General features: G+C 36.8%; 2 protein-coding genes and 1 long non-coding RNA gene across 3 annotated transcripts; 2 read left to right on the forward strand and 1 right to left on the reverse strand.

Annotated features, from left to right (window-relative positions):
• Window positions 1-3,647: 3,647 nt before the first annotated feature.
• LOC120561457 (zinc finger and SCAN domain-containing protein 2-like) lies at window positions 3,648-9,136 on the forward strand. The gene is made up of 2 exons (XM_039804598.1): window positions 3,648-3,893; window positions 7,649-9,136. Exons 1-2 carry the CDS (start codon window positions 3,695-3,697, stop codon window positions 8,773-8,775), a joined length of 1,326 nt encoding a protein of 441 aa, XP_039660532.1. The 5' UTR covers window positions 3,648-3,694; the 3' UTR covers window positions 8,776-9,136.
• Window positions 9,137-17,247: 8,111 nt separating this feature from the next.
• On the reverse strand, window positions 17,248-19,514 carry zgc:153044 (uncharacterized protein LOC751678 homolog). The gene has a single exon (XM_039803740.1). It carries the CDS (start codon window positions 19,335-19,337, stop codon window positions 18,792-18,794), a length of 546 nt encoding a protein of 181 aa, XP_039659674.1. The 5' UTR covers window positions 19,338-19,514; the 3' UTR covers window positions 17,248-18,791.
• A 5,131-nt stretch (window positions 19,515-24,645) lies between these two features.
• On the forward strand, window positions 24,646-30,706 carry LOC120560859. The gene is made up of 2 exons (XR_005639526.1): window positions 24,646-25,273; window positions 27,682-30,706. It is a non-coding gene; the product is annotated as an uncharacterized LOC120560859 (long non-coding RNA).
• Window positions 30,707-72,089: the final 41,383 nt, after the last annotated feature.

A 72,089-nucleotide genomic window follows, 5' to 3' on the forward strand; every position in this document is an offset into this window, starting at 1 on the left:
GGGCTGGAGACAGGAAACCAGCTACCCTGGCTCTGTGCAGAGGTGATAAAACCGGCCTTTCAGCACCTTTCACTAATTTAAACTCTTGTCATCTAACTCTTAGGGAGAATGTTGAACTCGCCCCTCAAAGAGTAACTACCGTTTTTTTCAACCTGGACCCTATTTTTCTATGTTTTTGTGTCTAAGTGACTGATGGGAACAACAATCTCATTGGTCCAGTATTAGGCGAGATCGCTGCAGTTGGCAGCGGCGAAACAAGCTTCAGTGTAAGTTAATAGGGCGATTGTCCAGCTTGTATTTACCTTCACAAAAGTGCTTGTTCTGCCGCTGACAGACTCAGATTATTATTGTAAGTGTCTGACAACATTATGGAAAGGATCCCTACAGAGATAGACCTCTGAAAACCTCTTTGAGACCTTTCTGTTTAACCAGAAACAGCTCTGAAGTTGCTGGCACTAAACCTACCAGACTACATTTTAAAAAAACAGTACTTTTAGCGTGTATGGAGCCAACCTATTTTCACATGTACATCAGTAAACTATGTGTTTATTTCAGCCAACACTAGAGTTGTGATGGTTGGAAAAGTGGAAAGCCGATCCAAAACTGCTTTTCATAGTTGTATTTAGTTTCTGTCGACTTTGAATTAAGTGTATTTTACGATGCTAAAATTACTGTTATTTCACATGAAGTCTGGTGGGTTTAGCGAACGCGCGATTGTTGTTCCCATCAGTTACCTAGACACAAAAAATAGGAAAATAGAGTCCAGGTTGGAAAAAAAACTGTTAGTTACCCTTTAAGAAACAACTGAATGATGTTTAAACTGCCATCAGGGTGTTGGACACATGCAAACGCCTCTGCAAATGTCTTTTTTTGTCCAAAGCCAAAAGATATCCAGTTGAATATGATAGGCCTACAATAAATAAAAAAAAAAGCAAGAAATCTCCAACTTTGAGCGGCTGAAACCCGTGTTCTCAGCCATTTTTGCATCAAAGAATTACCTCAATGATTATCAGAATAGTTGCCGATTATTTTCTATCAATCTACTATTCGTTGCAGCTCTCCTCTTAAATATTTCCGGTAAATTTAACATTAGGCTACAGCCAGACGGCGGTAAACTTGGCATAAGGTCTGGAAAACGGGAACCAGCTAGCCGGGCTCTGTCCAGAGGTGACGCTAATTGAAACTCTTCTCATCTAACTCTTAGGGCAAATATTGAACTATAGCCCCTTTTTAATATAAACCTAAATGATGTTGGGGCACACATTGATCGTAATTATCCAGACTGAATGGCATGACAAGCATTCTGAGGCGGGACTGGCGTTTAAAATGTTGATTTTTCTGGAAACTTGTCAGTCTGGTTCCTGTGTGGCTGCACAACACCTGTAGCTTCCTATTTTAAGATGAACATCTCTGGCTTATCCACTTGTTGCTTTGCATTGAAAACTCAGTCTGAAATGTTAACCTAAAAACTGTTTTGTAAGAGAAAGCCGCAGGAAAAAAAAGTCTTTCTGGGGAAGTGTTGACCACTAATACGTCAGATTTAATCTTTGACTTTAGAGTAGATGTGTATTTATGTTCAGATGTGACAGATTTGTGCCAAATTGTGAAAGATTTTACTGTGATTCAATGTGTGATTCTTGTATTGTGCCTGTTTCTTTAATTAACATAGTAGTTTTGCTGGGTGGTGATTAGAATATAATGGAAAGCCATTTCTGTGAAAAAAGGAAAATAAATAGAACCCAGTTGTTTCTTGGAAGAAATAAAAGTCCATATAAAATATATTTTATTGTTAAATCTGCGAAGAAAAACGCAGCATTTTTATAATTAATTTGCTCCGTTCATAAGTGAAACAAACCCCACACTTCATGAGTCATCCTTTGCAGTTAGCATGAAATGAGCATGTTTTATACACACATATGTATTTATTTCAGTTTTTTAGGAATGGCTGTCCATAAAAAAAAAAAAAAAAGAAATCCTGCTGTCCTTTATGTGTCTCATTGCACAAACATGCATCTTCTGAATCGACTGAGATGAATATTGATTCTAAAATAAAAGCTTTTTGTTTTGTACTTTCTATCAAATTAATTTTTTGATTGCCTTCAGTGTCCCAGCTGCTTTAGTTCCAGGGCAGGTCATATACAACAGGGTTTCCGCGGGGACTTAAGAAGTCTAAAATTTGAAAAATCTAAATGTTAGGCCTTAAAAAGACTTAAATTCGCAAGAATTGTGTTCTAGGTCTTAAAGCTATAGTTCGTAGTTTCTGTTGCCCCCATGAGGAATTCTAAGTAATGACATTGTCGCCGCGCCCACATGATACAAGCCTTCCGTGATTGCACACGCCCTCACCCCTCCTCCACGCAGCTGCTAGTAACCAAGGAGGACACGGAGGATTAAAATAACATGGTGGACTCTTCAGAAGAGGTCATCGTCTTCACTCGAGCTTCTGCGCGGGAAAGTCGCCGGACGCCACAATCTTCTGAACATAGTCATACTGAGAGATCCAGAGAGAGTTGTGTGGAGCTGAGAGTCTTAAATAGCTTTGTAGCAACTCATTTGGCAATGGCTTGAATGTAACGGACGTTCATTAATATCAAAAAGTTACTCACTAAAGCTTTAAATCACTTTAAACGGGTCTAAACCTTTTCATTGAAATGCTCCCGCAGCACTGTACAATGTTTATTTTCAATTCCGTGGTGTTGTAGTTCTTTCTGTCGCTAGTCCAAATATAATTCGCTCTAAGTCAAATTTAAGACTTTAAGACCTTTTTAAGACCTTTATGAATGAAACTTAAGACCTATATCGCAACATAAAAGTGCAACGAAATTCAGAGACACAAAGGTACTTGCAAAGTAAATAAATTCAAATTGTATTCAAAAGTTAGATCTCCAACTATCTAGGGATATTTTTGTCACTTTTGTATTGAAACAAAAGTGACAAAAATATCAAAAAAATTATGAAAGAAAAAAAAACAGGGTTCATACGCATTTTAACCAATACTTTTTCATTACTTTTCCATTACTTTTCGGCAAATTTCCATGACCATGTGTTCCTGAAAATGTCAGTCGACGTTATACAATCAGAATAAAAATCTGTGTTAAAGTTTACCCTCAGAGGTTTAACTATAACATGAATGACAATGTATGTGGTTCATAGTGGGATTCATAATATCGCTCCCCAAATGCAACGTTGAGGTTAAGACGATGTGAACATACATTTATTAATGACATATTATTAAGCTGTGTTTAAAACAAATTCCATGACTTTTCCAAAACTTTGTGTGTCTTTTTCTGTTTCCAAAACCTTTCCAGGCCTGGAATTTGCCTTTTTCAAATTCCATAACTTTTCCAGGTTTTTTCAAAACGTTTGAACCCTGAAAAACCCTAAAAAAAAAAGAAAAGAAGGGGCAACAACTTTGGAGGGAAAAAGGTGACAAAAAACGTTGAAAAATTGTCCCTAAAAAATTTCAAAAAAGCAACAAAAAATGTAATACGCGAAAAAAAAACCAGTTTAGTTTACCGCCAAGCACATCCTTACTGCTGATGTTAAACACACCCGATTGAATATAAAGCCACCAGTTGAAAGCGGAACGAAAAAAGGTCTTACTTCCACCGTCGGACCTTAATCAGTGTGACACCGAGAGGAAGTAAACAACAGCAGCGCCCGTACCGTAGCGTTAGCTGCATGCTGCTGTTGAATGAGCTGGGGTCTTTCAGCTGGAACAATGTCTTCGGTTGAGAGTTTGAGAGAGTTTGTCACCGAGAGACTGACTGCTGCTGCTGAAGAAATATTCAGAGCTGTTGGAAAAACTATCGTCGAGTACGAGGAAGAGATAGCTCGGCAGCGCAGACTGTTGGATGTCGTTTGGAAACCAGAAATCAAGTTACACAGGATAGGTGAGTTTACACGCTAATTATTTTAATGACGGTTATTATAACCACAGGTGTGTACGGAGCCCCTGTTGTGCCAGCAGGTGATTACTGTCTGCAGGAGCCCCCTGATGTGCCCTGATTGTAACCATCCTCCTACCTTGGAAATGAATTGTTGACTTCGGGTCAAATTGACCCGTTTTCAAATTTTAGTTTTATATCAGAAAATATGGGACGTAGAAATAAGCGCTGAAAATGTGTAGAAGAAAAATTTAACAATTTATAACGTTGGAAAAAGCAAAAACAAACGTCAAAGGCGTCAAAAACGTCGAAAAAAAACGAGTGAGGTGATATCCCACCTAGAACATTTTAACTGTTGATAATATACCTTTTTAAACGAGCAATATAACCCATAAAATGCACTTTTCCACTTGTCAAAAGGTGATTGCAGCTCCTACCTTGTGTTTGGAAGGTTGTTCGGTCTCACAATGAGCTGATTTATGAATATATATATATATATATATATATATATATATATATATATATATATATATATATATATATATATATAATTACCCTCCTGGCTACAAGCCTTTGTTGTGTAGAACACTGAATCCCAACCAAGGGTTAGTTACGCTGTTGCCAGGGGGTTTGTGGAAAGATCATAGAGCAGGTTAACTCATTTGATTAAAAATGTTTTTATTATGATTTGATAGAATATTCCAGCTGTAACATGTAAACAATAGAGGTTGCAGTTATGTAGGAGTAAATGAAGACTAGTAAGCAAGCGAGCACAGAAGTTTAGCTAAAAATAAAGAATAAATGATAGAAATAAATAGCTGGTAATAAGTAGTACCACACAGTTCTAATGAGTAGCTAAAAGAAGTGGAGAAAGGGTTATAATAGTGACCTGAACATCGACCCCACTTTTATGAGAATGTTTTATTGAGCCACTCTCTCCCACATCTACTCCAACAGAGTGGCAAAGAAGGCCCGATCCATTGCAGCTGACCCCCTTGTCCGGCCAGTTTAAGTTAAAGTTACTTCCCTCAGGTCGTTGGTACTCCATGCCCAGATGCAGGTCTAATAGACTCAGAAACTCTTTGATCCCGACTTCTATTTCCATTTTAAACAATTTGCCAGAACTGTTTCAAATGTATGGATTTTATTTACTATTGTGGTTTAGATACTGTGAGTATTTCATGTTTTGCTGTATTGTTGTGTGTCTTGTCTTTATGTCTGTCTGCTGGCTGTACAAACAATTGCCCCCTCTGGGACAATACAGTTACTTTTGACCTGAAAGTACTGCATAAGCATCTTAAATGGTTAGCTGAAAGTAATGGATTAATGGTTAAAACATTCAGCCTCACTTTAGGTAGATATAGTAGTAGGACAAAGTATGACAAAATAACAGTATCCACTTTTATATAATGAATAATTATACTAGATAGATAGATAGATAGATAGATAGATAGATAGATAGCACTTTATTGTCAACAGCATCCTCAGTGCATACTTTGGGAATTGATGAAGGGGTACGTGAGCTCATCTGACAGGACTGTGGGGGGGACCTCAGACCAAAAAGGTTGGGAACCGGTGGTGAAGAGTTTTAAACACCTAATCCTTTTGTAAATTAACCCTGACGACAGTGGTTCCCAAACTGGAGGGCCCCAAGTTATAACTCATCAACAACTGGTCCTTTTTTATTAATAAGGGAAAAACTTCCACTAATTAACCCTGACAAAGCACACCTGTGAAGGTAAAACCATTTCAGGTGACTACCTCATGAAGCTCATTGAGAGAACACCAAGGGTTTGCATAGTTATCAAAAAAAGCAAAGGGTGGCTACTTTGAAGAATCTAAAATATAAGACATGTTTTCAGTTATTTCACACTTTTTTGTTAAGTACATAATTCCATATGTGTTCATTCATAGTTTTGATGCCTTCAGTGAGAATCTACAATGTAAATAGTCAGGAAAATAAAGAAACACATTGAATGAGAAGGTGTGTCCAAACTTTTGGCCTGTACTGTATATTCTGTGCTATACACTTCTCTACACCCGTCTTTCTTTTCATTTATTATACAGGAAAGTTAAAAGTAACATTGGCTGTGTCTCAAACCGCCTACTTGCACACTTCAAGCACTTAGTATATAGTGTAAATAACGCAAAAAGTCAGTGCACTGAAAGTACCTGGATGACCCCTTAAAAAACGGTCAAAAAGTTCAGTGTGGAACGATGGACACTACGCGCACTAAATGGGCGCCATCTTGACTACGCAGCGGAAAGGGGAGGGACCAGGGACGTCGACCGGCAGGTGATTGGACGAACGCGTCACATGGGTCTGGCTTCTCCCGGATTTCACAACAGAGCTTAACGGGCGGCTCGTTCAGAATACGATCTCGTATTTTACAAAAACAGTTCACCGAAACGTGTTTCTGAAAATGTTTTAAGCGAGAAATAGGCCGTGCAGTTGCTGAATCTGTCTTCATTCTAGACAGATACAGACAGCTAAGACAACAATACAGTTTTGACACATAAGGACAAAAACATTTAGTAGACATTAGACATTAGCGTGGGCTAGACCGATACAGACAACTGAAAACAACAATATAGACAGTACAAACAAGACTTGGACAATACATAAACAATCAGTCTGTTCTGGTAATTGCTCAGAAACCCTCTGTATATTGTAAATATATAGCCTTCTAAATCTATTAAATGCCCCAGGTCTCTGGTTTGTTTTACCTGGGGGTAAATGCGGACCTCCGGGAACTGCTGTTCATCAGCTTGTATGAAAGTACATACATAGAAAATCTGCAAACTTTCCCTTAAATTAAAATTACCAGCTAATGCTAGCACTGGCTAGTTTGGTTGGCAAGGTGCTACCGAATTCTGAACAAGACATACTTTTTTTTAACATTTTTCCAATTAACTTTGATTAAGTGAAAACCCAGTGAGAGGGTCAAAGTTTAGGTTGAAAACACGGACAGCACCCAAAAACAAGGTCAGGTCTATTTTAATGCACACAGTGCCATGGTTCGCATCGCTAAGCGTGCATTCAGAAAGAGAAATGCGACCCCTGCGTCACGCTGCGGTGGCCTATCATGTAAGCGGAGATCAGACTTGTCAGTCCGTTTTGAGGCAGTGTGAGAACAGGAAACATCACTGCCTCTATCGCTGCCACAAGAAAGTTTTGAAACACTATCAGGGTAAAAAAAACAAACGCAAGCACCGAACTGCCGAGGAGTTTGTGCGGCAGCTGACTGTTTGCCAAACAACGAAGCACAGCCCGTCCTTCTCTTTCTTTCTCTGTGAAATGAAGCTGCATTGTGCGGTCTAGTCTAAACGCAGCCTAAGCCTCTGTCCTGATTGACAGGTGGCTGCGTAGCCAGGCCCCAAATCATCCCCTGCTTTATCATCTATTTCTAAATAAATAGGACCGTAATTTACTAAATGAACATCATGCTGCCGTATTGACGAAGATTTGAAACTAGCGATTGAGACCATAAACTCATTATGAAAAGGTTGTAAATTAAGTGTGAAGTAGGGTCGTCTTCTCTTCAGATCAGACTTATTTTTGGAGCCAGTGGAGTCGCCCCCTGCTGGAAGTAAGATAGAATGCAGCTTTAATGAGCTTCAGCATTGGCTTCACTTTTTAGCCGCCCGAAGCTCCGTTCATCATTTCTACAGTCTGTGGTCTCAAGAAAAAGAGAACTAGTGTTCTCTTCTTTTCTCCAATAACCGTAGTATTCTATTTCTTTTGTTGTCTGTCCCTGCAGAGCTCCCACAGCAACATGTCTGTAAGGAGGAGGAGGTTCTCTCTGACCAGCAGCTCTGTATTCAGGAGAGGAACTCCCGTCTGGACCAAGAGGACCCAGAGCCTCCACAGATTAAAGAAGAACAGGAGGAACTGTGCACCAGTCAGGAGGGAAAGGAGCTTGTACTGAAGCAGGAGACTGATGCCTTTACGTTGACTCCTACTTATGAAGAAAGGGACCACAGTGAAGGTCAGACTCTGAACTTCAATCCTGATGATGGCACTCTAAGTGCAGCGGAGAAAGAGTCTGTAGCCAACATGCCCGTTATAACCTCTGTGGAATCAGAAGCAAACGGTGACCACCAGCTCCTCTCTCACAACTCTCATGAAGCTGAGAGCCGAGATCAGAAAGGAGGCAAGCGTGGAGACTCGGGATCAACTAGAAATGCAGAGCCAGAACCAAAGCAGAGACGAGGCAAGAGCAGAAGTCCCAGCAACAACGTAGACAACAGTAACCTGTCAGAGATTCCCCCTAATACTCAAACTGGTAAAAAGTCGTCCATATGTGACACATGTGGGAAAGACTTGAAGTTTAAATCCGCATTGCAGAGACACCTGAGAGTCCACACAGGTGAGAAGCCGTATTCTTGTAAAACGTGTGGGAAAGATTTCAGAAAAAACAGTGAGTTGTTGGTCCACGTGAGAAGAGCCCACACAGGTGAGAAGCCGTACGTTTGCAAGACCTGCGGGAAAAGATTCTGTGACGCTTCAGACTTATTAAAGCATACCAGAACTCACACAGGCGAGAAGCTATATTCTTGCAAAACATGCGGAAAAGAGTTTGGCTATAATAGTAACTTGTTGGCTCACATGAGACGAGCCCACACCGATGAGAAGCCGTACGTTTGCAAGACCTGCAGGAAAAGATTCTGCGTCGCCTCAGACTTATTAAAGCATATGAGAACTCACACAGGTGAGAAGCCGTATGTTTGCAAAACATGTGGAAAAGAGTTTGGGCAAAATAGTAACTTGTCGGTCCACATAAGAAGAGCCCACACAGGTGAGAAGCCGTACGTTTGCAAGACCTGCAGGAAAGGATTCTGTGACGGTTCAGACTTATTAAGGCATATGAGAACCCACAGAGGATGAAATCTAAATCTAAAATCGATCACCGTTTTTGACAATAAAGTTCTAGTGGTTCATAGTCAAAACTGACCAGAACCTTCAGACGTGAGGAGCAACATTTTTGCAGCAATTGTGGGAAAAGTGACCTGAGGATCACCACAGACAGGAGAAACCATCGAGCTGAAACTCTGGTAGAGACGTGTTTAACTGAATGAAATACTTTTGCAGTAGTGACATCTCTGTTACTGAATGTTAAATATTAACAAAGATGAGATGTAAAGATCTTAATGTAAAGTTTCTCTTCGTATAACCAGTCCCTCCAGAAAAACGTGATTATGCGATGGCATAATTCAATGCATAATCAGCCAAAGGCCGCATATTTATGCGGGGGCCGCATTTTTTTCAAATACGCCGCACTTTCGCCGCATAAATTGCAGATTTACACGCAAAATATGCGGGGCTTGCATGATTTCATAATCCCCGCATTTTCGTTGCAAAAAAGTCCCGTAATATATCTTAGCAGAAAGTTGAAAAATTTTGCGCTTACTTCACACAAGAGCAGCCATTTTCCCCTGTTACCATGGGAACGTTATGAAGTGAGGTAATTACGCTACATGGACATCATTGTAAAGCAGGATGTTGGGGGAATCACTTTTTTTCTCTTTTTCATCAAACCACAGTTTTTGCAAGTTCCCGCATATTCCATCGCATTTTTTAAGGAAACGTGCCGCATAATCAAGGATTTTTGCCCGCAACAATCACAAAAAAACTCACGCATTTTTCTGGAAGGACTGTATAACTATTACGTCTGTTATTAACAGTATGTCTTTAAAACATTTGTAATCTCCCAAATCAAGGGAGAATGTGAGTTTCACATTGGTCCTCATTTATCGACCTAACGTAGAAACCAGCGCAGAAATCCTCTAACGACGGGCATCACGTGTGATTCATGAAACGTTCAAATCGCACCAATCGGAGCGTAAGAATGGTCGTACGTTGAGAAATGCAGCGGCCGGAAATGACCGCAATTTAAATATCACGCCCCAATATATTGTCGGTTTTGAGGCCTCGCCCCTACAGTTTACGGCATGGCGAGACGCTGAGGAGCGGCACTTTTCAGAGGTGGAGATTGAAACCCTGATATCTCATTTGCACCAACGTGTTTACTATTTGGCAAAAAACTGTTATTAAAGGCTGTAGAAAGAATGTGGAATGGAAAGAGATCACTGATGCGGTCAACAGTGTTGCCGTAGTAAATCGGACTCCAGCTGAAGTTTATTTAATTTATACATCCTTGACATATGTATGCTATAGTCCTAATGTAGGGTGACTAGACCCAATTCTGAGTTGCGTGTTCCGAGTCCCGACAGAAGCCTGTCCGCACGCTAAAATGTCCCGGTTTACACCAACCACTATGCAATTGTCCCGGTTGTCAGCGATTACATAGCCGACGTGGACTTATTATAGCCCGATCATTAACTAAACCCATGTAGAAAGACTAATAAAGCGTCCAGTCAGTCGTAGCGGTCTGCGTCTGCATAATCGGTGCAGCCAGCGTTACAATGTATACCGTATTTTCCGCACTATAAGGCGCACTTAAAAGCCTTTAATTTTCTCAAAAAACGACAGTGCGCTTTATAATCCGGAGCGCCTTATATATGGATCAACCTCTCGGATCACTGCCCCGTTGACGGGACACTGCGTCGCTGTAACCTCGATAAAACTTCCACTCATTCGCGTTTTTATAACTTTAAAGCATTAAATCTTCAAAATATACAGCCATGCGACACACCAATTGAAAGCTTAGCCTCTAATGATTAACTTAAGCCCACATACAAAGCATACGATGATTTATAGCAGTTACACAACTGTTACAAAGTAAACAATTTACAATAAAACAATTTAGCCTTAATCTGCGCAGCTGTCGAGAGTGCATCCATACCTGATTTCGTTGTCCTCTCAGCAACAAAGTGGTATTTTGGCCAAAACTTGATTTTCATAAATCCACAAAAGTCCAAGGAAATGTAATATCCAAGCTTTATATTCCAAAACGATCTGTTCGCCTCACAATGTTGAAGTTTCTGGCCGAATCACAACGGAAAAACGCGTTTTCCATTTCCGCACTTGTCATCGTCGCTAGCTTCTCTGCCCAGCTTGCTACATGATCGATGTGGGCGTCATCGTATTCCCTAGCTTCTAAGATTTCGATTGGTAGCGGACAAGCCAATGACAACATGTCAGGGACCACGTTGAGACGATCGCTATTTAATCGGACCACTTAGATTTAAATGTTATAAGGAGGGAGTGAACGGAGTTGTCAGAACGCTTCATAAAGTTTGACTTTATCTGACAGTTTTGTTGACATTCCCTTTAGCACAGCTCCATCTAGTGGATGCATAACGCAACCCCAGTCAAACGTTTGACTGCAGTATCTTCTATTCTATGCCCCTTATAATCCGGTGCGCCCTATATATGAAAAAAGTTCTAAAATAGGCCGTTCATTGAAGGTGCGCCTTATAATCCGGTGCGCCTCATAGTGCGGAAAATACGGTAATAATAATTTGTAAACATCGTCGCAATGCCTCTTGTTATCTGCCTCGTTTTAACCAGGCCCTCCAGGTCCGCTGGAAAGTCAGCGGACGAGCGCTGGGTGGAAATGTTCGCGCATTTCAAAAGCAGGGAGATTCCGTTCAAAAATGTAGGTCTCCTTTCTCAGTTCGCCATGTGTCTACCGGGCACACATGCTGCCGTTGAGCGGATCTTTTCGCTCATGAACAACACATGGACTGACGAGAGGAACCGCATGACCATTCCCACCTTAAAGACGCTACTCGTCACACGGGCCAATTTTGCTGACACCTGTGCGCAATTTCACAGCAGGCTTTCAGCCGACAAACTGATTCTTGAGCAAATTCTCCCCTCCAACAAATAAATGGAATGAATGTTTCCAATAGACTAACACTGGTAACACTTTACAGTAAGGGACATGAATTATCATGAATTCATGCATGAATTAATTGATGTAGGCTGTATTATTATGCATTATGTAATTAATGATTTGTGTTACTGCATTCCTTAATATCCCATGAATCATCAGGAATTGATGTGTTGCTCTGTTATTCGTGACCTCATACACGAACAACACAACTAAAGCATTAGGTAAGGTGGGGTACATCATTATGAATTATGATTTATTAAGCTGATTGTGATTATTGATTTATTGTCACAACCTGTGCATAATGTACCCACCTTACCTAATGCTTTGGTTGATGTGGTGTTCATGCATGAGGTCATGAATGAGAGGCTGTGAACTCATGACAATTCCTGATGATTCATAAGATATTAAGGAATGAAGTAATGCACAAATCATAAATTAATTCATGCATGAATTCATAATTCATGTACCCTTACCGTAAAGTGTTACCATAACTTTAGTTCAAGCCTGTGGCAGCAGTTCCAAATAATACGTTTAGTGCCATGCAATGAAAAACACCCTTTCACAAAGTTTCTCACAAGTTCAGTGGATGCATTTTCCAAAAGATAGCTTTAATTCTGAAAAATAAAGTTGGTCCCACACGAAACTCACTCAGTGTCTTTTAATATTTCTTAGATATGTAGGCTACATACCAAAGACATTCATAATTATTAACTGAGATACCCCCATTATGTTGGGAGCAGTAGGCCTACGTGTGCTGTTGGCAAAATGGTGTCTAATCTGTCTGTGTCCATGTCTGACCTGGGCTGGCACACGTTCACGTTAAAAAGCGTGTGTGTGCACGAGCGCTACGGTCACGTGCAAAGTGTCCCGCTTTTAGTTCCAGGAAATCTGGTCACTCAATAGTAATATACAGGCTTATATTGCAATCTCTTAGGCCTACAGTTAGTTATATTTAAATAAACACACAGTAGCGGAGTTTATGCAGTGTCTTTTATTTGACTCATGTTTTTTTTCATGAGTCAGAACCAGGCAACAGCTGTGAGGGAGAGCGCGTGTCCTCCGCCCCCCCCCCGTGCTGGACCACCACCCTGACCCTGTCTCCTGTCAGCAGAGGGGCTGGAAAAACAAGCCGAAATAACTCGGTCAATGGCAGAAATAAATCGTTCACTTGTGGTCATTAATGACACTTTAAAAGAGAACCGAAAACCTGACGAATAAATAAAAATGTCGTGCATCGTCATGTTTCCTGTATGGAGTATCATTACCAAACATAACACTATACCTTTTTAAAAGCGTGGATTAATATCCTGTCTCCTTCGTATAGCCCCAGTTGGGGCTGTGCTGGACACTGCTCTCTGGGCATCGGGTCATCTGGCCCCATCACTACATTTATGGCACCCTGTTTTCCTGCGCGATAATGTGCAGAACCCCCCAGGCTAAAACAAGGTGGCAGACTTTTTCTGCCGTGTACGGTACGCCCGCTCTACGCCTGTTTTAGGTCGTACGCATATTTCATAAATGAGGGCCAGTGAGTGGACAGCTGATCTCATAAAGTGGCGTATGTATGACACGCCAATTCGTATGCCGTTTTTGCGTGTTATCAAGACGCATAATCGCTTTTTGGCGTGTTTATCAACGCCGTTCGGCCGCCATTGACCTACATTACGTGTGAAAAAAACAGCCGTTTGTCAAATTCTTTTTTTTAACCCTTCCCCAATGTTTCTTTCCCAACCAAACCGTGTGACAGCGTGTGACGTTGGTCACCGTTGTTTTTGCTGTGTGTAACTAAACCTTTCCCAATGTTCTTTTCCTCTAAACCCAACCTTTTTTTTTCTTTTTTAACACGCGTGTGACATTCTCGCGCTAGTACGGCACGTTCTCGCGATAACACGCCACGTAGCGACGCGGATGTTTACGTCCGCTGTATACAGCGTAGACATACACGTGGAAAGCTCAAAATGCGTACAGATAACACGCCATTTGGCTTTAGGAAAGTGGCGTGTATGTTTACGCAAAGTCATGATGTCATGTCGCGACAGTACTGGCTGTTAAAGTAATGATGTGAACTTCATGGTTGTTTTGCCGAATGTTCATTTACGAAGTATCTCAGAATCACTTTTAGTTTAAAGTTTAACAAGGATGTTAAAAGTTTTGCATATTTGTTTGATAAATGACAAATGGTTGATTTTTTTATGCGGCTGTTTTTTTTTGTTTGTTTTTTGGGAGAGTGTAATCAGCTATGTGATGACTGCATGGTTTAGGAAACTTCCTGTATCATCAAAATAAAAGTTATTGCCAGAGAAAGATCATCATAATCCTCAGTCTGTCTTGTCTGGCCATGCACACCAGTGGTAGGAAAGATACTCCTCTGTGATCCATCCCATGTACTCTTGGTAATTGTAGATTCTGACCAACAGAAGGCAGCAGTTCAGTTTTACTATGGGCTCACAGCAATCGGACTTAAACATCACCTGGAAAATCAGTTGAGAATCCACACAGGTGAGAAGCCGTAGGTTTGCAAGAACTGCGGGAAAAGGGCATATGAGAATTCACACAGGAGAGAAGCCATATTCCTGCAAAACGTGGAAAAAGAGTATGGGCAAAATAGTAACTTGTTGTCCCACATGAGAAAAGCCCACACAGGTGAGAAGCCGTACGTTTGCAAGACCTCACTTAATGTAAAGTTTCCCTTCGTATAACTATTACTTCTGTTATTAACAGTATTTCTTTGAAACATTTTTAATCTCCCAAATCAAGGGAGAATGTGAGTTTCCCAGTGAGTGGCTCTTAAAGTAATGATGTGAACTTGATGGTTATTGGTTTTGCCAAATTTTCCTTTTACAGTATCATAAAATCACTTTTAGTTTAAAGTTTAACAAGGACCTAAAATCCAAGTACCTTGAGTAGTATTTGATAGTTCTTAGTCTATATAAGTGGTGTGCGATACTGCATATTTTGCATCGATTCGAAACCAAGTAAATACAGGGCCAATATCATTGATACCGATAATAATTGAGGGCGAAGTGTTTTTGTGATTTTACATTTGGATTATTAATAAGTTAAAGGAGAACTCCGGGCAATTTTTACATTAATCTTTATCGCTATATCTATGCGAGTACTGTTGATACCAAAAAAAAAAAGCTGAATCGGTGCTAGCAACACGGAGCTGCTGCAGCTAATGCCCAGAGCTCACTTTGCTAAAACGGCAGTTAAGGGGGCATAAGATAAAGAGTGCCTTTGTGCCTCTTAACAGACACACAATGCAATTAAAATGTCTGTGCAACATGAACGGGGCTCTTACCTGACAACAAGATGTGTTTTCAACTGAGACATCCTGCCGTCCAGGAGTGTGTTCTGTGGTAATCATCACCTAGCAGTTCGGTGTGTATTTGTAGCTCATCTATTGTGTGTGACACGGATCTGGCGTTGGTGAGTAGGAGTCTTTGCAGTGGCGAGCTGTGTGGTAGTTTCCTTAGCCGGGCTAGCGGGCCCGTCCGGCACCCTTGCCTCTGCTTCCTTCCTTGTCCTCCAGAGAACATCCACCAGACCAGCGGGCGCTCATTGGATTGTTTTCGGCTGCTCCGCACTGTGACAGGACTTGGACCACTTTAAAGCAGCAACACAGACGGCCAGGTCGCCTCTTTGATGAAACTGCAGCGGTGCATGCTGGGGAGAAACTGGAACTAAAGTATTAATCTTATTAGCCTGGTATTGAGGTATTGACATTTGGATTGATCCGCCCACCACTAGTCTATATCCATGACGCTCCGCTTCTGGGACTACTCCGGTGCTCGCTTTTTTCAGCCAGATGTGTTACCTTCTTCTTTCTTTGTGTTGGCTTTTTACGGTATAAGAAGTCCTGTTGAAAGGTCAAAGTGCCTTCTTTTGGCCCCTTTTTGTACACTACCTTTTGTTTTCTGACGAGATTCTGGCCAAATGTTTTGCATTTTTGATAAATGAAAATGATTGTTTCAATTGTATCATCAAAATTAAAGTTATAGGTTATTTGTTAAAGAAAGATCATCGTAATCTTGAGTGTCTCTTTGACCAGTGCATACTTAAAACATGTAAAGATAATCCTCTGTGATCCATCCCATGTTCTGTACTCTCAGTGTGAACTGTTACCACCAGGCAGACGATACACAGCTCAGCGGTTCAAACTGAATCGGTTTGAGAGCTCCTTTGTTTCTGTATCGGTTGGAATTTTAAACAGGAGCCTGAGATAAGCAGAGGTTAGAGGCTGTACTGCAGTACCAAACCACAAACTGATTAATGCATGTGTATTTTTGCATTATTTGTATATTTTGTTGTGTATGTTGTGAGCCCATGTGTGATGATGGTTTAAGTCAAATTCAATAAAGTATCTGTCAAATGGTTTCCGGTTAATTCCAATTCATTTTAAAGAATAAAATGACAACAGTTCAAAGTGTTCAAACCCTACCTCATTTACACTTTGAGAACTCAGCAGAACAACATCCAGCTGAACTAAACATTGTGACGTGAAGTAGCTTGATATACAGTACACTGTGAAATGGTCTAAATACTGTATAGTTGTATTTGAGTAGAGCTAATACAAGCACACACACACACACACACGCCAGCTCGAAGCACACACCAACGCACAAGTATAAACTTCAGGCCACTCATGTAGGCCACGGCGAAAGCTCTGCGTGGAGCCTCCGCACAACCATAAATCACGCTTTAGTGTTCACGGGAAATAAAGGATTGGTACCATAAGCAGTGTTGTCAGATAAAGATTACGTTTCCAAGGCAATAACACAGAAAAACAGCTCAAATTTCTTGGCAGAAAACGGACCAATCTGAAAACGCTGACTTGTTTCATCGTTTCTGCAGCCTGCCGATTCAGACACTTCGCTTCATTCACCCCCGGCCAAATTGGCTCGTAACTTTAAAATGTTAGCCGCAGTGGTGTAGTCTACGTGATATGCAGGTATATGCAGTATACCCACTAAGAAAGCTCCGGGATTTCCATATACCCACTTAAAAATGCCCAATGACACGCAACAACATACTTTCTATTATATTTTTGATATATTTTGAATTGTCATATGTGTTTTCTTCTTCACATAGGCTAAATAAAGGTATTTCCACTGTAAATTGGTGCATAAAAGTGTATCAGAATACAGGAAATTAAGTCGTTGACGCTCAAAATAACCCTGGTGGAGGACACCCAGACCCCCCACTATGATATGCCCTCCCCCCCTCCACCAAAGCCAGATTCTGGCCCATATATACACAGACACACATACACAGTATACCCACTACAATACATTAGACTACACCACTGGTTACCCACCAAAAGCGGGTAAAAGTTAACTTTGGCAGAAAACATTTTAAAGTGTTAATTTATAGCCCTTGTTAACACTATACGCAACAACTCTTTAATAGCATTAACTGTTTTAAGTGGCCGAAGTGGAGCTAGTTCATCTACTTTACTGAATATATTCCAGTGGTTCCCAACCTGGGGCTCAGGCCCCTCCAAAGGGTCACAATATAAATCTAACAGGTTGTGAGATGATTAATGCAGGAAAGAAGAACAAACTCAAATTTGTTTTTAATAATAATAATAATAAAAAAACAGATTTATATAGCGCTTGTGAAAGACGCTTTACATAGGATACGAATAAAAACGAGCAGTAAACATTTGAATAAAGACAAGAGTAAAATTGCGAGATAAGTAAAAACATGAGGTAGGTTTTGAGGGCCTTTTCGTGTTTTTTTCTACTCTGTGCTTTTTGTGAAATATTGGATAGCTTTACCTTTTTGAAACTATCTTGAGAAGTCAAGTGGATAACACTCTTTTGGCTAACAACTTATAGAAATGTGACAAGGGGCCGCAACTAGTAACTTGTGAAGGGGCCACAAGGATTGGGGCTGTCCTCGACTTAAGAAATTATTACTCGATTCACCCCCGGATTTTCAACTGGGTATACGCATCTGTGCTGCGTTCCGTTTTTTTTTCCATCCTCCGCCATCGATCGATATCGAGGTATTGGGTCAAAAATATTGTGGTATTTGATATTCTCCGTATCCCCCAGCCCTACCTGGCGCGTCTCTTTAGCGGCGCGGAGAGCCGCTTCACACGCGCTTCTGTGTGGAATATCAAGCGTTGACTTGAATGCTCACGGAACGTAGCGCAGATGGTAAAAAATAGAGGTAACACTCTTTTATTGTTGACTAATAGATTAGCTAATTCACTCGAGAGATCAGTGAAACGGAGTTTCTCCACAAAGAATCATGCAAAAGCTCCACTTCTGTCAATCTTGTGTTTACCAGAGATGTGCTTTTAAGTTATTTGGAAATAAGTAATTCAGTATGAAACAAAAACATTTTTTTTTTTTTTTTTAAATCAACTAAGACCCAAACGACAGATTAGTTGACTAATCGGCATTGTATTTCATAAAGCGTATATGTTTTGTATTGTGTTTTTAATGTAGGCTAAACTATCTTAAACTAGTAGCTGTCAGATAAATGTAGTGGAGTACAGAATATAATATTCATTCTTTATCTAACTTTTTAGTAAGCACATTACACGGCCTAAAATATAAAATTATTTTACGCCTTTATATATTTCTCTACATGACTTTACACAGGGTTCAACAGTAAGGGTTTCCCGATGCCCCGGGGCAAGTAAATATAACATCATATTATCATATCACATCATCGTATCATAAATTATGTTATCATTCTCTTGTCACATCTGAGAAGGCTTTTTGAATGATTTGAATGTGCCATAAAAAATTGGAGTTGGTCCTTGACACTTTTTTATACCTTTGATGCATAACGTTTTTGACTTTTAATGTGCGTTTTTTTCAGGTTTGTTTTTGTTTACTATGTTGACGATTTGGGACACTTTTTTTTCCCTTCTTCGAAAAAGACAGTTTGTATAGGGGCTGGTAAAAGTTATCTTTGGGCAAGTAGAATTGTTTTCACTTGCCCGACCGGAAAAGTTTAAAAACAACAACAACAACAACAACAACGTTGACCCCTGAAACAGCACTATCCCTGTAGGCTACATGCGACACACAAAACAGCATATTAATGCACATAAATAGGTTCACACAGCAGTGCAGTGGCTTCTTCACAGTGGCATCATATTCCTGGTTTCGTGTTCATAAATGTCTGGCAGCTCTCCCATGGAGGAGGACACCATTCGGACAGAGGTGCACCCACGGAGCTCCATCTCGTACCGGATGAGCTGTTTCCAGAAGCCGTTGTTCGGTCTCACCACGGGCCGAGAAGTCCTCACCCACCGGTGGGCTTCCAGGAGAGCCACGCCGCGGTGCTTCATCAGGTAGGCCATGCACAGCGAGGCGGAGCGGCTCACTCCCGCGTTGCAGTGCACCAAAGTGCGGCCACCGCGGTCCGCAGTCTGCTGGATTTTATCCGCGACTTCGTCGAAGTGCTCGCTGAGAGGAGACACCGGGGAGTCAGCGAGCGGGATGTGGATGTACTCTACCCCGGGATGAAGAGGGCGGCGGCTCTTGGTCTCGGTCACGTTTACGATGCACGCTATCTTGCACCGAGCCACCTGGGAGGCATCATTAGCCGCTCTGCCATTACTGAGATAAAGATGGTCGGTGACTCGGCACAGGCCTGACAGACCTGCGAGACCCGACTGATGCATACAAGACGAGAAATTTACCACTGCAACAAAGATGTCTTAACGAAATGTTGTGAGTACCACAGTTAAACCTCCGCGGGACAAGCTAATGAAGACAACGCAGGAAGCCAATTTTCCTTTCCTTGGATGGGGAAGGAATGTCCCGCCCTACTCCGCCTCTGATTGGCTAATTCTCGTTACCTTCGTTGGTTGGATTGGTTAGGTTTAGGCATGAGGAGTGTGATTGGTTAGGGTTAGTGTAAATACCGGGGTAAACCAATCAGAGGCAGAGTGTGGCGGGACATTCCTTCGCCACCCTGGTGTGGTGTGATGTCGCTGTCGCCTCCTTCTGGATGGAGGTTTCAAAGGTAGACATGACAGACAGTTTATTTTAGTTTTTTTGGTACTTATTATGATGAAAAACTAAAACCAAAAAGATCTTCGTATTATATATCAGCCTACTTTACAATTTTAAGAAGTAAAGTTCCACGCAATAATGTCAAAATGTATTGTTATAACGTGAAACATTTCACCTTCGGTGATACTGATAAATAGTAGGCTACATTGTTATTATTGTAGCCTTATAACGAGAACATTTTCTTTATATAACGTTATAACTTGTTAAGTTTGTGTGTTGTGATAACGTAAAAAAATAACTTGTTAGAACATATAAAACGTCTAAAACTGTTCACGTAATAACGTGATACTGATATTGGTAACACCTTACAATAAGGTACACAAAAATAGGTAGTTAATGATTAGTTACTGTTTTTGAAAGAGTAACGAATGATTAGTTACTGTGTTTCAGAATGGTAGTTACTGTTTTTTGAAAGGGTAGCCTAACGAATGATTAGTTACTGTTTTTGAAAGAGTAACGAATGATTAGTTACTGTGTTTCAGAATGGTAGTTACTGTTTTTTGAAAGGGTAGCCTAACGAATAATTAGTTAGGCCTACTGTTTTTTGAAAGGGTAACAAATGATTAGTTACTGTTTTTCAGAAGGGTAGTTTCTGTTTTACAGAAGGGTAACGAATGGTAGGCTAGTTACTGTTTTTTCTAAGAGTAACGAATGATTAGTTACTGTTTTTCAGAAGGGTAGTTACTGTTTTACAGAAGGGTAACGAATGGTAGGCTAGTTACTGTTTTTTCTAAGAGTAACGAATGATTAGTTACTGTTTTTCAGAAGGGTAACGAATGGTAGTTACTGTTTTTGAAAGGGTAACGAGTTGCTGTTTTTTGAAAGGGTAACGAATGATTAGTTACTGTTTTTCAGAAGGGTAGTTAGCCTACTGTTTTTCAGAAGGGTAGTTACTGTTTTTTGAAAGAGTAGGCTAACTAGGCTAGTCATTATACCCTTTCAAAAAACAGTAGGCTAACTCTCCTTCTGAAAAACAGTAGCCTAACTAATCATTCATTACTCTTTCAAAAACAGTAACTAATCATGAACTAGGCCTACCTATTTTTTGTGTATCTTATTGTAAAATGTTACCCTGATATTCTTCCATGTCCCTTTAAGCTTTAAGTCAACTGATTTTGCTCTGAGGTGGTTGCTGTGTAGATGCTCGTGCCTGCAGGCAGTCCTCGGTTGCCCGGGAAACACAGATGGTGGATGAAGGGCGCGCATACAAAGGACCGTAAACCTGTAGCGGCAGCTGGAGACCGAGCCCACCGATTAATTCAGCTGTGTGCTGCTCCAGCTTAGTCAAAGACGTCTCTGTTCTCTTTCAATACCTACTTCATTTTCTCTTTGTCCTGCGCAGCTTTCGGATCCACTTGAGCCTGTTTTCCGTGCACCGGTCTCCCGTCAGTGCGCAGCTGTTGTCGGCACTCCCACATCTGCTTGTCTCGGTCTCGGCAGCCATGTAGCCGTGCACGTCCAGGGGGGCGACGGCCAGCACTTTTACTGCGGGCTAATCACTGCTCACACACGGCGTGGAACCGGTTTGCAGCGTCGGCAGCTTGTCCCGAGAATGGAAGAAGGTAAAAGGAGGAAAAAGAGGAAGGAGAAGTGATCTTTTCGCGCCGTTGGATGCTCGGCATGGTGCATATGTGGAACCTGGAAATCTCTGGTAGGAAGAAAACGATTCTGGTTTCTTTTTTGTTCTGCTTTTACAACCAACGCTTTTATTTGGCTTATCAAACTTAAATCGTATTAATCTGTTGTTAGATGAGATAGACATGGAGTCATGTACTGCCCTGCAGAGGAGGGCCTACTGTAGCCTGTCTTTCATCAACCTGACAGCCCTGCAGGGTTAATAGATATTAAAATATATGTTTATTTATCGAAAAGATGGTTCTGGTAGACAAATGCCAGATTAGATTGAAGATTTATATAATCACGGACAATATGCTGCTGCATGCAGTGCTACAGTATAGAGCTGCAAAGATTAATTGATTAGTTGTCAACTATTAAATGAATCGGCAACTAGTTTAATAATCGATTAATCTGTTTTTTTTTCTCTCAGAAAATTCTCTGATTCCAGCTCGTTAAATGTGAATATTGTGTCTTCTCTCCTCTGACAGTAAACTGAATATCTTTGAGTTGTGGACAAAACGAGACATTTAAGGACGTCATCTTGGGCTTTTTGGGAAACGCTGATCCACATTTTTCACCATTTTCTGACATTTTAGAGACCAAACAACTATAACCCATTTATGGAGAAAAATAATCGACTTTAGATTAATCAACAATGAAAATAATCGTTAGTTGCAGCCCCACTACAGTATACAGCGTGGTAGACACTAGCTATGTTTCCATCCTCACGTTTTTGTGCAAATTAAGTTATATCAAATGAAAAATGGCTTATAGAAACAGTAAAATTCGATTGAATTTCATGAATAATCGACCCAAAGTTTATACGTTAGGTCTCATCGGATTTTCTCTTGATCTATATACGGCTTATGCGATAAACGCTGATGGGAAAGTTATTTGCTGAATAAATAATGAATTGCAATAAAGTTTTAGGTCATTTTATGGTTAAACAGACGCACCTGTACAGGTCAGAAGTGGCAAAGACCGCACGCCCAATGCGCACTACCGGGAGTGCCGACGCAAATGAGCCTTAAGATGCACGACCGTCTACTACAGCCTGTAGTACGATTGATAGCCAGCCCTTTCTATAAACGGATAAACTCCAATTTAGGCAGAAACCTTGAGTGTGAGGAAAATGTTCCTTTTAGGGAGAAACCTGGGACAGATCCAGGCTCTTGGTGGGTGGTTGTCTACCAGTGCCTGTTGGGGTGGAACTATGACTAGAAATAGTAGTTGTAGTAGTTCATGGCGTATATAGCAGGGCATTGCCGGGTGTTACAGGGTGTAGCAGGGCGTAGCAGGGCATAGCAGGGCACAACTACACATATCCTATACAAGCGGTTGTCTGCCGGTGCTGGTTGGGGGTGTGATGAACAGTGGCAATTATAGTCACAATAGAGATAATGGAACTATGACTAGAAATAATAGTTGTAGTAGTTCATGGTGTAGCAGGGCACTGTCGGGTATTACAGGGCGTAGCAGGGCACTTCAGGGTATAGCAAGGCATTGCCGGGCGTTGCAGGGTGTAGCAGGGCACTGCAGGGCATAGCAGGGCATTGCCGGGCGTTAGAGGGTGTAGCAGGGCGTAGCTGGGCACTGCAGGGCATAGCAGGGCATTGCCGGGTGTTACAGGGTGTAGCAGGGCGTAGCAGGGCACTGCAGGGCATAGCAGGGCACAACTACACATATCCTATACAAGCAGTGTTCCCCCGCCTGCTGGAGCCCACTTTAACCCCTGTATACAAGAACAATTTTGTGTATAATTAGTGTGCCCTTCAATAATTGCTCTTAAGAAATTGTATGTTTATTGCCCCCCCCCTCCCCTCATCTGTTAGAAGAAATTTACACCCATGCCCCTAACCACCCTAAACTCGTCTCTACGCGGACCTGAGCGGTCTCATACAGCAGCAGTCAGTGTGCTGCATACAGTAATAAATATGTGGAATACATACCAATTATTACAGAGCATTACTTGTTGTAGCTATATGTACGAATGGTTCATGAGAACAGCCTGAGCTTTTAGGGAAATATGAAGCAAAGTGAAATCCACAAAATGAATGCAGAAACACAGTGACTCATCAACTGTAACATCAACTATAGATATTTATGATCAGATGTAAAATGTTCCACACATTTATTCTGTATGTTTTTATTGTTTCAGGTAACCTCGGGTCGGTGTTTCCGGATTCATCTACAGCGCTGTGGACATGTCGCTGGTCGGATCCGGCATCCAGATGGGAAGCAGCAGCAGGACAGGTTATGTGTACAGGCTGTTTATTAGCTTTATTCAAATAATGGAGCATAGCTTTTAACGGCACACAATATCAGATGGAGAATTGAATAGCTTTACTGAGTCAGTCAGTTCACGTAAACTGACACAACTAGACCCCCATCTGAAAGGATTTCGTCCCCCATCTGATAGAATTTGTGCTTTTAAATGTATTATTACAGAAAATGTATAAAACCCATGACCAACAGAATAGAGCTGTAACGATAAGTGGACAAACTGATTAGTCGATCAATAGAAAAATAAACAACCAACTATTTAGATAATCGATTAATCGTTAAAGTAATTTTACATTGAAAATTTGACAGATATGGACATTTCCTGCTGTTTTCTGTTAGATATCATATTAAACCAAATATCTTTGGGTTTTGGACTGACAAAACAAGACATTTAAAGAGACATCAGCCTGGACTTTGAGGGCGTTTTCACACCTGAAAGTCCGAACCAAGGTCCGGACCAAGGTTCATGTTTTTGTTACATTGTATACATTTGATCCGGCAAGTTTTGGTTTCACACGGCAGTTATGCAAGCGCACTAAAGATCTCTACGTGACAAACCTACGTCCTGCCGTCATCCAGATACTTAGAATGGATTGGTTTGTTGACAGGCTTCCCCGTCCTCTCGTATCCTCTCTCTGGGTCCGAGTTTTTTAACTGCCTGCTGCTCTCCCCTACTGCCACGGCTCTTTTTGTTGTCGCGATGTTGAGAAGCAAGACACGGGAACTTTCTCTCTGGAGCATTTATTCAGAGACAAACGGAAACCTACTACTTAACAAATAAACCGCTGATGTATTCTCTGCTCTGATAGCCGACAGCTGTCTGCTCTGAGCGCATTCACCGTCACTCACACTCTCATGTAGCCTACACACTAAGCACCGAGCTATTCCTTAAAGGAGCTTCCCCGGTCTTATAACCCGATGATAGCCTGCCAGAGCTTCCTGTATTTGGTCCGAAAGTCCGAACCATCCAAAAAATGCTTTCAACCTATAAATGAACCGGACCATGGTTCAGTTTGGTCCGGACCGAGACCACACCTGTAATTTTGTTTCGGATCAAACTGAAAAGTCCGAAAGTCCGGACCAAATGAGGTAGGTGTGAAAACGCCCTAAGAAACTGGGATAGACATTTTCCACTATTTCCTTACATTTCATAGACGAGTAATCGAAAAAATAAGCCGCCAGCTTAATCGAAAATGAAAATAATCGTTAGTTGCAACGCTACAACACAGTCGACATTGTGTTACTCATGGATGGATTCACAGTCAGAATAAATAATGCCCCTTTAGCTGTGGACCCCCTGGAACCTCCCTCAAGGACTTTGGGAACCACCGAGTTAGATATCTGATACTGGGACTTATATCTGATAGCAGTGGCTGTATATCATTGTTTGAAATGTGTCTTCAAACCAAGCAGCGCTAAGGAGAAACAATAAAACCCAAGAAGCAGTTATCCCTGGGGGAGCTTGGGAGGGACGGTTGGGTTGTGTCCCCACTTTTTTTTCCTGCTGCTTTGTGTTGTGTGTTCCTCTCCAGTTCCACTGATGAGAAAGCAGACGGGCTACAGGGGGGAGGGCACGCGCCGGCTGGACCTCCGGAGCGCCATCACGACGCCATCGCACCCCGCTGCGCCGCCTCACACACTGGTACAGGATCTGTCAGTAGATTTACACCGCTGGGACTTTTCACTCCCCTCATATTCACTTTACACTCTGCACTGTGACTCGTTATAGCGGCCTAGATGAATATAAACTGCAGAGGCAATTTTTACGGACTCTTATCTTGCCTTTTGCCCACACACAGGATGTGTCCCCCCCCCACCCCCCCTGTGAATGTGTGTTAAGCCTCTGTGCTGGCTGAGAGTGCAGATAAACGGGGAGCAGATAGAACATGGGAGATTAGTTGAGTGTTAAATCACTGCCATATTTTACACCGTATGCTGCTATCCTTCTCTGGGATTATGGTTGAGAGGGGAGATAAAAAACCCACCAGAAAGTGGATCCCAAGACCAAATCAGATTTAGCATTGTTGATGAAATATTACGCAGGATTATCCTGGAAAGAAAATGTTTGTTAGACCAGGACAAAAAAATATGTCTTGTAAAAGAGGCAAACGGAAATGTGTTCAAGGTGTTGGAATTTAAGTCCTCCAAAACCATACGACGATATCTACCATTTTGTTCCTGCCTTCCAATACGACCCAGAGGAGCGTTTCATAAAGTAGCGCCCCTACCTAACCCGAACCCTCTGAACCAGAGACCAGTCATGGTTTTCAACACCTCTTTAGAGTGCCCATATTATGACATTTTTTATTTTGTGTCTCTGGTGCTTCCACACGCATACAAACTTTGAAAAAAATCCATCCATGGTGTTCTGAGTGAGATACGGTTTCTGAATGTGTCCTGCCTTCAGTCTCCGGGTGAGCTGGTCAAAATCTGCACGGCTTTCTACGTCACTAGCCGAAACGAGCTGGCTAACCGCAACCGTTAGCATGCTAGCGCTAGCATGCTACCTCATTCTCAATGGCAAGGCACTGCTACAACACACACTAGTTCACCCTAATCTACAAAAGAACTACTTCCATGTGCGCCCTGGTTTAGAAGAAGTCTCCCAGCTGATCCTGCCTTGGAACTGACCGAAGTTGGAGAAACAGCCTTTCTTTTACTGTCTATGGAGCTAGCTGACATGATCTACGATCTGAGCTACTGAGCATGCGAGTGCGAGTGCAATCAAAGATAGTACAGAAGAAAAGAGGTCTCACTCTGTAGCTAAAACAGAGACCTGAACACAGGGTGAAAAGAGGAGCTGCAGCAGTGTGAAGTACAACAACAATATGGTGTTTTTTGAAAATTAAACCATGTAAACCTATTCTGGTGCAACCTTAAAATACAATTAAGAACCTGAAAATGAGCATAATATTGGCGCTTTAACGTTGTGAAACCTCGCAGTTTGGTTAGGTTTAGGCCCCAAAACGACTTAATGAAGTTTAGAAAAAGATGATGGTTTGAGTAAAAAATCTCCTGGGTGAAAGTGCCTTGGTTGTTTGACCCATCCATCACCCCAAACGAGCTCCTACTACACGAAAATGTGGCGCTCTAACCCGGTTTTGTTCCATTGTCCGCCATGCGTCGTACCACACAGGGAGATTGCAGTAGTGGAGCATTTTGCCTGTCCGATTGAGCCCAAGCTCTTCCATTGCCTTCCCGGCCTGTTGAATGCCCTGAAAATAGACCTGGCACGTATTTTTTGGGGGGCATTTTAGGCCTTTATTATATATAGGACAGCTCAAGACATGAAAGGGGAGCGAGAGGGGGAATGACATGCAGCAAACGGCCACAGGCTGGAGTCGAACCTGCGTCCGCTGCATCGCGGAGTAAACCTCTAAACATGGGCGCCTGCTCTACCAGATGAGCTACTCAGGCACCCCCCTGTTGCGTATTTTTAGCAGAGAGACGCTTCTGCATCTCCGCTGGTGGAATCACAACCAATATCTTGAGTGGCGGCAGCTACGGCGCCTCCGGAAGGCAGCGCTAGGGCTGGGACCGAATGGCACCGACCAAATTGCTGCTAAAGTATAAAAAAATGCCTCATCATTCAATACCCAATGTCAGTACCTAAAGGAGTAAACCTCATCAGCGTCAGTGGGCCAATCAGCACACAGCATGCTTCTACCAAGATCTAATGATGCTGCTGATTGGCTGTCTTAACGTTACACGTCGTAGAGACACACAGGAAAAACGCTACGTTACACAGAGACAGTGTCATGTAGAGGAGCTGAAAAATAAATAAAAAGATTTGGGCCGTAATGTTGTCATTTCTTTTTGTTAAAATGGATTTTATAAAAACGGATTTAGGGGTTATACTTTGTCGCTTTACTTCCTGCTTTGCTCCCCTCATAATTAGTGCGGCCACTAGAGGGCGCCACCACTATGAACGTAAATATACTGTAGGTTGCAATTGCTTGAACAACCGACTTATGCGGGTGTTTTTTGGGGCTGAGGTCAGTCTCTAGGAACCATACTAATCATGAAATCTTTTCTGTATTTCTCCCTCAGTCCTTGCTCCTGCAGTGATGGATGCCCGGCGCCATCACTGCTGTCCTGCGCCTTCAGAAGGAAGACGATCACCGTCCAGGTGTTTCCCCGCCGAGAGACGACTTCTACTGCTGGTGTGCTTCCGCGAAAATGGCTTAGAAGAGTTCAGAACGCCACCACTGCTTTGTAGTCAGTGTCCGCAAGATCCAATTTAGCAGGAAGGTATTTCAGGTGTTTTTTTTCGAGTCCAAAATAATCTGCTGCAACGTTCCTTCCCGTTTCTCTCGACTGTGCGTGTTTTCCCGGCCGGCTGTGAGCAACAGGCTGCTGATATAGCTGCCTCCACCCCCACTCTCACGTTTTGTCTATTGGCTGATGAGAAACACGGACACCGCAGCTATCAAACACCTCCTCATGCTTGTTTTCTCCAGCTGCCGTGTGCAGTGACCTGTCGAACACTTTGGCCACTTCTCCCTGTATGAGACAGTCTTTTACCTGGGTTTGTACAGGACTTGGGTGCACATATTTTGCGGAGGGTTTAGGGGTCCTCCCTCAAGAAAATGTTACAAAAACAATATGCAGTGTCACATCATTTAAGACCATTATTGTAACCATATCTGGGTCTAAAACGTTGGAAAAGCTAGAGCAGATAATAAAAAAACAACACTCAAAAAGCCTGCTAAATAGAAAAGTAATTTAGTTAGTGCCCACATTGATTTTACATTCATTCGGCTTAGGTGGTGCCCAAAGCGTGTAAGCGTCCAAGCCTTATTCTGGTCTGGAAAACCCTGGTATCGGACATGTAAATTCACTCAAAAGTAGTGTTTTTTAACGTGTGTTAGCATCTCACTGAAGCCAGCATGCATCTTGGCCAGATCCAGAACTGGAACGCTCTGATATTCAAAGCCTGTGAGATCTGCTTACGTGTGTGAGAACGAGTAGTTTTTACACGTGGTGACAATGTGTGATTCACACAGTATGTTCTTGGTCTTGAAAACTTCTTCATTTGGGTGTGTGATACCAACTACCTTTAATACGCACTCTATGTATTTTTACTGCAGCGTGTGGGCGTGTGTGTGCGTGTGTATGTGTGTGTCGGCGTAAGTGCACGTTTGTGTGCATGTGCTCTATTTGTGTGTGTGTGTGTGTTTGTTCCTGTGTGTGTGTATGTGTGTGTGTGTGTCTGATTAAACACATTTGTAATAGGCCTGAAGCTTCTAGCTGCTTTTCAATGGTTTTGTCATCGCTGCACACTTTTTCAAATGCCTGAATCTCTTTCTTTTAGTGCACTGGATGTACCGGGGATAAAAAAAGAAAAAAAAAAAAAAAAAACTTTTTACAGATGATTCTTAGCATTTGTTACAACCTCATTGAAGTCCCAGTTAGGTGGGGGCTCTTGCGATTTAGATAAGCACAAGAATGTCGCTGGAAATGAATGGTGTGTGGCTTTCTAAATGATCCCTGCTGGCGCTAATTAAACTGCCCCGATGCCAACAGCCCCATCATCTGATACTTCAGCAAATTACAGCAAATGCTAATAATTATGTGCAAATAGCTTCTTTTTTTTTTTTTAACCCAGGTCTGGATTCTACTAACAGTATCTGACTAATATCTAACAATACTAATGTCTGCTAACAGTGGGATGATTACTAACCTGTACTCTGAATGCTCATTGGCTGGCTTTTTTTCTATCTATCTAACCCCCCGACTAACCCTCTGCTTTATTTGATGCCCCCGCAGTCTGACACACACACACTCCTCTCTCATGATCCTGCAATCCTTCTGCTAGAAATCACAAACGCAGATGGATTAACAGGGTTCAACGTTAAGGTTTGATGTCACGTGTCCGGTCGGGCAAGTGAAAAGAAATTTGGCGTTTTACTTGCCCCAGGCCGTCGGGCAACCCTTAATGTTGAACCCTAAAAAAAAAATCAATAAAAAGTGTCAAAGTGAGCACGTGGAGAAGGGTTTCAGGACTTGGGAAGGGAAATGTTATTAACCACTAGATGGAAGGGAGGAGCAGGAACAGCTGGGTTGACCACACACTTTAGAAGAATCCTCCCGAAGGCGATTCTGATCTGATCCCAAACGGTACCGCCGCACTGTGTCCCACTTCACAGGCCCAAATTCCCATCTTGAGAGAGCGTCATGTCTGCGTGTCTCTGCCTGCGCGCTGTGTGGTCAACCCTCGCAGGTGAGTGCCTGGCTTGTTGTTGTCACCACACGCCAAGCATAACCGCAGCTCCACTAACTCCTCATGGTGTGGATACTAACAGCGGGGAGGCTGTGAAGGGCGCTCTTACTAACATCTGTGTTCTTTCTGACTGAAACATCCGGACGTCTGTAATGCAATGATCCAGTCTCTTTGTTCATCTTTGATTAAATCAAAGCATGCCTCGTGGTACAAGTGGTGACATGGAAGCTTTTATCCAAAATATCTTGCTGTTCCATGACTGGATGCTTTTTAGCGAAGGGAACTAGGTCCTCATAAACAGGCACGTTTTGTTCTTTCCACAAGCTACTAACATCTAAAGTTAAAGTACTAACCAAAGAGCTTGTATTAGCTCTCTGCAAACTAACAAACTAACCCACTAATAAACTAATAACCTAACAATAACTAACTAAAATCACTAACTGTGTGCTAAGTGTCAGAATTAGGGAAGCACCCTGATTTTGAGGAGTCGCATCACTTATTGAATGTACTAACAGAATTAAGTTTCTAAGAGTCGAAATGTGTGTGTGTGTGTGCGTGTGTGTGTGTGTGTGTGCGTGTGTGTGTGTGACAGAGAGCGAGACAGAGAGCACAACTGTGTGTGTGTGTGTGTGTGTGTGTGTGTGTGTGTGTGAGAGAGAGAGCGTGTGTGTGTATGTTCTCATACAATAATTTCACATATCAATGCAGATTATATATATATATATATATATATATATATATATTAGAGCAGTTTTAGCCAAATGTATCCACAATTACACTTTCATACCTCTAAAACAAAAGACTGTGTGGAAGAATAATGCATGTAAAGAAAAATAAACTCAATGTACACTACTAACTATTTTTGTGCATTCATACATCACTTTATCATTACAACTTTTGTAATAGACATATAAATAAAATATGTTTTTTTATTGTATTGTCGCTTTTCTCATTTATTTAAATAACAAATTGCAACCTACAGTCCAATACTGTATATAAGATTTCTTATAGCAGAGGGAACAGCAGAGTTGTGTCCAGGAACATGTTTTCTGAACCAAGCCAGGGAATTACAAGGTATTTCATTTCTATGCCAACTCCAGGAGGGCCATCATTAAAAAGTCATAGTATAGTATGTCGAAAAAAAAATCATTAAAAAGTCATAGTATAGTATGTCAAAAAAGTCATAGCATAGTATGTTGAAAAAAAATCATTAAAAAGTCATAGTATAGTATGTCAAAAAAGTCATAGTATAGTATGTTGAAAAATCTCATAAAAAGTCATAGTATAGTATGTCAAAAAAAGTCAGTATAGTATGTCAAAAAAAAGTCATATTATAGTATGTCGAAAAAAATCATACAGAAGTCATAGTTTAGTATATAGAAGGAGTACCATAGCATTATACTACTTCCTCTGGACAATTGACTTCAAATATATCACCAGCTCTTGATGGGAATCATACCCCCAACCTCATGTTTCCCAGCCCATCATCTAACAACTGAGCTAGACTATAACATAGACATGAGAGTAAAAAGTCATATTTCAGTATGTCTAAAGAAGACATTAAAAAGTCATAGTATACTGTAGTATGTCAAAGAAATCATAAAAAAGTCATAGTATAGCATGTCAAAAAAATCTCAAAAAAGTCATAGTATAGTATGTCGAAAAACGTTATAAAAACGTCATAGTATAGTATGTCCAAAAAAGTCATAGTATAGTATGTCCAAAAAATCATAAAAAGTCATAGCATAGTATGTAGAAATAAAATCTAAAAAGTCATAGTATAGTATGTCGAAAAAAGTACAAAAAAGTCATAGTATAGTATGTTGAAAAAAGTCATGCAAAAGTCAAAGTATAGTATGTCGAAAAAATCATAAAAAAGACGTAGTATAGTATGTCGAAAAAATCATAAAAAGTAAAACATAAAAAAGTGTTCATAGTATCGAATGTCGAAAAAGTCATAGTATAGTATGTCGAAAAAGTACAAAAAGTCATAGTATAGTATGTCGAAAAAGTACAAAAAGTCATAGTATAGTATGTCGAAAAAAGTACAAAAAAGTCATAGTATAGTATGTTGAAAAAAGTCATGCAAAAGTCAAAGTATAGTATGTCGAAAAAATCATAAAAAAGTCATAGTTTAGTATATAGAAAGAAAAGCATTACATTATATGATTTCCTCTGGACATTTGACTTCAAATATATCTCCTGCTCTTGATGGGAGTCATACCCCCACCCTCATGTTCTCCAGCCAATCATCTAACAACTGAACTAGACTATAACAATGACGGAAAGAGTAAAAAGCATAGTATGTAGAAAAAAAATCAAAATATTCATAGTATAGCATGTCGAAAAAATCATTAAAAAGTCATTATAGTATGTCGAAAAAAAGTCCAAAAAAGTCATAATATAGTATGTCGAAAAAAGTTATAAAAATGTCATAGTATAGTATGTCCAAAAAATCATAAAAAGTCATAGTATACTATGTTGAAAAAAGTCATAGTATAGTATGTCCAAAAAGTCAAAAAAGTCATATTATAGTATGTCCAAAAAAGTTATAAAAACGTCATAGTATAGTATGTCCAAACAATCATAAAAAGTCATAGTATCGTGTGTTGAAAAAAGTCATACTTGGTAAGGTATGACTATACCTTGGACATCTGACTTCAAATATAGTTAACTCTTGATGGGAATCAAGACAACCTCAGACTGCCCAACCAGTCAGCTAACAACTGTAGTATAACTATAACTGAAGTACAGTACAGTTTATAAAATGAAAGGTCATAGTATGGTAAGGTCCATCTCTGTAGACATTTTTTTGTCTTTTACTTGTCATTTTAATAATAATTTTAGAGTTCTATTTTTAGTGTATTTTTCACCCTTGTAAAGCACTTTGAATTGCTTTGTGTCTGAATGGTGCTATATAGAGAAGATTGAATGCCTTGCATGAAATACACAAACAAAAATCAGTTTTGAGTGGAATGTGTGGATTCATAGATGACCAGTTGGGGAACATGATGTTGGGAAGTGCTAGGGATATATTTGAAGTCAATTGTTGATCTTCTTTCGACATACTATACTATGACTTTTTTCGACATACTATACTATGACTTTTTTCGACATACTATACTATGACTTTTTATGAGATTTTTCGACATACTATACTATGACTTTTTATGAGATTTTTCAACATATACTATGACTTTTTATGAGATTTTTCAACATACTATTCTATGACTTTTTTGAACATACTATACTATGACTTTTTATGACATTTTTGACATACTATTCTATGACTTTTTTCAACATACTATACTATGACTTTTTTTTCAACATACTATACTATGACTTTTTATGAGATTTTTCAACATACTATACTATGACTTTTTATGAGATTTTCGACATACTATACTATGACTTTTTCGACATACTATACTATGACTTTTTAAGGAGTTTTTCAACATACTATACTATGACTTTTTATGACTTTTCGACATACTATACTATGATTTTCGACTATACTATACTATGACTTTTATGAGATATTTGAACTTACTATTCTATGACTTTTTTTCAACATACTATACTATGACTTTTTTCGACATACTATACTATGACTTTTTATGAGATTTTTCAACATACTATACTATGACGTTTTTCTATCATACTATACTATGACTTTTCGACATACTATACTATGACTTTTCGACATACTATACTATGACTTTTTTTCGACATGCTATACTATGACTTTTTTTAGAGATTTTTCGACATGCTATACTATGACTTTTTCGACATACTATACATTCATTCGTCATTGATGTCGGAGAAGTCAAAGACAAATTTCCACTGAGGTGGACAATAAAGTCAAATCAATCAATCAATCAATCAATCAATCAATCAATCAATACTATGACTTTTTTTCAACATACTATACTACTTATTTTTTGACATACTATACTATGACTTTTTATGAGATTTTTCAACATACTATACTATGACTTTTTTAATAATACTATACTATGACTTTTTATGAGATTTTTCGACATACTATACTATGACTTTTTATGAGATTTTTCAACATACTATACTATAACTTTTTATGAGATTTTTCGACATACTATACTATGACTTTTTTCGACATGCTATACTATGACTTTTTTATGAGATTTTTCGACATACTATACTATGACTTTTTTCGACATGCTATACTATGACTTTTTATGAGATTTTTCGACATACTATACTATGACTTTTTTGACTTTTTTCGACATGCTATACTATGACTTTTTGACTTTTTTTCCATACTATACTATGACTTTTTTATGAGATTTTGTGACATACTATACTATGACTTTTTGTGACTTTTTTTCAACATACAATATTATGACTTTTTATGAGATTTTTGACATACTATTCTATGACTTTTTTTCAACATACTATACTATGACTTTTTTCAACATACTATAGTATGACTTTTTATGAGATTTTTCGACATACTATACTATGACTTTTTATGAGATTTTTCAATATACTATACTATGACTTTTTATGAGAATTTTCGACATACTATACTATGATTTTTTCGACATACTATACTATGACACTTTTATGAGATTTTTCAACATACTATACTATGACTTTTTATGAGATTTTTCAACATACTATACTATGACGTTTTTCGACATACTATACTATGACTTTTCGACATACTATACATTCATTCGTCATTGATGACATACAATACTATGACTTTTTTATGAGATTTTTGGACATACTATACTATGACTTTTTCGACATACTATACATTCATTCGTCATTGATGTCGGAGAAGTCAAAGACAAATTTCCACTGAGGTGGACAATAAAGTCAAATCAATCAATCAATCAATCAATCAATACTATGACTTTTTTTGACATACTATACTATGACTTTTTTGACTTTTTTCAACATACTATACTATGACTTTTTATGAGATTTTTCAACATTCTATACTATGACTTTTTTCGACATACTATACTATGACTTTTTATGAGATTTTTCAACATACTATACTATGACTTTTTATGAGATTTTTCGACATACTATACTATGACTTTTTTCGACATACTATACTATGACTTTTTATGAGATTTTTCAACATACTATACTATGACTTTTTATGAGATTTTTCGACATACTATACTATGACTTTTTTCGACATGCTATACTAAGACTTTTTATGAGATTTTTTGACATACTATACTATGACTTTTTTGACTTTTTTCAACATGCTATGCTATGACTTTTTTATGAGATTTTCTGACATACTATACTATGACTTTTTTGACTTTTTTCGACATACTGTACTATGACTTTTTTATGAGATTTTTTGACATACTATACTATGACTTTTTGTGACTTTTTTCAACATACTATATTATGACTTTTTATGAGATTTTTGACATACTATTCTATGACTTTTTTCAACATACTATACTATGACTTTTTTCAACATACTATACTATGACTTTTTATGAGATTTTTCAACATACTATACTATGACTTTTTTTCGACATACTATACTATGACTTTTTTATGAGATTTTTCAACATACTACACTATGACTTTTTATGACATTTTTCGACATACTATACTATGACTTTTTTCGACATACTATACTATGACTTTTTTATGAGGTTTTTCAACATACTATACTATGACTTTTTATGGGATTTTTCGACATACTATACTATGACTTTTTCGACATACTATACTATGACTTTTTTATGAGATTTTTGAACATTCTATACTATGACTTTTTTCGACATACTATACTATGACTATTTATGAGATTTTTCAACATACTATACTATGACTTTTTATGAGATTTTTAGACATACTATACTATGACTTTTTTCGACATACTATACTATGACTTTTTATGAGATTTTTCAACATACTATACTATGACTTTTTATGAGATTTTTCGACATACTATACTATGACTTTTTTTCGACATGCTATACTAAGACTTTTTATGAGATTTTTCGACATACTATACTATGACTTTTCGACATACTATACATTCATTCGTCATTGATGACATACAATACTATGACTTTTTATGAGATTTTTCGACATACTATACTATGACTTTTTTTCGACATACTATACATTCATTCGTCATTGATGTCGGAGAAGTCAAAGACAAATTACACTGAGGTGGACAATAAAGTCTAATCAATCAATCAATCAATCAATACTATGACTTTTTTGACATACTATACTATGACTTTTTGACTTTTTTCGACATACTATACTATGACTTTTTATGAGATTTTTTGAACTTACTATTCTATGACTTTTTTCAACATACCATACTATGACTTTTTTCAACATACTATACTATGACTTTTTATGAGATTTTTCAACATACTATACTATGACTTTTCGACATACTATACTATGACTTTTCGACATACTATACTATGACTTTTCGACATACTATACTATGACTTTTTTCGACATGCTATACTATGACTTTTTTATGAGATTTTTCGACATACTATACTATGACTTTTCAACATACTATACATTCATTCGTCATTGATGACATACAATACTATGACTTTTTATGACTTTTTTCGACATACTATACTATGACTTTTTATGGGATTTTTTCGACATACTATACTATGACTTTTTTCGACATACTATACTATGACTTTTTATGAGATTTTTCAACATACTATACTATGACTTTTTATGAGATTTTTCGACATACTATACTATGACTTTTTTCGACATGCTATACTATGACTTTTTTATGAGATTTTTCGACATACTATACTATGACTTTTTTCGACATGCTATACTATGACTTTTTTATGAGATTTTTCGACATACTATACTATGACTTTTTTGACTTTTTTGACATACTATACTATGACTTTTTTATGAGATTTTTTGACATACTATACTATGAATTTTTGTGACTTTTTTCAACATACTATATTATGACTTTTTATGAGATTTTTGACATACTATTCTATGACTTTTTTCAACATACTATACTATGACTTTTTTCGACATACTATACTATGACTTTTTATGAGTTTTTTCAACATACTATACTATGACTTTTTTCGACATACTATACTATGACTTTTTATGAGATTTTTCAACATACTATACTATGACTTTTTATGAGATTTTTCGACATACTATACTATGACTTTTTTCGACATGCTATACTAAGACTTTTTATGAGATTTTTCGACATACTATACTATGACTTTTTGACTTTTTTCGACATGCTATACTATGACTTTTTTAGAGTTATAGATTTTCTGACATACTATACTATGACTTTTTTGACTTTTTTCGACATGCTATACTATGACTTTTTTTATGAGATTTTCTGACATACTATACTATGACTTTTCGACATACTATACATTCATTCGTCATTGATGACATACAATACTATGACTTTTTATGAGATTTTTCGACATACTATACTATGACTTTTTCGACATACTATACATTCATTCGGTCATTGATGTCGGAGAAGTCAAAGACAAATTCCACACGGGTGGACAATAAAGTCAAATCAATCAATCAATCAATCAATCAATCAATCAATCAATCAATCAATCAATCAATACTATGACTTTTTTTGACATACTATACTATGACTTTTTTATGAGATTTTCTGACATACTATACTATGACTTTTTTGACTTTTTTTCGACATACTATACTATGACTTTTTTGACTTTTTTTCCGACATGCTATACTATGACTTTTTTATGAGATTTTCTGACATACTATACTATGACTTTTTTGACTTTTTTCGACATACTATACTATGACTTTTTTGACTTTTTTTCGACATGCTATACTATGACTTTTTTTATGAGATTTTTGACATACTATACTATGACTTTTTGTGACTTTTTTTCGACATACTATACTATGACTTTTTTTATGAGATTTTCCGACATACTATAATTTTCTGACTTTTTTCGACATACTATACTATGACTTTTTTATGAGATTTTCTGACATACTATACTATGACTTTTTTGACTTTTTTCGACATACTATACTATGACTTTTTTATGAGTTTTTTCGACATACTATACTATGACTTTTTTCGACATACTATACTATGACTTTTTCGACATACTATACATTCATTCGTCATTGATGTCGGAGAAGTCAAAGACAATTTCCACTGGGGTGGACAATAAAGTCAAATCAATCAATCAATCAATCAATCAATCAATCAATCAATCAATCAATACTATGACTTTTTTGACATACTATACTATGACTTTTTTGACTTTTTTCGACATACTATACTATGACTTTTTTAATGAGATTTTTCAACATACTATACTATGACTTTTTTCGACATACTATACTATGACTTTTTTATGAGATTTTTCAACATACTATACTATGACTTTTTATGAGATTTTTCGACATACACTATACTATGACTTTTTTCGACATGCTATACTAAGACTTTTTATGAGATTTTTCGACATACTATACTATGACTTTTTTGACTTTTTTTTCGACATGCTATACTATGACTTTTTTATGAGATTTTCTGACATACTATACTATGACTTTTTTGACTTTTTTTCGACATGCTATACTATGACTTTTTTATGAGATTTTCCTGACATACTATACTATGACTTTTTTGTGACTTTTTTCAACATACTATATTATGACTTTTTATGAGGATTTTTGACATACTATTCTATGACTTTTTTCAACATACTATACTATGACTTTTTTCAACATACTATACTATGACTTTTTTATGAGATTTTTCAACATTCTATACTATGACTTTTTTCGACATACTATACTATGACTTTTTATGAGATTTTTCAATATACTATACTATGACTTTTTATGAGTTTTTCGACATACTATACTATGACTTTTTTGACATACTATACTATGACTTTTTATGAGATTTTTTAACATACTATACTATGACTTTTTATGAGATTTTTCGACATACTATACTATGACTTTTTTCGACATACTATACTATGACTTTTTATGAGATTTTTGAACATTCTATACTATGACTTTTTTTCGACATACTATACTATGACTTTTTATGAGATTTTTCAACATACTATACTATGACTTTTTTGTGAGTTTTTCGACATACTATACTATGACTTTTTTCGACATACTATACTATGACTTTTTTATGAGGTTTTTTCAACATACTATACTATGACTTTTTATGAATTTTTCGACATACTATACTATGACTTTTTTTCGACATACTATACTATGACTTTTTATGAGATTTTTGAACTTACTATTCTATGACTTTTTTCAACATACCATACTGACTTTTTTCAACATACTATACTATGACTTTTTTCGACATACTATACTATGACTTTTTATGAGATTTTTCAACATACTATACTATGACGTTTTTCTATCATACTATACTATGACTTTTCGACATACTATACTATGACTTTTCGACATACTATACTATGACTTTTTTCGACATGCTATACTGACCTTTTTATGAGGTTTTTCGACATACTATACTATGACTTTTTCGACATACTATACATTCATTCGTCATTGATGTCGGGAAGTCAAGAACAAATTCCACTGAGGTGGACAATAAAGTCAAATCAATCAATCAATCAATCAATCAATCAATCAATCAATCAATACTATGACTTTTTTCAACATACTATACTATGACTTTTTGACATACTATACTATGACTTTTTTATGAAAGATTTTTCAACATACTATACTATGACTTTTTAACATACTATACTATGACTTTTTATGAGGTTTTTCAACATACTATACTATGACTTTTTTCGACATACTATACTATGACTTTTTATGAGGTTTTTTCAACATACTATACTTTTTTATGAGATTTTTCGACATACTATACTATGACTTTTTTTATGATTTTTTTCGACATACTATACTATGACTTTTTTTCGACATGCTATACTATGACTTTTTTATAATTTTTTGAAACATGCTATACTATGACTTTTTTGACATACTATACTATGACTTTTTATAATTTTTTTCCGACATACTATACTATGACTTTTTTGATTTTTTTTCGACATGCTATACTATGTCTTTTTTTCGACATACTATACTATGACTTTTTTGATGTGATTTTTTTCGACATACTATACTATGACTTTTTGTGACTTTTTTCCCACATACAATATTATGACTTTTTATGAGATTTTTGACATACTATTCTATGACTTTTTTCAACATACTATACTATGACTTTTTTCAACATACTATAGTATGACTTTTTATGAGATTTTTCGACATACTATACTATGACTTTTTATGGGATTTTTCAATATACTATACTATGACTTTTTTATGAGTTTTTTCGACATACTATACTATGACTTTTTTTGACATACTATACTATGACTTTTTATGGGAGTTTTTCAACATACTATACTATGACTTTTTATGAGATTTTTCAACATACTATACTATGACGTTTTCGACATACTATACTATGACTTTTCAACATACTATACATTCATTCGTCATTGATGACATACAATACTATGACTTTTTATGACTTTTTTCGACATACTATACTATGACTTTTTCGACATACTATACATTCATTCGTCATTGATGTCGGAGAAGTCAAAGACAAATTTCCACTGAGGTGGACAATAAAGTCAAATCAATCAATCAATCAATCAATCAATACTATGACTTTTTTTGACATACTATACTATGACTTTTTTGACTTTTTTCAACATACTATACTATGACTTTTTATGAGATTTTTCAACATTCTATACTATGACTTTTTTCGACATACTATACTATGACTTTTTATGAGATTTTTCAACATACTATACTATGACTTTTTATGAGATTTTTCAACATACTATACTATGACTTTTTTCGACATACTATACTATGACTTTTTATGAGATTTTTCAACATACTATACTATGACTTTTTATGAGATTTTCGACATACTATACTATGACTTTTTTCCGACATACTATACTAAGACTTTTTATGAGATTTTCGACATACTATACTATGACTTTTTGACTTTTTTTGACACATGCTATACTATGACTTTTTTATGAGATTTTCTGACATGCTATACTATGACTTTTTTGACTTTTTTCGACATGCTATACTATGACTTTTTTATGAGGTTTTTCTGACATACTATACTATGACTTTTTGTGACTTTTTTTCAACATACTATATTATGACTTTTTATGAGGATTTTTGACATACTATTCTATGACTTTTTTCAACATACTATACTATGACTTTTTTTCAACATACTATACTATGACTTTTTATGGGATTTTTCAACATTCTATACTATGACTTTTTTCGACATACTATACTATGACTTTTTTTCAACATACTATACTATGACTTTCTTATGACATTTTTCGACATACTATACTATGACTTTTTTTCGACACACTGTACTATGACTTTTTTTGTCTTTTTTCGACATACTATACTATGACTTTTTTTCGACATACTATACTATGACTTTTTTTCGACATACTATACTATGACTTTTTTATGACATTTTTCGACATACTATACTATGACTTTTTTCGACATACTATACTATGACTTTTTTATGACATTTTTCAACATACTATACTATGACTTTTTTTCGACATACTATACTATGACTTTTTTCGACATACTATACTATGACTTTTTATGAGATTTTTTCAACATACTATACTATGTCTTTTTATGAGATTTTTCGACATACTATACTATGACTTTTTTTCGACATGCTATACTAAGACTTTTTTATGATTTTTCACATACTATACTATGACTTTTCGACATACTATACATTCATTCGTCATTGATGACATACAATACTATGACTTTTTATGAGATTTCGACATACTATACTATGACTTTTTTGCATACTTTCTTTTTATGAGATTTTTCAACATACTATACTATGACTTTTTATGAGATTTTTCGACATACTATACTATGACTTTTTTCCGACATGCTATACTAAGACTTTTTATGAGATTTTTCGACATACTATACTATGACTTTTTCGACATACTATACATTCATTCGTCATTGATGACATACAATACTATGACTTTTTATGAGATTTTTCGACATACTATACTATGACTTTTTCCAACATACTATACATTCATTCGTCATTGATGACATACAATACTATGACCTTTTATGAGATTTTTCGACATACTATACTATGACTTTTTTATGATTTTTCGACATACTATACTATGACTTTTTCGACATACTATACTATGACTTTTTCGACATACTATACATTCATTCGTCATTGATGTCGGAGAAGTCAAAGACAAATTCCACTGAGGTTGGACAATAAAGTCAAATCAATCAATCAATCAATACCTATGACTTTTTTTGACATACTATACTATGACTTTTTGACTTTTTCCGACATACTATACTATGACTTTTTTATGAGATTTTCTCGACATACTATACTATGACTTTTTGACTTTTTTTGACATACTATACTATGACTTTTTTGACTTTTTTCGACATGCTATACTATGACTTTTTATGAGATTTTTTGACATACTATACTATGACTTTTTGTGACTTTTTTTCGACATACTATACTATGACTTTTTTATGAGATTTTCCGACATACTATACTTTTGTGACTTTTTTCGACATACTATACTATGACTTTTTATGAGATTTTCTGACATACTATACTATGACTTTTTCGACATACTATACTATTGACTTTTTCGACATACTATACATTCATTCGTCATTGATGTCGGAGAAGTCAAAGACAAATTTCCACTGAGGTGGACAATAAAGTCAAATCAATCAATCAATCAATCAATAAATCAATCAATCAATCAATACTATGACTTTTTTTGACATACTATACTATGACTTTTTTGACTTTTTTCGACATACTATACTATGACTTTTTTATGAGATTTTCTGACATACTATACTATGACTTTTTTGACTTTTTTCGACATACTATACTATGACTTTTTTGACTTTTTTCGACATGCTATACTATGACTTTTTTATGAGATTTTTTGAAATACTATACTATGACTTTTTGTGACTTTTTTCGACATACTATACTATGACTTTTTTATGAAATTTTCTGACATACTATACTATGACTTTTTTGTGACTTTTTTCGACATACTATACTATGACTTTTTATGAGATTTTCTGACATACTATACTATGACTTTTTTGACTTTTTTCGACATACTATACTATGACTTTTTATGAGGATTTTGAACTTACTATTCTATGACTTTTTTCAACATACCATACTATGACTTTTTTCGACATACTATACTATGACTTTTTATGAGATTTTTCAACATACTATACTATGACGTTTTTCTATCATACTATACTATGACTTTTCGACATACTATACTATGACTTTTCGACATACTATACTATGACTTTTTTTCGACATGCTATACTATGACTTTTTTATGAGATTTTTCGACATACTATACTATGACTTTTTCGACATACTATACATTCATTCGTCATTGATGTCGGAGAAGTCAAAGACAAATTTCCACTGAGGTTGGACAATAAAGTCAAATCAATCAATCAATCAATCAATCAATCAATCAATCAATCAATACTATGACTTTTTTCAACATACTATACTATGACTTTTTTGACATACTATACTATGACTTTTTTATGAGATTTTTCAACATACTATACTATGACTTTTTTAACATACTATACTATGACTTTTTATTAAACATACCTATACTATGACTTTTTTCGACATACATATACTATGACTTTTTATGAGATTTTTCAACATACTATACTATAACTTTTTATGAGATTTTTCAACATACTATACTATAACTTTTTATGAGATTTTTCGACATACTATACTATGACTTTTTTCGACATGCTATACTATGACTTTTTTAGGAGATTTTTTGACATACTATACTATGACTTTTTTTCGACATGCTATACTATGATTTTTTATGAGATTTTTCGACATACTATACTATGACTTTTTTGACTTTTTTTCGACATACTATATTACTTTTTGACTTTTTTTCGACATACTATACTATGACTTTTTTATGAGATTTTGTGACATACTATACTATGACTTTTTTGTGACTTTTTTCAACATACAATATTATGACTTTTTATGAGATTTTTGACATACTATTATCGACTTTTTTCAACATACTATACTATGACTTTTTTTCAACATACTATAGTATGACTTTTTATGAGATTTTTCGACATACTATACTATGACCTTTTTTATGAGATTTTTTCAATATACTATACTATGACTTTTTATGAGATTTTTCGACATACTATACTATGACTTTTTTTCGGACATACTATACTATGACTTTTTTATGAGATTTTTCAACATACTATACTATGCAATTTTTATGAGATTTTTCAACATACTATACTATGACGTTTTTTCGACATACTATACTATGACTTTTCGACATACTATACATTCATTCGTCCATTGATGACATACAATACTATGACTCTTTTATGAGATTTTTGGACATACTATACTATGACTTTTTTCACATACTATACATTCATTCGCCATTGATGTCGGAGAAGTCAAAGACAAATTTCCACTGAGGTGGACAATAAAGTCTAATCAATCAATCAATCAATCAATACTATGACTTTTTTTGACATACTATACTATGACTTTTTTGACTTTTTTCAACATACTATACTATGACCTTTTTATGAGATTTTTCAACATTCTATACTATGACTTTTTTTCGACATACTATACTATGACTTTTTATGAGATTTTTCAACATACTATACTATGACTTTTTTATAGATTTTCGAACATACTATACTATGACTTTTTTTCGCATACTATACTATGACTTTTTTATGAGATTTTTCAACATACTATACTATGACTTTTTATGAGATTTTTCGACATACTATACTATGACACTTTTTTCGACATGCTATACTAAGACTTTTTATGAGATTTTCGAACATACTATACTATGACTTTTTGACTTTTTTTTTCACATGCTATACTCATGACTTTTTTATGAGATTTTCTGACATGCTATACTATGACTTTTTTGACTTTTTTCGACATGCTATACTATGACTTTTTTTAAGGATTTTCTGACATACTATACTATGACTTTTTGTGACTTTTTTTCAACATACTATATTATGACTTTTTATGAGATTTTTGACATACTATTCTATGACTTTTTTCAACATACTATACTATGACTTTTTTTCAACATACTATACTATGACTTTTTATGAGATTTTTCAACATTCTATACTATGACTTTTCGACATACTATACTATGACTTTTTATGAGATTTTTCAACATACTATACTATGACTTTTTATGAGATTTTTCGACATACTATACTATGACTTTTTTCGACATACTATACTATGACTTTTTATGAGATTTTTCAACATACTATACTATGACTTTTTATGATTTTCGACGCCATACTAACTATGACTTTTTTCGACATACTATACTATGACTTTTTATGAGATTTTTGAACATTCTATACTATGACTTTTTTTCCCATTACTATACTATGACTTTTTAGAGATTTTTCAACATACTATACTATGACTTTTTATGAGAATTTTAGACATACTATACTATGACTTTTTTCGACATACTATACTATGACTTTTTATGAGATTTTTCAACATACTATACTATGACTTTTTATGAGATTTTTCGACATACTATACTATGACTTTTTTTTCGGAACATGCTATACTAAGACTTTTTTATGAGATTTTTCGACATACTATACTATGACTTTCGACATACTATACTATATCATGCGTCATTGATGACATACAATACTATGACTTTTTATGAGATTTTTCGACATACTATACTATGACTTTTTTCGACATACTATACTATGACTTTTTATGAGATTTTTCAACATACTATACTATGACTTTTATGAGATGATTTTCCGACATACTATACTATGACTTTTTCGACATGCTATACTAAGACTTTTTATGAGATTTTTCGACATACTATACTATGACTTTTCGACATACTATACATTCATTCGTCATTGATTACATACAATACTATACTTTTTATGAGATTTTTGGACATACTATACTATGACTTTTTTTCGACATACTATACATTCATTCGTCTGATGTCGGAGAAGTCAAAGACAAATTTCCACTGAGGTGGACAATAAAGTCTAATCAATCAATCAATCAATCAATACTATGACTTTTTTTGACATACTATACTATGACTTTTTTCAACATACTATACTATGACTTTTTATGAGATTTTTCAACATTCTATACTATGACTTTTTCTCGACATACTATACTATGACTTTTTATGAGATTTTTCAACATACTATACTATGACTTTTATGAGATTTTTCGACATACTATACTATGACTTTTTCGACATACTATACTATGACTTTTATGAGATTTTATACTTCTCCGTGAACCATCACCTTATCGTGGTGGAGAGGTTTGTGTGTCTCTGTGAACCTGAGGGCGTGTTGTCTGGAGCTTTGTGTCCTGGTAGGGTCTCCCAAGGCAAAGTGGTCTCAGGTGAGGGGCCAGACAAAGAATGGTTCAAAAACCCCAATGGAAAAACAAGGTAGAAATGGAGTGACCCTGCCCGGAGGAAGCCCGGGGCCCCCGTCTGGAGCCAGGCCCAGACGGCCGGGCTCGTCGGGCGAGCCTGGTGGCCGGGTTTGCCACGGAGCCCGGCCGGGCACAGCCCGAACAAGCTACGTGGCTCCCATCTCTCCAGCCCATGGGCCCACCACCTGTGGGAGGAACCGCTGGGGTCGGGTGCGCTGCCACATGGGTGGCAGTGAAGGTCAGGGGCCCTCGGCCGACCAGACCCGGGCAGCAGACACTGGCTCTGGGGACGTGGAACGTCACCTCTCTGTGGGGAAGGAGCCGGAACTGGTGCGGGAGGTGGAGCGCTACCGGTTAGATCTGGTGGGGCTTACCTCACGCACAGTCTCGGTTCTGGAACTGTACTCCTGGATAGGAGTTGGACTCTTTTCTCCTCGGAGTTGCTCAGGGTGTGCGGCGCCGGGCGGGTGTGGGGATACTAACAAGCCCCCCGGCTGAGCGCCGCTGCGTGGAGTTTACCCCGGTGGACAGAGGGTCGCCTCCCCTACGCCGGCGGGTTGTGGGGGGGAAAACTCTGACTGTTGTTTGTGCATATGCACCAAACAGGAGTTCGGAGTATTCGGCCTTCTTGGAGACCTTGAGTGGAGTCCTGCATGGGGCACCAGTGGGGGAATCCATTGTTCTGCTGGGGGACTTCAACGCACACGTGGGCAATGATGGAGACACCTGGAGAGGCGTGATTGGGAGGAACGGCCTCCCTGATCTAAACCAGAGTGGTTGTTTGTTGTTGGACTTCTGTGCTAGTCATGGATTGTCTATAACGAACACCATGTTCGAACATAGGGATGCTCATAAGTGTACCTGGTACCAGAGCACCCTAGGCCGAAGGTCAATGATCGATTTTATAATCGTTTCATCTGATCTGAGGCCGTATGTTTTGGACACTCGGGTGAAGAGAGGGGCAGAGCTGTCAACCGATCACCATCTGGTGGTGAGTTGGGTCAGGGGTGGGGAAGACTCTGGACAGACCTGGTAAGCCCAAACGGTGTAGTGCGGGTAAATTGGGAACGTCTGGAGGAGGCCCCTGTCCAACGGGATTTCAACTCGCACCTCCGGGCGGAGCTTTCGTGCATCCCTGTGGAGGCTGGGGGCATTGAACCAGAGTGGACAATGTTCAAAGTTTCCATTGCTGAAGCTGCGGCCGAGGAGCTGTGGTCTTAGGGTCTTAGGTGCCTTAAGGGGCGGTAACCCACGAAACACGGGGGTGGACACCGGGTTCAGGGAAGCCGTCCGGACTGAAGAAGGAGTCTTTCCGGGATATGTTATCCCAGAGGACTCCGGAGGCAGTTGCAGGGTACCGGCGGGCCGAAGGGCTGCAGCCTCTGCCGTGAAAGAGGCAAAGCAGCGGGGTGGGAGAAGTTTGGAGAAGACATGGAGAAGGACTTTCGGTCGGCACCAAAGTGCTTCTGGAAAACTGTTCGCCAACCTCAGGAGGGGGAAGCGGGGAACCATCCAAGCTGTGTACAGTAAGGATGGGACACTGTTGACCTCAACTGAGGAGGTAATAGGGCGGTGGAAGGAGCATTTTGAGGAACTCCTGAATCCGACTAATACGCCCTCTATGTTAGAGGCAGAGCTGGAGGATGACGGGGATTGTCGTCGATTTCCCGGGCGGAAGTCACTGATGTAGTCAAACAACTCCACAGTGGCAAAGCCCCGGGGATTGATGAGATCCATCCAGAAATGCTCAAGGCTCTGGGTGTGGAGGGGCTGTCCTGGTTGACACGTCCTCTTCAACATTGCGTGGAAGTCTGGAACAGTGCCAAAGGAGTGGCAGACTGGGGTGTGGTTCCCCTTTTAAAAGGGGGACCAGAGGGTGTGTGCCAATTACAGGGGTATCACACTTCTCAGCCTCCCTGGTAAAGTCTACTCCAAGGTGCTGGAAAGGAGGGTTCGGGCCGATAGTCGAACCTCAGGTTGAAGAGGAACAATGCGGATTTCGTCCTGGTCGTGGAACAACGGACCAGCTCTTCACTCGCAAGGATCCTGGAGGGGGCCTGGGGAGTATGCCCAACCGGTCTCATGTGTTTTGTGGATTTGGAGAAGGCGTTATGACCGGGTCCCCGGGAGATACTGTGGGAGGTGCTGCGGGAGTATGGGGTGAGGGGGTCTCTACTCAGGGCCATCCAATCTCTGTAACGACCAAAGTGAGAGCTGTGTCCGGGTTCTCGGCAGTAAGTCGGACTCGTTTCAGGTGAGGGTTGGCCTCCGCCAGGGCTGGCCGCTTTGTCACCAATCCTGTTTGTAATATTTATGGACAGGATATCGGTGCGAATCGGGTGGGGAGGGGTTGCGGTTCGGTGGGCTGGGGATCTCATCGCTGCTTTTTGCAGATGATGTGGTCCGTGATGACATCATCGGCTCGCGACCTTCAGCACTCACTGGATCGGTTCGCAGCCGAGTGTGAAGCGGTTGGGATGAGGATCAGCACCTCTAAATCGGAGGCCATGGTTCTCAGCAGGAAACCGGTGGAATGCCTTCTCCGGGTAGGGAATGAGTCCTTACCCCAAGTGAAGGAGTTCAAGTACCTTGGGGTTTTGTTCGGAAAGTGGGGGACAATGGAGCGGGAGATTGGTCGGAGAATCGGCGCAGCGGGTGCGGTATTACATTCCATCTATCGCACCGTTGGGACGAAAAGAGAGCTGAGCCAGAAGGCAAAGCTCTCGATCTACCGGTCAGTTTTCGTTCCTACCCTCACCTATGGTCATGAAGGCTGGGTCATGACCGAAAGAACGAGATCCAGGGTGCAAGCGGCGAAATGGGTTTCCTCAGGAGGGTGGCTGGCGTCTCCCTTAGAGATAGGGTGAGAAGCTCAGTCATCCGTGAGGAGCTCGGAGTAGAGCCACTGCTCCTTTACGCGTCGAAAGGAGCCAGTTGAGGTGGTTCGGGCATCTGGTGAGGATGCCCCTGGGCGCGCCCCTAGGGAGGTGTTCCAGGCACGTCCCAGCTGGGAGGAGGCCTCGGGGAAGACCCAGGACTAGGTGGAGGGATTATATCTCCAACCTGGCCTGGGAACGCCTCGGGGATCCCCCAGTCGGAGCTGGTTAATGTTGCTCGCGAAAGGGAAGTTTGGGGTCCCCTGCTGGAGCTGCTCCCCCGACCCGACACCGGATAAGCGGGACGAAGATGGATGGATGGATGGACTATACTATGACTTTTTTGACTTTTTTCGACATACTATACTATGACTTTTTATGAGATTTTTGAACTTACTATTCTATGACTTTTTTCAACATACCATACTATGACTTTTTCGACATACTATACTATGACTTTTTATGAGATTTTTCAACATACTATACTATGACGTTTTTCGACATACAACATGACTTTTCGACATACTATACTATGACTTTTCGAACATACTATACTATGACTTTTTTGACATGCTATACTATGACTTTTTATGAGATTTTTCGACATACTATACTATGACTTTTCGACATACTATACATTCATTCGTCATTGATGACATACAATACTATGACTTTTTATGAGATTTTTCGACATACTATACTATGACTTTTTATGAGATTTTTCGACATACTATACTATGACTTTTTTCGACATACTATACTATGACTTTTTCGACATACTATACATTCATTCGTCATTGATGTCGGAGAAGTCAAAGACAAATTTCCACTGAGGTGGACAATAAAGTCAAATCAATCAATCAATCAATCAATACTATGACTTTTTTGACATACTATACTATGACTTTTTTGACTTTTTTCGACATACTATACTATGACTTTTTTATGAGATTTTCTGACATACTATACTATGACTTTTTTGACTTTTTTCGACATAACATACTATGACTTTTTGACTTTTTTCGACATGCTATACTATGACTTTTTTATGAGATTTTTTGACATACTATACTATGACTTTTTGTGACTTTTTTCGACATACTATACTATGACTTTTTATGAGGGGATTTTCCCGACATACTATAATTTTGTGACTTTTTCGACATACTATACTATGACTTTTTATGAGATTTTCTGACATACTATACTATGACTTTTTTTCGACATACTATACTATGACTTTTTCGACATACTATACATTCATTCGTCATTGATGTCGGAGAAGTCAAAGACAAATTTCCACTGAGGTGGACAATAAAGTCAAATCAATCAATCAATCAATCAATAAATCAATCAATCAATCAATACTATGACTTTTTTGACATACTATACTATGACTTTTTGACTTTTTTTCGACATACTATACTATGACTTTTTTATGAGATTTTCTGACATACTATACTATGACTTTTTTGACTTTTTTCGACATACTATACTATGACTTTTTTGACTTTTTTTCGACATGCTATACTATGACTTTTTTATGAGATTTTTGACATACTATACTATGACTTTTTGTGACTTTTTTCGACATACTATACTATGACTTTTTTATGAGATTTTCCGGCATACTATACTATGACTTTTTTGTGACTTTTTTCACATACTATACTATGACTTTTTATGAGATTTTCTGACATACTATACTATGACTTTTTTGACTTTTTTCGGACATACTATACTATGACTTTTTATGAGATTTTTTGACATACTATACTAGACTTTCTTGTGACTTTTTTCAACATACCATATTATGACTTTTTATGAGATTTTTGACATACTATACTAAAACTTTTTCGCACATAATATACTATGACTTTTTGTGACTTTTTGGAAATACTATACTATTACTTTTTTCAACATACTATACTATGACTTTTATTCGACATAATATACTATGACTTTTTTCGACATGCTATACTATGACTTTTTATGAGATTCTTCGACATACTATACTATGACTTTTTATGAGATTTTTCGACATACTATACTATGACTTTTTCGACATGCTATACTATGACTTTTTTATGAGATTTTTCGACATACTATACTATGACTTTTTCGACATACTATACTATGACTTTTTCGAACATACTATACATTCATTCGCATTGATGTCGGAGAAGTCAAAGACAAATTTCCACTGAGGTGGACAATAAAGTCAAATCAATCAATCAATCAATCAATCAATCAATCAATCAATCAATCAATCAATCAATCAATCAATACTATGACTTTTTTCAACATACTATACTATGACTTTTTTTGACATACTATACTATGACTTTTTATGAGATTTTTCAACATACTATACTATGACTTTTTTGACATACTATACTATGACTTTTTATGAGATTTTTCAACATACTATACTATGACTTTTTTCGACATACTATACTATGACTTTTTATGAGATTTTTCAACATACTATACTATGACTTTTTTTAGAGATTTTTCGACATACTATACTATGACTTTTTTCGACATGCTATACTATGACTTTTTTATGAGATTTTTCGACATACTATACTATGACTTTTTTGACTTTTTTTCACATGCTATTATACATGACTTTTTTATGAGATTTTCTGACATACTATACTATGACTTTTTTTGACTTTTTTCGACATGCTATACTATGACTTTTTTATGAGATTTTCTGACATACTATACTATGACTTTTTGTGACTTTTTTCAACATACTATATTATGACTTTTTATGAGATTTTTGACATACTATTCTATGACTTTTTTTCAACATACTATACTATGACTTTTTCAACATACTATATCTATTACGTGATTTTTACATTCTATACTATGACTTTTTTTCGACATACTATACTATGACTTTTATGAGATTTTTCAATATACTATACTATGACTTTTTATGAGATTTTTCGACATACTATACTATGACTTTTTTCGACATACTATACTATGACTTTTTTATGAGATTTTTCAACATACTATACTATGACTTTTTATGAGATTTTTCGACATACTATACTATGACTTTTTCGACATACTATACTATGACTTTTTATGATATTTTGAACATTCTATACTATGACTTTTTTCGACATACTATACTATGACTTTTTATGAGATTTTTCAACATACTATACTATGACTTTTTTATGAGATTTTTCGACATACTATACTTATGACTTTTTTCGACATACTATACTATGACTTTTTATGAGATTTTTCAACATACTATACTATGACTTTTTTATGAGATTTTTCGACATACTATACTATGACTTTTTTCGGACATGCTATACTAAGACTTTTTATGAGATTTTTCGACATACTATACTAGGACTTTTTTTGACTTTTTTCGACACATGCTATACTATGACTTTTTTATGAGATTTTCTGACATACTATACTATGACTTTTTTGACTTTTTTTCGGCATGCTATACTATGACTTTTTTATGAGATTTTCTGACATACTATACTATGACTTTTTGGACTTTTTTTCAACATACTATATTATGACTTTTTATGAGATTTTTGACATACTATTCTATGACTTTTTTTCAACATACTATACTATGACTTTTTTCGACATACTATACTATGACTTTTTTATGAGATTTTTTCAACATACTATACTTATGACTTTTTTTCGGACATACTATACTATGACTTTTTATGAGATTTTTCAACATACTATACTATGACTTTTTATGAGATTTTTCCGACATACTATACTATGACTTTTTTCGACATACTATACTATGACTTTTTATGAGATTTTTGAACTTACTATTCTATGACTTTTTTTCAACATACCATACTATGACTTTTTTCGACATACTATACTATGACTTTTTATGAGATTTTTCAACATACTATACTATGACGTTTTCGCATACTATACATATGACTCTTTCGGACATACTATACTATGACTTTTCGACAACAATATACTATGACTTTTTTTGACATGCTATACTATGACTTTTTTATGAGATTTTTGACACATACTATACTATGACTTTTCGACATACTATACATTCACTCGTCATTGATGACATACAATACTATGACTTTTTATGAGATTTTTCGACATACTATACTATGACTTTTTCGACATACTATACATTCATTCGCTATTGATGTCGGAGAAGTCAAAGACAAATTTCCACTGAGGTGGACAATAAAGTCAAATCAATCAATCAATCAATCAATCAATCAATCAATCAATCAATCAATACTTATGACTTTTTTTGACATACTATACTATGACTTTTTTGACTTTTTTTCGACATGCTATACTATGACTTTTTTATGAGATTTTCTGACATACTATACTATGACTTTTTGACTTTTTTCGGCCATACTATACTATGACTTTTTGACTTTTTTCGACATGCTATACTATGACTTTTTTATGAGATTTTTTGACATACTATACTATGACTTTTTGTGACTTTTTTCGACATACTATACTATGATTTTTTTTATGAAATTTCCGACATACTATAATTTTGTAACTTTTTTTAACATACTATACTAACTTTTTTATGAGATTTTCTGACATACTATACTATGACTTTTTGACTTTTTTCGGACATACTATACTATGACTTTTTTATGAGTTTTTCGACATACTATACTATGACTTTTTTTCGACATACTATACTATGACTTTTTTCGACATACTATACATTCATTCGTCATTGATGTCGGAGAAGTCAAAGACAAATTTCCACTGAGGTGGACAATAAAGTCAAATCAATCAATCAATCAATCAATCAATCAATCAATCAATACTATGACTTTTTTTGACATACTATACTATGACTTTTTGACTTTTTTCGGACATACTATACTATGACTTTTTAATGAGATTTTTCAACATACTATACTATGACTTTTTTCGACATACTATACTATGACTTTTTATGAGATTTTTCAACATACTATACTATGACTTTTTTAGAGATTTTTCGACATACTATACTACATGACTTTTTTTCGACATGCTATACTAAGACTTTTTATGAGATTTTTCGACATACTATACTATGACTTTTTTGACTTTTTCCGGACATGCTATACTATGACTTTTTTATGAGATTTTCTGACATACTATACTATGACTTTTTGACTTTTTTCGACATACTGTACTATGACTTTTTTATGAGATTTTTTGACATACTATACTATGACTTTTTGTGACTTTTTTCAACATACTATATTATGACTTTTTATGAGATTTTTGACATACTATTCTATGACTTTTTTCAACATACTATACTATGACTTTTTTCAACATACTATACTATGACTTTTTATGAGATTTTTCAACATACTATACTATGACTTTTTTCGCGACATACTATACTATGACTTTTTATGAGATTTTTCAATATACTATACTATGACTTTTTATGAGATTTTTCGACATACTATACTATGACTTTTTTCGACATACTATACTAATGACTTTTTATGAGATTTTTCAACATACTATACTATGACTTTTTATGATATTTTTCGGACATACTATACTATGACTTTTTTCGACATACTATACTATGACTTTTTATGAGATTTTTGAACATTCTATACTATGACTTTTTCCGACATACTATACTATGACTTTTTATGAGATTTTTCAACATACTATACTATGACTTTTTATGAGATTTTTCGACATACTATACTATGACTTTTTTTTGCGACATACTACTACTATGACTTTTTTTTATGAGATTTTTCAACATACTATACTATGACTTTTTATGAGATTTTTCGACATACTATACTATGACTTTTTTCGACATGCTATACTAAGACTTTTTATGAGATTTTTCGACATACTATACTATGACTTTTTTTGACTTTTTTTCGACATGCTATACTATGACTTTTTTTATGAGATTTTCTGACATACTTATACTATGACTTTTTTGACTTTTTTCCGACATGCTATACTATGACTTTTTTATGAGATTTTCTGGATACTATACTATGACTTTTTTGTGACTTTTTTCAACATACTATATTATGACTTTTTATGAGATTTTTGACATACTATTCTATGACTTTTTTTCAACATACTATACTATGACTTTTTTCGGCATACTATACTATGACTTTTTATGAGATTTTTCAACATACTATACTATGACTTTTTTCGGCATACCATACTACTATGACTTTTTATGAGATTTTTCAACATACTATACTATGACTTTTTATGATTTTTCGACATACTATACTATGACTTTTTTCGACACATACTATACTATGACTTTTTATGAGATTTTTGAACTTACTATTCTATGACTTTTTTTCAACATACCATACTATGACTTTTTTTTCGCACATACTATACTATGACTTTTTATGAGATATTTTCAACATACTATACTATGACGTTTTTCGCTATACTATACTATGACTTTTCGAAATACTATACTATGACCTTTCGACATACTATACTATGACTTTTTTGACATGCTATACTATGACTTTTTTATGAGATTTTCGACATACTATACTATGACTTTTCGACATACTATACATTCATTCGTCATTGATGACATACAATACTATGACTTTTTGAGATTTTTTGACATACTATACTATGACTTTTTCGGACATACTATACTATGACTTTTTCGACATACTATACATTCATTCGTCATTGATGTCGGAGAAGTCAAAGACAAATTTCCACTGAGGTGGACAATAAAGTCAAATCAATCAATCAATCAATCAATCAATCAATCAATCAATCAATCAATCAATCAATCAATCAATACTATGACTTTTTTTGACATACTATACTATGACTTTTTTGACTTTTTCGTCATTGCTATACGTATACATTTTTATGAGATTTTCTGACATACTATACTATGACTTTTTTGACTTTTTTCGACATACTATACTATGACTTTTTTGACTTTTTTTCGACATGCTATACTATGACTTTTTTATGAGATTTTTGACATACTATACTATGACTTTTTGTGACTTTTTTCGACATACTATACTATGACTTTTTTATGAGATTTTCCGACATACTATAATTTTGTGACTTTTTTTCGCCATACTATACTATGACTTTTTTGTTTATGAGATTTCCTGACATACTATACTATGACTTTTTTGACTTTTTTCGACATACTATACTATGACTTTTTTAAGGAGATTTTTCGACATACTATACTATGACTTTTTTCGGACATACTATGACTTTTTCGACATACTATACATTCATTCGTCATTGATGTCGGAGAAGTCAAAGACAAATTTCCACTGAGGTGGACAATAAAGTCAAATCAATCAATCAATCAATCAATCAATCAATCAATCAATCAATCAATCAATCAATCAATACTATGACTTTTTTGACATACTATACTATGACTTTTTTGACTTTTTTGACATACCATACTATGACTTTTTTATGAGATTTTCTGACATACTATACTATGACTTTTTTATGAATTTTTTCGACATGCTATACTATGACTTTTTTTCGACATGCTATACTATGACTTTTTTTATGATTTTTTTCGACATGCTATACTATGACTTTTTTTGTGACTTTTTTTCGACATACTATACTATGACTTTTTTATACATTTTTTCGACATGCTATACTTTGACTTTTTTTGTGACTTTTTTTCGACATACTATACTATGACTTTTTATGAGATTTTCTGACATACTATACTATGACTTTTTTGACTTTTTTCGACATACTATACTATGACTTTTTTATGAGATTTTTTGACATACTATACTATGACTTTCTTGTGACTTTTTTCAACATACTATATTATGACTTTTTCAGGGTTTTTTGACATACTATACTAAAACTTTTTTCGACATAATATACTATGACTTTTTTGTGACTTTTTTGGAAATACTATACTATGACTTTTTTCGACATACTATACTATGACTTTTTATAATATACTATGACTTTTTTTCGACATACTATACTATGACTTTTTTCGACATGCTATACTATGACTTTTTTATGAGATTTTTCGACATACTATACTATGACTTTTTCGACATACTATACATCCATTCGTCATTGATGTCGGAGAAGTCAAAGACAAATTTCCACTGAGGTGGACAATAAAGTCAAATCAATCAATCAATCAATCAATCAATCAATCAATACTATGACTTTTTTCAACATACTATACTATGACTTTTTTTGACATACTATACTATGACTTTTTATGAGATTTTTCAACATACTATACTATGACTTTTTTGACATACTATACTATGACTTTTTATGAGATTTTTCAACATACTATACTATGACTTTTTTCGACATACTATACTATGACTTTTTATGAGATTTTTCAACATACTATACTATAACTTTTTATGAGATTTTTCAACATACTATACTATAACTTTTTATGAGATTTTTCGACATACTATACTATGACTTTTTTCGACATGCTATACTATGACTTTTATGAGATTTTTGACATACTATACTATGACTTTTTTCGACATACTATACTATGTGTTTTTATGAGTTTTCGACATACTATACTATGACTTTTTTTCGACATACTATACTATGAGTTTTTATGACTTTTTTCAACATACTATACTATAACTTTTTATGACTTTTTTCAACATACTATACTATAACTTTTTATGAGATTTTTCGACATACTATACTATGACTTTTTTCGACATGCTATACTATGACTTTTATGAGATTTTTGACATACTATACTATGACTTTTTTCGACATGCTATACTATGACTTTTTATGAGATTTTTCGACATACTCATACTATGACTTTTTTTGACTTTTTCGACATGCTATACTATGACTTTTTTATGGAGATTTTCTGACATACTATAATATGACTTTTTGACTTTTTTCGAAGATACTATACTATGACTTTTTTATGAGATTTTGTGACATACTATACTATGACTTTTTGTGACTTTTTTTCAACATACAATATTATGACTTTTTATGAGATTTTTGACATACTATTCTATGACTTTTTTCAACATACTATACTATGACTTTTTTTCAACATACTATACTATGACTTTTTATGAGATTTTTCAACATTCTATACTATAACTTTTTTCTCGGACATACTATACTATGACTTTTTATGAGATTTTTCAATATACTATACTATGACTTTTTTATGAGATTTTTCGACATACTATACTATGACTTTTTTGACATACTATACTATGACTTTTTATGAGATTTTTCAACATACTATACTATGACTTTTTATGAGATTTTTCAACATACTATACTGGACGTTTTCGACATACTATACTATGACTTTTCGACATACTATACTATGACTTTTTTTCGCACATGCTATACTATGACTTTTTATGAGATTTTTCGACATACTATACTATGACTTTTCGACATACTATACATTCATTCGTCATTGATGACATACAATACTATGACTTTTTGAGGGGATTTTTGGACATACTATACTATGACTTTTTTCCCATACTATACTATGACTTTTTATGAGATTTTTCGACATACTATACTATGACTTTTTTCGACATGCTATACTAAGACTTTTTATGAGATTTTTCGACATACTATACTATGACTTTTTTGACTTTTTTCGACATGCTATACTATGACTTTTTTATGAGATTTTCTGACATACTATACTATGACTTTTTTGACTTTTTTCGACATACTATACTATGACTTTTTTATGAGATTTTTTGACATACTATACTATGACTTTTTGTGACTTTTTTCAACATACTATATTATGACTTTTTATGAGATTTTTGACATACTATTCTATGACTTTTTTCAACATACTATACTATGACTTTTTTCAACATACTATACTATGACTTTTTATGAGATTTTTCAACATTCTATACTATGACTTTTTTCGACATACTATACTATGACTTTTTATGAGATTTTTCAACATACTATACTATGACTTTTTATGAGATTTTTCGACATACTATACTATGACTTTTTTCGACATACTATACTATGACTTTTTATGAGATTTTTCAACATACTATACTATGACTTTTTATGAGATTTTTCGACATACTATACTATGACTTTTTTCGACATACTATACTATGACTTTTTATGAGATTTTTGAACTTACTATTCTATGACTTTTTTCAACATACCATACTATGACTTTTTTCAACATACTATACTATGACTTTTTATGAGGATTTTTCAACATACTATACTATGACTTTTTATGAGATTTTTCAACATACTATACTATGACTTTTTTGACATACTATACTATGACTTTTCGCACATACTATACTCTTTCGACATACTATACTATGACTTCTTTTGACATGCTATACTATGACTTTTTCATGAGATTTTTCGACATACTATACTATGACTTTTCGACATACTATACAGTCATTCGGTCATTGATGACATACAATACTATGACTTTTTATGAGTTTTTTCGACATACTATACTATGACTTTTTTCGACATACTATACTATAACTTTTTCGACATACTATACATTCATTCGTCATTGATGTCGGAGAAGTCAAAGACAAATTTCCACTGAGGTGGACAATAAAGTCAAATCAATCAATCAATCAATCAATCAATCAATCAATCAATCAATACTATTACTTTTTTGACATACTATACTATGACTTTTTGACTTTTTTTCGACATACTATACTATGACTTTTTGACTTTTTTCGACATACTATACTATGACTTTTTATGAGATTTTCTGACATACTATACTATGACTTTTTTGACTTTTTTCGACATACTATACTATGACTTTTTGACTTTTTCGACATGCTATACTATGACTTTTTTATGAGATTTTTGACATACTATACTATGACTTTTTGTGACTTTTTTCGACATACTATACTATGACTTTTTTATGAGATTTTCCGACATACTATAATTTTGTGACTTTTTTCAACATACTATACTATGACTTTTTATGAGATTTTTCGACATACTATACTATGACTTTTTTCGACATACTATACTATGACTTTTTATGAGATTTTTCGACATACTATACTATGACTTTTTTCGACATACTATACTATGACTTTTTCGACATACTATACATTCATTCGTCATTGATGTCGGAGAAGTCAAAGACAAATTTCCACTGAGGTGGACAATAAAGTCAAATCAATCAATCAATCAATCAATCAATCAATCAATCAATCAATACTATGACTTTTTTTGACATACTATACTATGACTTTTTTGACTTTTTTCGACATACTATACTATGACTTTTTTATGAGATTTTCTGACATACTATACTATGACTTTTTTGACTTTTTTTCCGCATACTATACTATGACTTTTTGACTTTTTTCGACTATGCATACTATGACTTTATTATGAGATTTTTTGACATACTATACTATGACTTTTTGTGACTTTTTTCGGCATACTATACTATGACTTTTTTATGAGATTTTCTGACATACTATACTATGACTTTTTTGTGACTTTTTTCGACATACTATACTATGACTTTTTATGAGATTTTCTGACATACTATACTATGACTTTTTTGACTTTTTTTCGACATAACATACTATACTATGACTTTTTTATGAGATTTTTTGACATACTATACTATGACTTTCTTGTGACTTTTTTCAACATACTATATTATGACTTTTTATGAGATTTTTTGACATACTATACTAAAACTTTTTCGACATAATATACTATGACTTTTTTGTGACTTTTTGGAAATACTATACTATTTCTTTTTTCAACATACTATACTATGACTTTATTCGACATAATATACTATGACTTTTTTCGACATGCTATACTATGACTTTTTATGAGATTTTTCGACATACTATACTATGACTTTTATGAGATTTTTCGACATACTATACTATGACTTTTTGCCTTTTCGACATACTATACTATGACTTTTTCGACATACTATACTATGACTTTTTTGCCTTTTTTTGACATACTATACTATGATTTTTTAAGAGATTTTTTGACATACTATACTATGACGTTTTTGTGACTTTTTTCAACATACATATAGTATGTTGAAATACATAAATAAATAAATAAATAGTTACAGAGTAAAATAAAGTTATATAACCATTTCAGATCCAGAAATCAAAATCAGAACAAATTTTTATTGCCACAATAAGTACACTCGGTGATTGGTGCAAACATAAACAAACATTTTAAACATTATCATGAAATAAACAATAAATACAGAAAACAAATATATACATACAAAATAACTTTGAATTGAAGCAGTAAGGTTTTGAGCACAGATTTAAAAAACCTGAGTGTGTTAGCAAACTGAGGTGTTTAGAGAACCTGTTCCACAGAAACTGAAGGCTGCTTCATTTCTCGTGCTTCAAATCAGACATAAATTATAAAAAAATGTTGTGGCATTTTCAGGCCTTTATTTGACAGGACAGCTTAGATTTGAAAGGGGAGAGAGAGGGGGAACGACATGCAGCAAAGGATCGCAGGTTGGAACCAAACCCGCGGCTGCTGCGGTGAGGACCGAGCCTCTGTACATGGGGCGCACGTTCAACCAGGTGAGCTACCCAGGCGCCCTTCCTCGGGTCAAATTTGACCCTTTTTCAAAGTTTTTTTATATCAGAAAAATGGGTTTCTTTCAACCAAATTACTCCCAAAAAAGTAACATAGAGATGCATGGATCTACGTTGTATGGAACCCATACAACATTCTTTATTTTTAAGATTTTAAATCTTTTTTTTGGGAGAGAGATGGGAATGACACGCAGTAAAGGGCAGCAAGTCAGATTCAAACCCTGCGCCGCTGCAGGACTCGGCCAACATGGGGCGAACACTCTTGCTGGGTGAGCTAGAGGTCACCCCCCCATACAACATTCTTAACGAGTAAAAATAATGATTACTTTCATTAAAATTTTGGGTGTTTTATGACCATGAATAAAATTTTAAAAAAGCGTTGAAACAAGTGACAAAAATATTTTTAAAAGCATCCAAAGCGATCCAAAAATGTACCAAAAACGTCGGGAAAAGCGCCAAAGCGACCCAGGTTCATGGTCAACGTAAAGACAACACGAGGGTTAAGACTTAAGCTGCATCTCATAGCCCTGAAATTGCCTCCTTGAGTCCTCCACTTGCCTCCCTTCCTCGCATCTTAGTCCCTCCCACCGAGGAGACACGGGAGGGACGCAAGGAAATCCCGGGAGGAGAGAGGCAACGAGCAAATGGGTTTTAGAGAGATGAGACGTCCTTTCCTCTGAAGCGTCACATGAATACGTCAGCTGTTTGGGTGGAGTTAGCAACTCCTTCAGCTGCACGGCTTCCGGGAAGGCTGCTCTCTGGATCCTCGCCCTTTGCCTCCTCAATGATCCCTCCTCGATGCTCACTCCTCCTCGGTCCTCGGTGATCCCTCCTCGATGCTCACTCCTCGGGGCTGAAATAAGAGCTCTGAGACGGCCTTCACCGAGGAGGGACGGAACAACTTCCGGTTCAGCCGAGGACCGAGAAGTTGAGGAGCTATCAGATAAGGGACATGGGATGTACCCTTATTCATGTTTGTATATGTGATACAATTAGATCCCCATGTGCAGATTTTGATGCGTGCAGTGTTACAGCAGGGGGCAGCAACTCATCAGGTTGGAGGAGTTGATGTTTTTTGGTGCAATGAAAGCTCTGAAGCTTATATTTGGACAAATGGTTGAGAAGGTGCAATGATTTCATGCGGTTTACTATCTGATTGAAGTACAGACTGTATATTTGCTGTATTTGGGTTAAAGCTACGCTTTTCTGATTCAGTTTGAACCACATTTTAATTTTGTTAAACCCTCATCTTGTCTAAGGTTCAAATTGGATCCATTTTCAAACATTTTCTATGTCAGAAATTTGGGTTTCTTTCAACCAAATCGTCAAAAGAAATAATGTGGATAACGCTCTTTACAAGTACAATAAATGATCAGTTCACTACTTTCATGGAATTTGGGTGTTTTATTAAATTTTATAGCATTTGAAAAAGAAAGCTGGTGAAAGAACAAAAAAATTGACAAATGTGTCTAAAAAAGCTTCAAAAAACGTTGACCCCCCCCCCCCCGACAAATACATCAAAAAGAGCGCAGAAAGAAGACAACACAAGCGTGAAAGAATTACAACAGTTAGGGCAGCTCAATTATGGAGAAAAACAAACTAATCACAATTGTTTTGGTCAATATTGAAATTCTTTTTTAACACGATTACTCGTTGACTTTTGAAAGATGTTGCATTTATTGAAGTTAAAAACAGATCAACAAATCAACGGTGAAAACACCCCGAACCAGGACATTTCCCTTCATACTTTCCCCTTTCAAACGTTTTGAATTCCCCTTAAAATAAAGAATAGGCAAAACAAAATAAAGAGTTTACTTGCAAAACGATAATTTGCAAAATAACCGTTTTTCTCAATTACATTGTTTTTGTGGCCGAAATCGTGATTACGATCAAAATTCGAACAATATGAGTCATTCCACATAACACTTCTTGAGACATATTTGGCTGTCAGTGCCACGGGCGAGATTATTAACATCAGCAGCGTGTGTAAAAGTGTCTCTTCTTGAGAAATATGCACAGTAAATTCTCAATTTCAAAGCTATAGTGCGTAGTTTCTGTCGCCCCCATGAGGAATTCTAAGTAATGACAACAACACTGTCGGTTCGTCCACATGATACAAGCCTTCCGTGATCGCGCACCAACCCCTCCCACCCCTCCTCCACACAGCTGCTAGTAGCCAAGGAGGACACGGAGGATTAACAAAAAATTATGGACTCTTCAGAAGAGGTCATCCTCTTCACTCGAGTTTCTGCGCGGGAAAGTCGCCGGACACCACAATCTTCTGAACACGGTCCTACTGAGAAATCCAGAGAGAGTTGTGTGGAGCTGAGAGTCTTAATTAGCTTTGTAGCGACTCATTTGGCAACGGCTTGAATGTAACGGACGTTCATTAACCTTAAAAATGTGGTCCTCGGGTCAAATTTGACCCATTTTCAAAGATCTGTATAAAAAATATGGGATTCTTTCAACCAAATTGCCCAAAAATAACATGGATGGCTCCATACATGAAACATGCTGTAATTATGCATCAACATACGTTCCTCTGATCTTAATTATTAGCTAAAGCAATTCATAATTTCTGGGGTTTTTTAACTCAAAATTATGAATGATGTTTATTGACCATGAATTCCAAACATAAGCGTAAAACTAGCGGTGATAAGTTGGAATGAAGTTGGCTTAGTAGATGTAACACAGAATTGGAAAATGGATACTTTATGCTTTATAAAAACAGGTAATTTTGACCCGGGAAGACAACACGTAAGGGTTAATATCAAAAAGTTGCGCACTAAAGCTTTAAAGCAGTGAAATCATTGCTCAAATCATCATTAAACACCTTTTAACGTTAAAAAAGAAGACACAGCACTGAAGACGTGCACAGTTCTATACATCTGTCACCTGGACTGAAGGAGTGTTGAGCTTCCTGTTATGTGTGTGAGATTTCTCTCGGATACGCTGTATGACAGATGTTTGGAACGCACATGTCATCAGACAAATTTTTCCATTGCATGCTGTTGATGTCAGAAATTGTCAAAGCGTGATTAAGGTCACGCTGAACTTTATGAATGTTTACACTGTACTCCAACCGCATTTGTACAACCCATTTTTTAACCTTATCTACTTTTTTTCTTAACTTTTCATTTCTTTATAAAATTAATTGTTTTTATTTTTTTATATTATTATTTTTTTTTATTTTCTCTGTTCCCCTGAGGGGGTCTATAAAGAACTCTGATTCTAATTAAATCCAATGTTGCTAACTTCCTTCCGCTCCATCCCTTTGTTGGTCGAGATACAGAAGGCCAAAGGTCATCCCTCTACATGTTAGTCCGTACATCACACATCCGGACAAATATTCTGCTGGAAGTTATTCATTCTGTTTTTATATACATTCATAGAGCTCTAGAGTTTTTAATCTGTATTTTGGGCTTTTATTTATAGAACAGCTGAAGACATGAAAGGGGGTAGAGGAAGAGAGAGAGAATCTTTATATTTGTGAGGAAATGGCATCTCTGCAGACTGCAGCAGTGTCCACCGACGTTAGATCCACCAATATGGACAGCCATGACTAACAGGGGTGGGGGGGAAAAATCAATAGCACAGTATCGCAATATTTTCTGTGGCAATACTGTATCGATACACAGACGCCAAGAATGGATCTATTATATTATATATGTGTTGGTCAGTCTGTCTGCTTGACAATCCCGTTTTGCAGCAGTACAATTGAAGTGAGCTGAACAAACAGAGGAATTTATCTTTTTAGATAAAACTGATGTTGACAAAGTTTCCTTTTGGGGACATCATTTGAAATTGGGAAAAATTTTAAGTTGGAAAAAAAGTAATAAATTGCGATACATTTTATATGTTTAAAATCTCAATAATATCGCATCGTGACATAAGTATCGTGGTGATATCGTATCGTGACGCCTCTGCTCATTCCCACCCCTAATGACCAATGTGACCAATTTTTATCAATTCATAATAAATCATTTGGATTACCCTGGCGGTGTTAAAATCCAACTAAATGACATACAGGTTTATGACACACACACACACACACACACACACGCACACACCTTACGCCTGTGTCAGACTGAAGGGGAAGGGGGGGCTCCGCTCTGTCCCCCCCATTTGAGCCCGATGTGATCCAGATGACGGGGGTCCGAAGGTAGGAGCAGCGGGGCCCGGGGTCTTCACGGGTCAGCTGTAATTCACCACAGAGCTCAGAGAGCAGAGTCTTACACACACACAACAAAACCTCTCACAGAAGCGCTGGGCTCCACTTAAAGTCTTGAATATCACACAAACTCCAGTTCAAAGGCAGGTATGTTGGGATGAAAAACAGGAATCGGCTTAATGTGGTCCTCCAGCCAATGGTTAGTTTAGCCAGAGACACACCAGTGCTCCAGTTTACAGGGCACATGGATGCCACAGAGGCATTTGTGGCCCAGAAAGACAGAGAGAGAGAGAGAGAGAGAGGTGGAGAAGAAACAGTGCGGGCTGGCAAGAAATAATTCCAGTTATCTCATCGTTTTAGAATTTCTGGAGATTTTACCGACTGTATTTTCCTAAAAAAGTAGGAATTCCTGTGCACAGTGTGTGTGTGTGTGTGTGTGTGTGTATGTGTGTGAATTTAGAAGCAGCTCTCTGTAACCGGAGCCTCCATCACAGGGAGGATGTCTGCTGAAATAACAGCTCGCTGCCTCCAACGGAATTTGTCTGTAAGCTGTAAAAGATGGCGAGGGAGAAGGAGAAAAAGCGAGCTCGGGAAGTATTTCTCTCTGTGGCGCTGTAATCAGCAGCGCCGGGCCCTGCGGAGTTTAAAATAGTAAATCCGCTCAAAGACAGTTCAAGGGCTGAACAGAGATTGCTCCCACTGCAGGTAGGTGTGTTTGTGTCTGCTTGGAGTTGGAATGAAGATGTGTGAATCTGGTTCTTATGTGGTGTGTAAGTCTTCTTTAGGCCTGCTCTACATTCACACTTGTTAAATGGGTTTTACAGGCTTTAACAGGCTTTAACAGTCCATACTGTGTATATACTGTATGTTTGCAAATGTACACAAATGTATTGGTGAGATCCTTTATTGTAAATGGAGAGAGCACAAGACAAATCATACAAATACGTCCTTCAAAAATGTCAAACACCATTATAAACTCCACTGAAACAATCCCCTCTCCAAAAAGTGCTTATAAAGTCGGGTTCAATGCCAGAGTTGAATTTCACCAAACATGCATTTTACACGTAAAAAAAGTAAACAAACTCCACTGAAAGAATCCCCCCCAAAAAGTGCTTATGAAGTCGGGTTCAATGCCAGAGTTGCATTACACAAAACCAAAAACATTTGACGTGTTCAGTTCAGTAAAGAAATGTGTACGGAAGAGGATAAGGGCCAGATGTGAAACAATGTATTTGAGCTCTCAGTGTAAACTTGGTTAGACATTTCTTTTACGCGCCATTTCCAAAATCCACATTTAAAACAAAGCCACATTTCATTTGCATTTTTCTTATTATTGACATTTGGCCATTTCTTCATGCATCATAAAGTCAACCCTTGCAATCTGCTACGTTTAGCGGATACAGACAGACCTCAGAGCCCATGGCTGGAGCTCTTATTGTTTTGGGCCCCAATACAAGTATTGGAGAGCAGGAATGGAAGTGGAGAGCAGCAGAATTTGGGTCAGGGGTTGCAGGTCTTTAAATGTACAATAGGGGCTTTAACACAAGTGCAGGGGGAGTTCACGCAAATGGTTAGCAGACTTTTAAAACATTTGAAAAAGAGTCAAATCCAGCTAATCTCTACGAACAGGGCCATCTCTGTTTGAACAGGCTGCAGGCTATGCAGAACATCCGAGGACTCACCCCGTGTCTGCAGAAGCACAAAACATAATGTGGTTCAAGTATTTTGGAAAATCTGAGAGCACAGATTCTTGATCTGCTTTATGTTGATGCAGAATTATTTCCATATTTGAGTTTTCTGCATCTAAATCAAGCGGCAACTTCCGGGTCTGAAAAGTGAAGCCAATGTTGAAGCTCCGTAAAGCTGCATTCTCTCTAACTTCCAGCAGGGGGCGACTCCACTTCCACAAAGAAGTCTGTTTCTATAGAAGTCTATAAGAAAATGAGCCTACTTCTCACTTGATTTATTACCTCAGTAAACATTTTCATAATGAGTTTGTGGGCTCAATCACTAGTTTCAAGTCTTCTTCAACACAGCATGATGTTCATTTAGTAAATGATGGTCCCATTTGTTTTAAATTGAGGATAAAACAGGGGATGCTTTAGGACCTGTCAATCAGGACAGAGGCTTAGCAATGCTAACCATGCTAACACTGGGGACATTAAAACAGACCTCAACTTGTTTTTGGCTGTTGTCCGTGTTTTCATCTTAAACTTTGACCTTCTCACTGTGTGTTTTCACTTCCTCAAAGTTAACTGGAACATTTAGACTGCCTAAAAATGTCTTGTTCAGCGTTCTGCCAAACAAGCCAGCTAGCAAGCACTAGTGTTAGCTGATAACTTAAAGGGAAAGTTTGCAGATGTTCTGTTATGTCCTACTTTAGCGTTTAGCTTAGCCACTGCAACCACAAACAACACTCCCCAAATATGGAGACTTCTGGCTCCAAAAAAAACAAGATGGCGAGAGCCAAAATGCAAACTCGAGGCTTCAAAACGGCAGTCCACAAACCAACGGGTGACATCACCGATGCTATTTTCATTATATACATGTTCTAAACTTTGAAATCATCATCTTCCATTAAAGTATTTGACACATGATACCTGGTCACGCCATATCCTCCTCCCTTCCTCGTCTGTCTTCCACACACTAAGTGTTGTTAATAGTGTGAAAACGGTGATATTAAGTCAGAGACCCGGTGCTTCCTAAATGTCTTTCTTTCTCCGTCTGCAGCCAACATTCACACACCAGATAAGGCGGACAGTCGGAGAGGGGGGGCCTATCTGTCCTGCTGGCTGCTGAATGATGGACAGTAATTAAAAGTTAGCTAATAACCTCTTCACACCTGACATTTCAACAGGGAGGTCCTGGACACCATTATCTACATATAGATTAAACAGCGTAATTGGCAGGGAGATAGGGTTAGGGGGTTCGCGAAGGGAAAAGGAGGGAAAAAAAGAGGCCAGGCCATCGCCAAACCATTAAGCAGAATATCTGAGTGACACTCTGATTTTGCTCCCCTTGCTAATGCGACGGGAATTGAGCTGAACTAAAACGCTAAATGAATGAAGCCTATCTCGGTGTGGTTATTACCGGGGCAAACATCGCCCACGGAAAATAGCTTTAATTTCATAATAATTGCTAGATGGACGTGACTCGTTAGAGACACAATATGAGGGTGGAAGGAGAGGGGGAGAGAGGGGGACGGGGACTCTTCTGAGGATGAATGCGAATGTTCACCGGGCTGCACCACTCGTGCTCCCACATACAGCAATTTGCACAAAACTCATTGATAAGTGATACTGTGGACTGATGAGATGGAAATGGAAAGGAATTAGTTGCACTGTCATTAGCATTGTGGAAATGTGAAAGTACTTCATTTAGAAAGTAAAACACCCCTGAATGAGATTCCACACAGGTTAACACTTTTATAACTCCCACAGGTTTGTGTTTGACACTAATAGGCTATTACACACGCATCACATCGTAGCATTCAACATTTCTGATGGCTTTACTAATGAATGTGACATGTAGGTTAGGAACTACTCACTTTTTCAAGCCTGTCGTCCGGTGTCTCCATTAAGTCTTTTTTATTTTATTTACGTTAAAAAGGAATAGTTTCACATTTTGGGAAATGCACTTATTCGTGCTCAAGCTGATAGTTAGATGAGAAGATCTCGTCTCACCACCCAGGTCATTATGTTTCATATGCATTCTCCCTTGAAAAACGGTCACATATGTCGTTTGTTCAAGCTGCTAATACGACTTATTTTTACGTTTATAGTAGCGGCGCCCTCTAGTGACCGTATTAGTTATGATGGGAATACTCTTGCATTGCCAGACTTTCCTCCACAGCGCTGCACAGGATGGGAGAAAACATGCTCTGGTTTATTGGCATTTCTTTAAACCAATCACAATCGTCTTGGGCAGTGCTAAGCGCCAGACGGAGCCACGGTGCCTCAAAACTCAAGTGCGCTAAATTGAGCGTACGGAGGAGGTACGTTAGGGTGGTGGATGCATCACACAAACCAACACATTCTCATGAACGGGTTCGTATGATATCGTGTGAAAACTTATGCACAACAATTTGTATGATACGAAATTAGGCGACCGCCGGCCGGTCACTTGACATTTAAGTTTAGTGGTATTTGCAGTTAAATTTAGCCGACAAAAGGTTAAGTTTAGGCACCAAAACGAGGAGTTAAAGCGCCCATATTATGCTCATTTTCAGGTTCATAACTGTATTTTAAGATTGTACCAGAATAGGTTTACATGGTTTAATTTTCAAAAAACACCATATTTTTGTTGTACTGCACAGCTCTCTCTCACTGCTGCAGATCCTCTTTTCACCTGGTTTCTGTTTTAGCTACAGAGTGAGACCTCTTTTCTTCTTCTTCTGTACTATCTTTGATTACACTCGCACATGCTCAGTAGCTCAGATCGTAGATCATGTCAGCTAGCTAACTCTAGAGACAGTAAAAGAAAGGCTGTTTCTCCAACTTTGGTCAGTTACAAGGCAGGATTAGCTGGGAGACTTCTAAATGAGGGCGCACATGTAAGTAGTTCTTTTGTAGATTATGGTGAACTTGTGTGTGTTGTAGCAGTGCTTTGCTATTGAGAACGACGTAGCATGCTAGCGTTAGCATTAGCGTTAGCATTAGCGTTAGCATTAGCGTTAGCATGCTAATGCTAACGGTTAGCATGCTAACGAGCTAACGGTTGTGGTTAGCCAGCTCATTTCGGACTGTGATCGTCCGATTGTCGAAACAGCTCACTGGGAACTGAAGATCAGCACACATTCAAAAACAGAAACCGTCATCTCAAAACAGCATGGATGGATTTTTTTTCAAAGTCTGTATATGTGTGGAAGCACCGGAGACACAAAAGAACACCCCAAATCCCAGAAAAAGTGATTTTTTCATAATATGGGCACTTTAAGATTAAAAAAAGATAATGGTGCTGATTATAACACAGGTCCCCTTATGCAGTTCTCCCGGGACATGAACACCCGTTGTTCAAGCAGCAATTACGACAAATTTTGCATCCATAGTGACGGCGCCCTCTAGTGGCCGTAGTAATAATGACGACAGCAAAGCAGGAAGTAAGGTGATGAAGTAGTAGGAGCACCAAATTCCGACGCGTCAAACAAACTCAGGACTTTTACCCAGGCGACTGGGTCTTGTGTCCCATTTGAAAATGAAAGTAAACAGCAAGTTTTATTTTTTACTTACTTTTTACATTCTGCGTCACATGTGTAACCGGAACGGAAGTAACGTCTGATTTTAAAACGAACCACAATCTTTTACATAACACCAACCAAACTATAGACCGTTCCACAACGTTAAAGTGTTTCAAACCGCGACCGTTGCATTCTCTGGTCTAAATATCAGGACGGAAAATGCTCCCGTAGGTTGTATTAGAGGGGAGGAATATTCGTCGTATGGTTAGGAGGACTTCTTGCTTTTTTGATTGTAGCCTTTAAGTTGTTATTCTAGCAATTTTCCACCCCAGATTTATTTAAAACTTTGTGACTTTGTGTTGAAATAACCGAAAGATGGAATACATCTTTCACAATACGATGAGTTGGACAGATGGAGAGCAGCAGATAAGCAGAGAGGAAGTAAGTCTGTGAGTCCCAAAGCTGTAATATGCAGTTGCAAGTCTCCTCACGTGTGTTGTTAAGTCTGCAGACAGTATGTAAAACTGAAGCCGAAAAGAACTCGCTGAAAAACAGCCATGTAAACAGCCTTATTTGCTTCCTCCAAAATAAATCAAGTTGACAGTGAAG

The sequence above is a fragment of the Perca fluviatilis genome, chromosome 6 (genome assembly GCF_010015445.1).
Source record: "Perca fluviatilis chromosome 6, GENO_Pfluv_1.0, whole genome shotgun sequence".
Classification (NCBI taxonomy): domain Eukaryota; kingdom Metazoa; phylum Chordata; class Actinopteri; order Perciformes; family Percidae; genus Perca; species Perca fluviatilis.

What these genes read in the sequence shown, in the direction of transcription:
- LOC120561457 (XM_039804598.1), top strand. Translation starts at nt 3,695, where the DNA reads ATGAGCTGGGGTCTTTCAGCTGGAACAATGTCTTCGGTTGAGAGTTTG. An exon ending in AATCAAGTTACACAGGATAG is followed by an intron (nt 3,894 to 7,648) that starts GTGAGTTTACAC and finishes CTGTCCCTGCAG; the next exon opens with AGCTCCCACAGCAACATGTC.
- zgc:153044 (XM_039803740.1), bottom strand. Translation starts at nt 19,337, where the DNA reads ATGCATCAGTCGGGTCTCGCAGGTCTGTCAGGCCTGTGCCGAGTCACC.